This window comes from Bidens hawaiensis, unplaced genomic scaffold (assembly GCF_021521415.1).
Source record: "Bidens hawaiensis isolate Kalapana, Puna unplaced genomic scaffold, B.hawaiensis_p1.1 tig00006538_1, whole genome shotgun sequence".
Lineage (NCBI taxonomy): Eukaryota > Viridiplantae > Streptophyta > Magnoliopsida > Asterales > Asteraceae > Bidens > Bidens hawaiensis.
In genome coordinates this window covers 143,128-215,216 of record NW_027491440.1, presented here as the reverse complement: position 1 = coordinate 215,216, position 72,089 = coordinate 143,128, and the positions used below count along the sequence as shown (strand labels likewise).

The 72,089-nt window shown below is 36.1% G+C and overlaps 2 protein-coding genes across 2 annotated transcripts; one reads left to right on the top strand and one right to left on the bottom strand.

Moving 5' to 3' along the window:
* Positions 1-41,017: 41,017 nt before the first annotated feature.
* On the bottom strand, positions 41,018-41,972 carry LOC143632873 (uncharacterized). The gene is made up of 3 exons (XM_077101290.1): positions 41,591-41,972; positions 41,397-41,480; positions 41,018-41,217 (listed from the first exon to the last, which is right to left on the bottom strand). The coding sequence occupies exons 1-3, from the start codon at positions 41,970-41,972 to the stop codon at positions 41,018-41,020; spliced, it is 666 nt and encodes a 221-aa protein (XP_076957405.1).
* A 1,332-nt stretch (positions 41,973-43,304) lies between these two features.
* On the top strand, positions 43,305-67,033 carry LOC143632872 (uncharacterized). Its single transcript, XM_077101289.1, has 2 exons — positions 43,305-43,399; positions 66,412-67,033. Exons 1-2 carry the CDS (start codon positions 43,305-43,307, stop codon positions 67,031-67,033), a joined length of 717 nt encoding a protein of 238 aa, XP_076957404.1.
* Positions 67,034-72,089: the final 5,056 nt, after the last annotated feature.

Genomic DNA, 72,089 nt, shown 5'->3' with positions numbered 1-72,089 from the left:
ACCGTTTTGGCCTCGTTGTAAGCCGAATTAAACGTTTAACTGAGAAACGAACTGAACCAAATTATCCAAAACATTATCCGGATTGCGGATATCCAAATGAGTGGCCAAAAATGAGCTTGTGGGACCCACCCCATCCATCCCATAAGTCCGATCGGACCACACCACCTCAAAGCACATTACATTTTCTTTTTTTACAAACACCATCCAACAAACCTTTAATTCTCTCAAGATCTTGAATCAAAAACCGACAATTCTAGCAAGAAAAACCAAGGTAAAGATCGAATTATATACGTTTCCATCTTCGTTTCTTGAGTTTGTTTGCAAGAAAATGAGGTTTCAAAGATGAAAACCGATTCTTGCATGATCAAGTGATGTATACGGGTTATACAAGGGATCTTGGTCCAAGAAAGGAGTTAAACGAATCAAAAACGAATTTTTACGGTTAAATCTTTGTTTTAGTATCATAACCGTAACCATGAAAGAAATGGCTTGATCGTGAGTGTAACTTGCTTGGTATTGTGGTATGTTGTTTGTAGGCTCTGTATTTAGTGGTAGATAAGGCGGAAAGATGAGTTTGTAGCTTGTAGTGGCGGAAAACGAAAGGTATATTCGGTTATGTTCGGTTTTGGGAAATTTGGACAGATTGTTGATGCTTTAGAGTTAGGTCATGAAATTTTACAGAGGTGTTAAACACATGAAAAGATGAGTTCTGTGAATTTTTGGTAATTTTTGGATAAAGGATGAATATTTGGTGAATTTAATGCTCGGTTTTGGCCAAAAATGGTGAAAAATAGTTAAATATCATGAAAAATTCTGGAAAATTTCAGATAAGCTTTTCATATCATGTATAAGTTACACACAAAATTTGAGGTTCGTTGGAGAAGTCTAAGTAGGCTTTTCGGTTAAACAAGTTCTAGGGATTTCTAGCTCGGTTTTGGAAAAAGGGCATGTAAAAGAAGATTTTGGTTCTGGAAAAATTACAGGGGACTATGTGGATGGCAGGGGACATCCAGGAAAAATTTGGGATTTTTCTAAGGTCGTTTGGTATTTACGACATATTTAGTGTTTAAATGGTGTTTAAAAATAGATAAATAAATTTTAAATATAAGAATTAATTCTGGAAATATTTTTATAAAATTCCCCACTATTAAAAAGTGATTTGTGCAAAATTTCAAGATCTGAGAGTAAAGGACAATTAATCGTGCTGATTATCAAACTTTTAAAGTTAAAACGCGTAAACCGGTGAAGTTCGCTTAAGCGAGCTGACTGGTGTATAAAAAACTTAAAAATGGACTATTTTCATATAATTGAGTTAAACAAGTAAAAATGAATCATCCGAAAATAAGTCGAATGATTTGGGTATTTTTAACCGATTTAACAGTTTCCGGTACGCCAAAGACGGAAACGGGTCCCGCGGCCAATCGGGACGTCTAAACCGAGCAATAATTTCACATTTTGAATTAAATTATCAGACAACCACTATTTTCGGGTCGTGTGTGACCAAACTCATTTTTGAAACATAAAACGGATATTCGTGCTAGGCACGCAAAACGAGAAAACGACTAATAGAAATTGTGACCATGGAACTCTAAACGACATCACAATCTGAGTCCGGAGAAGTATTTCTGGGTTAACATTGCCCCCGGAACAGGTACAGTACTGGGTTAACAGTGTCCCCAGATGTACCGATTGATAAGGTTAAAGATTATATAAACAATAATTGTATAATAACGATTGTAGGGATCATATTACAGATTGGACGTGTTAATTGATAATGATTGTTGTTACCTGCTTGCATGTGCTAAGGTGAGTTTCACGAGCCCCTTTTTTATTGAACTGTTTTAAATATTTTCCCGGGGCGGAAAGCATGTTTCTATCAAAAGGTTTAAGTACATGCTAATCGCATGGAAATGAATGTATTTATATAATGTTTATTGTACGGGAATCGTACGGTAATGTATTAAAATGGTAATTGTCTGAGTTGTTTATATTGAAAGGTCCCGCAACAGTGTTCTGGGTTAACAGTGTCCCCAGAGGTTATTGAAAGTGTTCTGGGTTAACAGTGTCCCCAGAGGTTATTGGAAGTGTTCTGGGTTAACAGTGTCCCCAGAGGTTATTGGAAGTGTTCTGGGTCAACAATGTCCCCAGAGGTTATTAAATGTGTTTATGGGTTAACAGTGTCCCCAGATAATATTATATTATGATATGGATTTATCATGGTTTACTAAAATTGTGAAACTCACCAACTATTCGTAGTTGACCCGTTTTCTCACATGCTTTTCAGGTACAACTAAGATAAAGTGATTGATTACGTGCTAAGTGCTTGATGTGTGTAAGGTTTGCGTGCTGGACGTTAGGATACATTATAACAGATAGAATTATAAACCATATTGTATAATGTGTGTATCACCTAGACGGTAATGAAAGATGAGATAATGTAATTTTGAAGTATATTAATGCATTCGGTTTTCTTTATAAACAATGTGGTTGATATCAGAGGTGTCTGTCGCATCCCGTTGACGTTTCCGCTGCGGTTACGGGGTGTTACAGGTACACAACTACATCCTTCATAGTGTTCTTCATTCACACTCGCTGCATCACGTAGCCTCATCCTTTCATTCCTTTTTCAATTAGGATCCCTTGACAGTCACCCGTAATTCTAGATCATCTATACTTTCTCAACATTCGCTTCATCACTCACGATCCCAACAAGTTCCCTTATATAGTCAACTATTGCAAGTATACTACATGTTTAGCTCAATACATTTGACTTATCTCTGTTTCTTTCATGTTACTTCAACTTGGATTCTCAATCTGGGTGGTCTTTAATGCTTCAGCGAGCGTTGTTGGCATTGAAATGTGAAACGATTAAGCAACTCCCTTAGCATATTCGACTACAAGCTCCAAGTGTGATCCTTCTTCATTACTTTCTACAGTTGGAGTCCTACCGCTTTCGTATATCGTTGCGTCACACATTTCTTCAAAAGGTGTCTGGTTGGCGCATTCCCTACCACAGCATCCAGTACGGCCTCATCGTGCTCGTCTCTTTGCAACGTTCATCCTATATTTTCTCTAAGGAAACACAAACGTTATCACTCCAGGAATTATTTAGCACATAATTTGTAAGGTAAGTAGTTAATGACAGTGGCCAAGTGTAATTAACTCTTCACATTACTCCTCAGGTCCTACATACTTCCCTTTATGATTTCACTTGTGCTAGTTTCAACTACTCTATCATGCAAACATACAATTAACCTACATTCTTATCCCTAGCAATTAAGCTAGCATTCACAACAACTTACTTCTCATACTATTCATTCTAACTCATGAACTTAGTCATGTACCATAACACATACTTTCTTTCATACTTTAGCATACATTCTAAATTTCAAATCTTATATTTTTTTTTCCAACTTGCGAGCTTGCTTGAGTGGCATACGGCTATCCATAATGTCTTTCTTCTTCGGTCCCATTTTCTGTTTGAGTCTAAGCATGTAAGGATGCTTAAATCTCTCAAACTTTTGCTCTCATACCAACTTGTAAAGCCCCGATCCCGGTAGCCTTACATTCGGTGTTGGATTTACTCATAAACGTAGTTTGCTACAGCGGAAGTCTATACAAATCACAGCGAAAATTTAAAACATTTATAAAACAACTTCTAACACTACCTAGATCTTCAATATGGATAGCCTCACACGCACCCCAAGCTTGCCACATCATCAATAATACCTACATGTATACTAAAAGTCAGCTACACGCTATGTGAGTTCTAACGTTTCTTTCTTTTCATAAAAATCTAATTCTGAATTATATTTAAATCACATTTTTTATTTATACACAACGTAACACTCGTCTATAACTAGTCCCGTACGTACTTGCTCACAATCGATCCTTCTATTCTTACTCGTAATCGAACCATATCAAGTTAGAGGGATTCGCCATCCTAACTTGTTGCGTATGCATGAGGCCCGAAGGCTCTACGCACGAGCATGCCATCATTCATTCACATCAACGTACATATTATTATTCTACGCAGGTATTTGATACGACTTGTCCCCTACCTTCTTTCTATTCTATCCACTAACTTATACCCATGCAACTAGTATCCATAGTTGGACCATACATTCACACAGCGTACATCTATGCATTTAAAATTATCATGCCATGCAATCGCACTACATATACACTCATAATTAATAGCTATTGTACTTAGTATCCCTAATTGGACGTATCCATTCTTCTATTCATAGCAGTTCCTTAATCCATTCTTCTATTCATAGCATTTCCCTAACTCTTTCGATTCTATCAGCTATCATTCAAACATTCAAATATATATTAATAAATTAATATATAAACACGTTCTTACAAGATATATATCGTTAACTAAGGTTATATATATCTATTCTTTCACATACGAGTATGTATACAGCCCTAAAAAAAATTTAAAGGCAAAAAGGGGGCTAGAACTCACCTGGGTCTTGTTTCCTTCGGAATTGATCGTAACACCTTTCCTTTGCTGGGCACGCCTAGCTGTTTAACAGGTATAAGTATTAATTACTACTTTTCTGTCTGAGTCTTACTACATTAGTTAGAAACTAAGCTAACTTAGCCGATGGTGCTAATATCTCAGTCGCATCGCGTATATGAAACCAATCGTATCGAATAAGAAAATAATTCGCATCGCATGGATGCAAAACGAATTGCATCGCGTGGAAAACGATTCGCGTTGCGTGGTAAATCAATCGCATGGAAACCATTCGCATGGAAAACCATTCGCATGGGAATCATTCGCATCGCATGGATGCAAAATGAATCGCATTGCGTGGGAAAAAGATTCGCGTCGTATGGTAAACTAGTCGCATGGAAACCATTCACGTGGAAATCCATTCGCATGGGTATCATTCGCATCGCATGAAAACAATTCGCATGAACTACAATTTGGATGGACAACAATTCGCATCGGCATGGCTATGCGATGCGATTCATGGAAAACAATTCGCATTGCATAGCTATGCGATGTGATTCTGTGTCGTGCAATCAGAATCTCTTTTTCTTCATTTTTACCATTTTAAAGTCATATTCCTCCGAGGTCTTTCCTTAAGACCCGATTTACTTTCTCTTCAAATTTCATGCAAAACCGACTTCGTTTACCCGTCCTTTTAATGTATCGAACGCTACTCATTTTACCAAAATCGAACCAATTAACCCATTTACTAACAAGTTCATTACTTTTTCACTAATCGTGGCCCGATCTATCATCCTGCCAAGTTTCATGCAAATCCGTACACGAACCCATCAGTTTGCTGTCGCCGGAAACCACCGTTACTGTCGTCGGAAAACCCAAACAGTCGCCGAAAAACTTCATTTTTCTTGTTACGGTTCTGCTGATAAAAACTGGACTTCCCGACCTCTGATCGAAGATCTGATCGGTGGAAATCTTCATTTATATGCCGTGAACACTCAGTTAAAATTTACGACCGATCCGACGGCTAGATCTCCGGGAATCGTCGGATCTTTGCTGGTTGCTCTCTCAAAAACGGGAATTGGTGAAGGAGGTTGGAGGTGAAGATGATTATAAAATGAGATGGTGGCTATATTTATAGGAAGAGGGTAGGGTTTCATGTTTAACTTTTCATCTAATGACACTTAATCCCCTATACTTTAGATAATTGCACTTATCTTCCACAAATCATTTGAACTTGATTCTTTTAAATACCTCGTGAAACTTGGGATGTTACAAGATTCAGATACAAGTTACGATCTTTGGGCAGTCTGGGATCGGGAATGCTGCTTTTGCATCATCTTGTATTAGAAAATGGTAAATGTTTTGCTATTTCTGCATTAAGTTGTTCCCGTTTTGTTCTCTTTGATGCTTCATCTCTTTTACATCTGAAAATTGCAAATGAAAATATTAAATCAAATTTTATTGTATTGCATAATGAAACAGAAGGGTCTAAATGAATCTACATCTTTTGAGTATTTTACCTCTTGAAGTCACAAAATATAGCTTTGTTTCATGGTTATAAAGTTATAAACTGGTGTGTTATACCTTTCTTTTAGCCAGTGACGGATCCAGAAATTTTATTCGGTTGGGTAAAAATATCGTTTAAAAAAAATTATCGATCTATTTAATAGTTAATTTTTTTTTTGCTTATAAGTAAAACTTTATTTAGGCTAAGTTGTAAATCATCAATTTTCATTATAATTATAAAATATTAATTACTGACTTTTATTCTTTGTGTGGATCGGAAGTTGGAACAAACTACCAAGATGTTAAAGTGAGTGGGATCATGGTTAATTCTTAGTTGGGTTTGAACTGAGCCAAGAACAAAAGATCAGGGGTCTCGAAAAAATATTTATATAGGCCTATTAAGTTTAGTGACCTTTTTATTAACCAGAATACACTTAATCTAAAAACTTAGAGTGACTAGCCATCATGTCCATCCGCCACTGCTTTTAGCCTACTCATATTAAATCAACAATCATCGAGCTGGGTCTCATCGAAAGCAGCCTTTTTATTCCTACAGGGTAGAGGTAAGACTGTTTATATCTTACCCTTCTCAATCCATACCATAGCTTTGTTATTGGTAGAATTTATTAAGTACGATGATATTAAATCAACAGTCAAAATTGCATCCCAATTTTTGGTATAATTTACAGGGAGGAAACCTTCAACTATTTTGGTAGTAAGTTGGACACAAAGACAATGGTTTATAACTGGTATGTGTGTTAAACTCACATTGTTACAAACTATATCTAATATATATTGTTTGTCTTCAAACTGTTAATAGGCATGGGGCGGTGTTGCTGTGCAAGTTAGTTGAGTTAAGGGGCATTATAAGAAACCAAGACAAGTGCAAGTTCAATAATAATCAGGTGTGTTCACGATTAGGTTTAAAACCGTGAATCCTTCCAAACGGGTCATTGGTTTCGTTTCACGGTGAATTTTTTTTTTAATTTTTGTCGGTCAGTTTTTTATAATACTAAATTGTATGAACCGGACCAGACCTAAATATTTAAATAGATGTAATATTTTATATTGCACACCTTAAATACACATTGAATTCTCTCTAACCTAAAATTTGGCTCTTCACGTTCTGGTACGATACTCCTTAAATGGGCTGATGAAATAGAAAACTCTTTTCGGTTAAAAGTGTCTATACAACAATTAATCCTGTTTGCGGTTCATCTCTAAAATTGAGTTTTTTTTATACTTTTATAGAATAATTGTCATGGTAACCTCAGTGTTAGAGAACCAAATTTTAATGCAACTTTCAAAATACCCCTTCATGATTATGTTTCTATAATTTAATCATTTCTCAATAGTAACCTTATTTGATTATTGCTTTTAGTATTTTCTAAAAAATGATATTGTCAAATTGGGTGTTCTCTTTCATCATCTTGTGTGTTATATCTTACAGTATGTTAATTTTGAAGTTGCAACACTATGTTTATTGGCTTACCGTCTCTGCATGGTTGAAATGATTTGTATTTTTCAATGTAGTGTTATGTATTCTGGCTGCTAATGGTTTTTCACACTTAACATTTTTCTATATTTGGGTAAATTTTATGTATTAAAGAGTTTGTGGCATCAATTTGTTTTACAATGGTTTTTACATCTGAAAAGGGGAAAAAACAATTTTTGTTAGCAATCTGGATTAGTGACAAGTTGAATATACAAAGATAAATGCTTCGGGTGCTCTTAGCAATCTGGTTCGCCACTCCAACAAACTTTGTCATGTTTTGTATTGCAATATGCTTATTGGTTATTATATATATATATACATATATATATATATATAGGGGAGAGATCTTTTGAGAACCATGTTGAGTTGTAAGAACTTAAGAACTTCATTCTAGGCCACACATTTAATTAGGTGGATTAGAATATGTGGTTGAGATTAAATCTAGCAAAAAAGTCAAAGTAGGAGAGAGAATAAAGATGTAAGTGGTTACACTAACTTTTACGTCCGTTACACATGTGTAAAAAGTCGGCTCGGTGCGTAAAAAATTCTGTAATTTTTTTACGTGTATGTAACTTACATATATTACGCATGTGTAAAAAAAAATTCGAAAAAAAATCGTTACACTGAGTTCTTTCGAGTTCATAAAACTCAAAGGGGTTCTCATTTGAAAGCTCCTATATATACATACATACATATATATATATATATATATATATATATATATATATATATATATATAAATGAAAACCCACTTGAGTTGTGAAAACTCTAGAAACCCATTCTCAACCACATGTTTTTAATTAATGTTTAAATCTTGTGGTCCACAATTAAAGTGAATAAAAAATGTAAATATAAATATAACTTTTTCTCTCTCCTGAAAACATATATAAAAATTAGTAAAAAATGTTAAAAAATAGCAAAACATTTTTTTTTGATGTTTCGATGTTTTGTATTAAATGTTACAACATAAATTACATGTAACAAAAAAAAACGATGTTACATAGGGTTTTCACGGGTTTTCACAACTCAAATGGGTTTTCATTTTAACCTTACCCTATATATATACATATTAAAAGAGAATTTTTTTGAGCATTACCTGTTGTACCTCTTGCTTATTCTGTTTTACCTCTATTTTAAGATGTTGTTTATGTATTAACCTGTATTTTAGGGGCTTTGGACTTAGTTAATGATGGATCGTCGGTGTCGGCGGTTGTTTTAGGCCAACTTGGTGGCTTGTGGCGACAGCATTCCGGCGCTCGGTCCTTTTATCTATTCGATTAGCTATCTTCTGAATTAGATGTCATGACAACTTCATTATAATCAATCTCTGCTTTGATTTTCGGTACATATGTTATCGAACTGTGATGGTTTTACACCCGAGTTCTTTGCATGTATTTCTTTCGTTGTTTTATAAACTTATATAGGGAAAGTGGGGTGTTCGCTGAGCTGTTTCTGGTGGCTTCGGCTGTATATGGCGCCGGCGGACCTACAACGTGCTGTGCTTTGCCTCTATATTGACCTCAGATGCAGTGCACATGAGGTGTTCCATTAAATGCATGTCAGTCCGTTTGGGCTTTAGAAAGGCTATGATGGTTTTCTGACCTCTGTCGTTATCTGTCATCTTAGCTACTGTGCACATAAGGTGTTTGATGTAATGCTTTGACAACTGTGCCACACCGGTGATGATAATGATGGACTCTTGGCATGGAAACTATCAGTGGCGGAGGTACTTTGGTGGGAGGGGGGTCGGCCGACCCCTGTGAGAAAAAAATTCTTTAGTGGTATATATGTGTTAAAATTCCGATCGACCCATCCGATCGACCCATATGAAATTTTGACATCGACCCCTGTGGAGTTGAGAAGGACCACCAATAGAGAGAACTTGAGATGAAAAGAAAAGAGTAAACCAACCATATTTTCCGACAGCCAGCGCATAGAAGTATTTTCATGTTGCAGTTAAAGAAGAAAAGAAAGAAAATAAATATATGTTTAAACTTTGAATTATTTTATTCAAGGTTGTTAGTCAATTAGTCAAAGCTATTAAAATGTCCTTTAATTTGGTCAAAAAATTAAAGTTTTGGTTAATGATTCCTTTAATTTGGTAAAAAAATTAAAGTTTTGGTTAATGATGGTTGAATGGTTTCAACTTTTTACTAGTATAAATACCAAGGGAGCTCCTTGGTTGTAGACACAAGAAAAACACAAAATTAACACATTCTTTTTGGTGTTTTCTTCATCTTTCTCCTTAAAAAATCCCAACGTTCTTGATCATTTTCATCATTTTCTTTAAGGTACTATTCGGGTGCTAGAGCCCTCCCCGGCAGTACATATTGCTTAGGCCGTTGTACCATGGGAAACAAAACGGGGAGAGACCCGGAATTTGTTTTAAGGGCCCCGTGTAAAACACGATTCTCGGCCATAAAGACCACGACACCATTCTTCTTCTACACCCTTCTTACATTATTTTATTTCAATTGTATTGTAATTTTGATTTTTTTCCGGTGTAATTCGTATTGTAATTTACTTGCTTTCCTAGATAGGTTTGATTCCTTGTATTGTAATCATCTTATAAAAGTGTTTTATTTTTATACGCGAACGGTTTTCTACAATCTTAAAACAAATTTTGTAAAAATCACCGTTCATGTATTCAAAACATCCTCGTGTGACTCAAACTAGTTTTGTTTTTAAAAAACATTTTTTTTCCGTTTCTATTCAAAGGAGCGACTTTGTAGAAACGGAAACCGGTTACAATTCGGATTTTTTTAACGCTAAACTTTTGAAAAAAACCCATTGTTTGGTCCCTTCAAAGTTGGACTTTAAACACCTTTGGTGGGTTAATTCGAGAGTTCGGATTAAAAAGTTTTGCGTAAATTTAATTTAGTGGGAGCGATCACTATTACTATTTCTGAAAAACTAACTTGGCATAGTTTATTTTTCAGAAAAAATGGCATCACCGTCATCGAGCAAAGTTACCGGTACGCCTTTGTCCGTTATGGTAGGAGAGACTACCATGGCTAATCACGCTGAAAAACCCGAGAAGTTCTCGGGTTTGCACTTTAAACGGTGGCAACAGAAGATGTTCTTCTATTTGACCACCTTGAACCTTGCGAGGTTCTTGACAGAATCCGCTCCCCTAGCCACTAACGCGGAGGGGGAGACCAACGCTCAAACTTTGAGTGCGGTAGATGCGTGGAAGCACTCGGAATTCTTATGTCGAAACTATGTGTTAAACGGTTTAGTTGACGCGTTGTATAACGTGTACTCTTCAATAAAGTCTGCCAAAGAATTACGGGAGTCTTTAGACAAAAAGTACAAAACGGATGATGCGGGAACAAAGAAATTTGTTGTCGCCCGTTTCTTGGACTATAAAATGGTTGACTCTAAGACTGTAATTAGTCAAGTCCAAGAGTTGCAAGTTATACTTCACGACATCTTTGCCGAGGGAATGACACTTAGTGAGACATTTCAAGTGGCAGCGATGATTGAAAAATTGCCTCCTAGTTAGGTTGAGTTTAAGAATTATCTTCAAACACAAGCGAAAGGAGATGACCATTGATGATCTTATTGTTCGACTTCGGATAGAAGAAGAAAATAAGAGAGCTCCAAAAGGTAGCCTAGTGGATGTTTCCGCTAAGGCTAACTTAGTCGAGTATGGTCAATCCTCCAAAGGGGGCAACAAGGGCAAAGGCAAAGGTAACAAAGGGAAAGTGAAACTGGACCTTGGCGTGAAGAAAGAGGCTGTGAAAAAGAAGCCTCCACCTTTCCAAGGACCATATTACAACTGTAACGAGATGGGGCACCGGGCGAACCAGTGCAAGAAACCGAAGCGCGAGCGCGCACATTTGGTGGACGAGGATGGCACTCCTCTCGTGGCGATGATTACCAAGGAAGCGGCTTTCATCGAGGAAGTCAACGTTGTAGGAAACGCTCCCAAAGGGTGGTACGTTGACACCGGCGCAACCCGCCATGTTTGCGGCGACAAACAACTCTTTAAGAATTTCAAAGAGGCGGCGGGTGACCAAAAGCTTTACATGGGGAATAAAGCGACTGCGGACATCATGGGGGAAGGCGATGTGGTCTTGGAGTGGACTTCTGGCAAGGAGCTCAAAGTTCTCTATGTTCCCGAGATTCGCAAGAATCTTGTCTCGTGATGGATGCTCAACAAGCACGGATTTCGCTTGGTGATTGAATCGGATAAATTTATATTATCGAAAAATGGAATGTTTGTCGGCAAGGGTTATGCCGACAATGCTATGTTCAAATTGAATGTAATTGTTGTCAAAAATTCTATGAATAAAATTGCAACTTCTATTTACATGATTGAGTTGTCAAATTCTAATTCTTGTGTTTGGCATGGTAGACTAGGACATGTAAATTTTAATTCAATTCGACGTTTAATTAAATTAAATAGCATTCCATGTTTTAAAATCGATTCAAAATACAAATGCGAAACATGTGTTGAATCTAAACTAACGAGAAAGCCTTTCATATCGGTTTAACGAATAATCGAACCCCTTGATTTAATCCACACTGTTGGTACATGTTTGTCAGTAGTTCATAGTCTAGTATTTGTTATCGAGTCTGTAATATAGTTAATGGTTTGTTTATGGTTTGTTTTGTAAACTAGCGAAGTTATCAGCAAGTTCGCTATGGCGAACTTGCTGATCTAGCGAGGTTACTGACAACTTCGCCAGTGGCGAAGTTGTCGTGTTTAAATAGAACGTTTCAGCAGAGAACGGTAGTAAGGGTTTTTGGTTACGCTTTGTTTCGTTTTGTTCTCTGTAACAGTGACTTACTGTCACGTGTTTAGTTATTCAATATAACGTGTTTACCTTATAGCTCGTGTTCATTGTTCGTGTATTCAATCTATACAATATCTACGCTCGTATCTATATACGCAGGGATTCCGCACCTGCGTTGTTAGAGATTTCCCGTATACGATCCACGTCCAGGAACCTACAATTGGTACCAGAGCCATCGGCTCGATTGTGAGGTTCGGGATTTCACGCGGGTGTAGATTTCGTTTAATTTCGGGTGTTACCGGGACGAGTTTTTGGTGTGTTTAATCATTCAAGCTACCTACCAGTGTGTTTAAGCCTTTAAACCTTCAAAATTCTCGTTAAAATCCGAGTTTCAGATCTGAACTGTTCTTCGTGTTCATCGGGCGAAGTTACCGTTCATCGGGCGAAGTTGCTGAATTCAGGCGAAGTTGCCGTCACTGGAGATTAGGGTTTCGGCGAAGATATAAGGATTAGCGAAGTTAACCACAACTTCGCTTACCTCATAAGTTCGCCTTAGCGAAGTTACGAACAGGCGAAGTTGACTTTGGGCGAAGTTGACTTCTCGGCGAAGTTAAAAAAAAAAAAAAAAAAAAAAAAAAAAAAAAAAAAAAAAAAAAATAGTCTTCAAGAAGGATGTCATCAATCAACATCTCAGACTTAGTCAAAATGGAAGTCGAAGCGGGATCTGCTACTAAGGCCCCAAGATTGCTGAAAGTAACCGATTTTGTGGCGTGGAAGGATAGGTTCATTCAGTATATTAAATACCAGGATGCAAAGATGTGGGTGTGCATCCAGGATGGATATATTCCACCGTCAATGGAACACGAAGGTCGGGATGTGGTAAAGAAGTACAGCCAGATGGAGGAACAAGAGAAAAAAATGTTTGAGGCCGAGAGCAAGGCCCATGCTGCGATTACTATGGCTCTTCCTCAAGAGATTCTCCATACATTCAGGAAGTACACTTCTGCACGAGAGCTTTGGGATGCTCTTGAGAATAGATTCGAAGGGAACGCGGGTATTCGTGCCTCGAAGATTAAGCTGTTAAAGACCCAGTTCTCTGTCTTCAAGCATTTGAAGAACGAATCGCTCGATGATATTATCACCCGATACTATCATCTAATGACAGAGCTGAACAATTATTCGATTGCTTACCGAGAAGAAGAGATCGTTGAAAAGCTTCTCGATGCTCTCCCACCGAAGTGGGAAATGTACACCGTTCTTATGAGGGAAGACAGAGACTTTCCTAATTATGATTTGGAAACGGCAGTAAACAAGCTCAGAACTTATGAGCTTAATATGGTTCGAAAAGAGACACCAACGGATCAGGTTCAAGACCCTGGTATGTATGGTGCCAAAGTTAACTCAGGCTCAAGTTCGAAGTCTGAATCTGCTGCTTACTACTCCAAAGGAGAGTCAGGAAATGTGTCAGTAAACATGAACGGTGATGTTTGCTTTGTTGCTGGAGGATCAAGTACTTCAAAGCCTCAAGCATCCACGAGTGGTTTCTCTGAAAATTCCTCAAGCAATAATTATTCCAAGATGCCTATGAGTGTCAAATCTGCTGAAGAGCAGTTTGCAGTCTATGCATCATTTATTGCTTCCTATGAAAACTACATCCAAGGGAAGATTATGGACCCTGCTGTTCTGGATGAGGATTATGACCAGATCGATGCTGATGATCTGGAGGAGATGGATTTGCAATGGCAAATGGCAATGATTGTGAGGCGAATTAAACGTTTTATGAAGAAAACTGGGAGAAAGTTTGTTGGTGGTAGGCCTGGATTCGACAAATCCAAGGTAAGGTGCTATAATTGTCAACAGTACGGGCACTTTGCCAAGGAATGCAGAAATGAGAGGGTTGAACGAGGACAAGGTCGGCCTACTCAACACTCTGGAATTAAAAGAGAGATTAACGCCATGTTGACCAGAGAAGCAGGTGAGTACAACTGGAACCTGCATTCAAATGAATCTGGTGAGCAAGCAAACATGGCTGAGGCTGAGGTTGAAGAAGGTCAGAAGGTTGGAGAATGTAAGAAGGTTGATAGAAATGAGAAAGCTACTGAAGAAGAAACAGCTTTCATGGCAGATGACAAGGATAATCGCTCCGAGGTAAGTTCTAAATCTTTCTGTACTAAATGTGAGAACTTGTCAGAACAACTTGCTACAATTACTGATCAGTATGTTAAGTTGGATGCCGAATTTAAAACCTTGAAAGAAGATCATCACTTCACAAAGACAAGAGAAAATAATTATAGAATAAAAATTAAAGCTTGTGAAAAAGACGTTCAAAGTTTAAAAACAAAATTAGCTGAAAAAATTGTTGTGATCGATCTAAGCTACGAGGTTTTAGAAGAGAAAACCAAGTTAATTGCTGAGAAAGAAAAACAGATTGCTGATCACCAGGTAAAAGTGGTGGCACTAAATAGGAAACTGGAGCAATTCCGGAACTCCACTGCCATCCTTGATCACCTTGTGAGTGATCAAGGTACCTCTGCAAAGAGGGGAGGAATTGGTTATAACGAGGTGCCACCACCGTATAATCACAACTACACTTTCAATCCTAGTGTTCATGAATCTGTTAATTTCGTAGCTGATCAGACAAGTACTGCTAAGGAAACTGGTAAAGTACCGGAAGTTAGTAAAGGCGAAACAAGTTCGCCTGTCTCAAAAATTAAAATTTCAAGTCCTGTCTCATCTGATTCGGATAAGTCATCCGAGTCGGGTAAGACAAAAGAGAAGGAAGTATTACCCACAAGTGGAGAAAATGCTAAATCAACTAATAAGAGTACTCCACTCAACCCATATGTCCCACCTTATGTGAGACGTATGGTTAGTAATACTGCCTCCACATCTAAAACAACTGCTGACAGGAAAGCTGATTATAGATGTTGTTTTAGATGTAATCAAACAGGGCACCTTGTTGCTGATTGCCCTCTGAAGCAGCGTTTCAGAGAGGTGAGGCCCTCGAAAACTGAGACCAAGGTTTTTAGTAATCGTTTACATGTTAAAAAAGAAAACCATTCAAATTTGAGATATAATACCGGTTTTCAAAGAAACACATCTCGTTTTCACACTACTAATAACCAAACCAACTGCTATAATTCTTTTAATTCTCTTAATGTTCGTCGGTTTGGTAGGCCTCACTATCAGTCTCCAAGGAGGTATCCTGTTAGGACTCGTGGAAATTTTTATAATGCTAACTTTGGTCAGCCAAGGTGTGTGAGTTCGGTTGAGAAGGTTAATCGACCCAAGACCAAGAGGTCTTGGGTCCCCAAATTTTAATAATCTCTTTTATTTGTGCAGGAACAGTTGAACAGGGTTTCCAATAATCTTTGGGTTGTGGACAGTGGCTGTTCCCGGCACGTGACTGGTTACAAAAATTTGTTACAAGATTTAAAACCTGTTCAAGGAGCGAGAGTCAGTTTTGCCGGTGAGAGTGGAGGCAAAATAACAGGAAGGGATACGGTAACTAACGGGAAGATGACGTTAGAAAATATGAACTTTGTTGAAGAGCTGAAGCTCAATCACGAGTAACCATGTTTTTTTGTGTTTATTTAAAAAAAAAAAAAAAAAAAAAATAAAAAAAATAAAAAAAACGTCACTATTGCTTAAAATTAGTCGGTTACCTCAGTTTGATGGACATATTCTCGGATATGTTTTGGTCCTCGTTCCTACTTGTAGAGAATGAGGGTCGCCATTAACCAGATGACTGAAAGTGACCGGGGCGGTTATGATGTGTTTTCTTTCTGTCGCTGAAAATTAGTCGTTCATACTTAGTTACAAGGACACATACTAGTATGTGGTCGGTCCAGTTGATCCATTGGATCTTCAGGATTGCCGTTTACCTGAAGACTTTGTCGTGATCGGGGCGATTGAAGTCAAAATGTTTTTTTGGGAAATGAAATTTCCTTTCAAGTCTATTACTTCGTAAGAAGTTCTTTGCTGTGTTTAACAGAAAATTGATCCAACCTTGGAAAATGATATATATACTGATTGTGTGGGCCTAACTAGTGAAGTTATTAAGCTTAAAAGGCTTTAGAACAGTCATTGTATGTCATGGTAATTTTAATGGTGCGTAAAAGTGTATGTGATACTAACTTAAATTTACTCGAATTTATGTGGAAACTCCTTAAGAGTTTTGTATGTCTTCATACATATCTTTTCGAAGGATAGGCAGAAAAGCGACTACCCAGTCATACACGAGCCCGTGAGTGTTCTGATTCCCGTGAAGAAAGCATTTCAAGACATTGCAGTGATCCAGATTCGGGACTTGCAGTGGTTTCATACTCCGAAGTCGATAAAAATGTTTATAAAAAAAAAAAAAAAAAAAAAAAAAAAAAAAAAAAAAAAAAAAAAAAAATACGTGTATATTTTTAAGTACTTTCGAGACATAGTAACAATCAAGACTTCTCAAGTCTGGAGTTAGAAGAAAACGGGAAGCAGACATCGTGTATCTACAAGATAATCAGACACTATGGGTCGAAGTCAATTCGGGGTGACTTGGGTATAGCCAAATACGCTTTGAGAATAGATAGAAGACATCATTATCTCTGAGATGTTGCCATCTTAAATTTTTGAGCTTAACTGAACCTTAATCCGTATCACAGAAACGATGAAAACCATTTAAGTTATTTACATGCTTACAACCTGTCTCTTTATGTCATAATACAGCTAAACACGGATCTATGTGACAGTCACATAGTTAGTATGATTCCTGTTAGGATCTTTTCTAAAACGTGCTAGTCCTTAACTAGACTGAAATTTGATCCGTTATACTTTAATTTTTTTTAGATAGTTTTATGTTTTTTTTTACTGATTACTCTTGGTTGAGGTTGAGCATAGGAACGTAATAGATACCTTGAAGGAGTTCTTGGCATCTCAGGGGGAGATAAGCTATAGAGGCGATGAACTGAGGACTAAAAGAAGAAAAACTGAGGACTAAAAGAAGAAATGATCAAGACGATGATCCCAATGCACCGGAAGGTGCAGGTGGTGAGTTGCCAAGAACTACTATAGCTCTTGGGGCTTCCACAGCTGAGGGGGAGTCTGCGGCTCGTGATGATGTGGTTGCTGTTGGTGATGATGTGGATGTGTTTGAAAATGTTGAGAGTGTTGATGATGTGATAGATCCACTGAAAGAGATAGACGATGTGCTGTTTGATTAAGATGTGCTGCCAAATGATATTATTGAAAGGAACTCGACGTGATTGATATGTGTTTGATCAAGATGTATTGAAGAGTCTGAAATGGTGGTATGTAGACTGCCAGACTGCTGAAGCTGTGCTGGAAGACGAAGACGAACAAGAAAGTGCTGAGGGTTTGTGATCCGATGCATCTTGTTAACTTATCGAAAGCTGATCTGAAAGTACTCAACGAGAAGAAGATCTTCTACATTCCTGCTTGGAAGGATCAAGCTAGGAAATATCAACGGGTAGTGTCGGTTTGTGTGAGAGAAGGGGCGCACGCGTGAAAGTGCAAGATTACAAGACTCAGAGATCAAGATATGAAGCTACTGCCAAGGGGGAGTCTGTTGGTACATGTTTGTCAGTAGTTCATAGTCTAGTATTTGTTATCGAGTCTGTAATATAGTTAATGGTTTGTTTATGGTTTGTTTTGTAAACTAGCGAAGTTATCAGCAAGTTCGCTATGGCGAACTTGCTGATCTAGCGAGGTTACTGACAACTTCGCCAGTGGCGAAGTTGTCGTGTTTAAATAGAACGTTTCAGCAGAGAACGTGGGTTAGGGTTTTGGTTTTACGTTTTGTTTCGTTTTGTTCTCTGTAACAGTGACCTACTGTCACGTGTTTGGTTATTCAATATAACGTGTTTACCTTATAGCTCGTGTTCATTGTTCGTGTATTCAATCTATACAATATCTACGCTCGTATCTATATACGCAGGGATTCCGCACCTGCGTTGTTAGAGATTTCCCGTATACGATCCACGTCCAGGAACCTACAATTGTTGGTACATGTTTGTCAGTAGTTCATAGTCTAGTATTTGTTATCGAGTCTGTAATATAGTTAATGGTTTGTTTATGGTTTGTTTTGTAAACTAGCGAAGTTATCAGCAAGTTCGCTATGGCGAACTTGCTGATCTAGCGAGGTTACTGACAACTTCGCCAGTGGCGAAGTTGTCGTGTTTAAATAGAACGTTTCAGCAGAGAACGTGGGTTAGGGTTTTGGTTTTACGTTTTGTTTCGTTTTGTTCTCTGTAACAGTGACCTACTGTCACGTGTTTGGTTATTCAATATAACGTGTTTACCTTATAGCTCGTGTTCATTGTTCGTGTATTCAATCTATACAATATCTACGCTCGTATCTATATACGCAGGGATTCCGCACCTGCGTTGTTAGAGATTTCCCGTATACGATCCACGTCCAGGAACCTACAATTGGTATCAGAGCCATCGGCTCGATTGTGAGGTTCGGGATTTCACGCGGGTGTAGATTTCGTTTAATTTCGGGTGTTACCGGGACGAGTTTTTGGTGTGTTTAATCATTCAAGCTACCTACCAGTGTGTTTAAGCCTTTAAACCTTCAAAATTCTCGTTAAAATCCGAGTTTCAGATCTGAACTGTTCTTCGTGTTCATCGGGCGAAGTTACCGTTCATCGGGCGAAGTTGCTGAATTCAGGCGAAGTTGCCGTCACTGGAGATTAGGGTTTCGGCGAAGATATAAGGATTAGCGAAGTTAACCACAACTTCGCTTACCTCATAAGTTCGCCTTAGCGAAGTTACGAACAGGCGAAGTTGACTTTGGGCGAAGTTGACTTCTCGGCGAAGTTAAAAAAAAAAAAAAAAAAAAAAAAAAAAAAAAAAAAAAAAAAAAAAAAAAATAGTCTTCAAGAAGGATGTCATCAATCAACATCTCAGACTTAGTCAAAATGGAAGTCGAAGCGGGATCTGCTACTAAGGCCCCAAGATTGCTGAAAGTAACCGATTTTGTGGCGTGGAAGGATAGGTTCATTCAGTATATTAAATACCAGGATGCAAAGATGTGGGTGTGCATCCAGGATGGATATATTCCACCGTCAATGGAACACGAAGGTCGGGATGTGGTAAAGAAGTACAGCCAGATGGAGGAACAAGAGAAAAAAATGTTTGAGGCCGAGAGCAAGGCCCATGCTGCGATTACTATGGCTCTTCCTCAAGAGATTCTCCATACATTCAGGAAGTACACTTCTGCACGAGAGCTTTGGGATGCTCTTGAGAATAGATTCGAAGGGAACGCGGGTATTCGTGCCTCGAAGATTAAGCTGTTAAAGACCCAGTTCTCTGTCTTCAAGCATTTGAAGAACGAATCGTGACGTTTTTTTTTTTTTTTTTTTTTTTTTTTTTTTTTTTTTTAAATAAACACAAAAAAACATGGTTACTCGTGATAAAGTAATAGACAAGTTTATCTTGTATAAAGATGAGGTTGAAAATCAACAAAAATGGAGAATAAAAACTTTGCGAAGTGATAGGGGTGGTGAATATGTTTCACCATTTGCGAAAATATGCACAAAAAGTGGCATAATACATGAGTGTACCCCACCTTATTCTCCACAATCAAATGGCATTGCGGAACGAAAGAACCGTACATTAAAAGAGATGATGAATGCCATGTTGATTAGCTTGGGCGTGAGCTATAACTTGTGGGGGGAGGCTATTCTCTCGGCCAATTATATCTTGAATAAGATACCTCGCAAGAAAACGGACGTGACTCCATATGAGTTATGGAAGGGTAAAAAACCTTCATACAAATACATTCGAGTGTGGGGGTGCCTTGCCAAGGTGACGGTTCCGCCACTAAAGGCACTAACGATAGGACCTAAAACCGTGGATTGTATATTCATTGGATATCACACTATAGTAATGTGCATAGGTTTCTTGTACATGAGTCCAAGAATCCCAATGTACATGAAGGCACTATTGTTGAGTGGAGGACCAACGATTTTTTCGAAAACGTGTTTCCCTGTTTAAGGAAAACACATGCGAGTTCATCAAGAGCGGTTGATGAAGCAAGTACATCAAGAGCGATTGATGATACTGTTCATGATGAGAGACATGAACGACCCGAAATTGAGGAAGGTGAGCTTAGACAAAGCAAAAGACCAAGGATTGAAAAATCCTTCGGTCCTGATTTCATGAGCTACATGGTTGAGGGTGAGCCCAATACCTACCGCGAGGCGGTTACCTCCGTGGAATCACCTCAATGGAAAGAAGCAATTAAGAACGAGATTGATTCTATATTGCAAAATCATACTTGGGAGTTAGTAGATCTTCCGCCAGGTTGTAAACCCCTTGGATATCATTGGATATTCAAAAGGAAGATGAAAGCCGATGGAAATATTGATAAATACAAGGCAAGGTTAGTGATCAAAGGGTATAGACAAAAAGAAGGTCTAGACTATTTTGATACTTACTCGCCGGTCACGCGAATAACCTCAATAAGGTTGGTTCTTGCAATCGCGGTATTACGAAATTTGGAAATTCACCAAATGGATGTAAAAACCGTATTTCTAAATGACGATTTAGATGAAGAGATTTACATGGAGCAACCCGAGGGTTTCTCCGCCCCAGGGAAAGAGGGCAAAGTATGTAAACTAGTCAAATCATTGTATGGTTTGAAGCAAGCTCCAAAACAATGGCACTTAAGTTTGATCATGTCATGCTTGACAATGGTTTCAAAATAAACGAGTGTGACAAATGTGTCTATGTGAAGGACACTCCAGGAGGTTATGTGATTTTATATCTTTATGTAGATGATATGCTTATCATTGGGAGTAATGATACTATGATTAAATCTACAAAAGATATGTTGAAAGCGAGGTTTGACATGAAAGACTTGGGTCTCTCGGACGTGATTCTTGGGGTTCAAATTACTAGAACCCAAAATGGTCTTATCTTGAGTCAATCTCACTATGTGGATAAAATTCTTGACAAATTCAATAAGGATGACACGCGTGTCGTGTCAACTCCAATTGATACGACCTACCATCTATCTGAAAATAGAGGCGAGGGTGTTGCTCAGTTAGAGTGTTCAAGAATTATTGGTAGTCTAATGTATCTTATGACATGTACTCGACCCGATCTAGCTTATGCCGTGAGTAGGCTAAGTAGATATACTAGTAATCCGAGCGTGGAACATTGGAAAAGTATAACACGGGTTCTATGGTACTTAAGATACACAAGAGACTATGGACTCCATTATAATCGAGATCCAGCTGTGATCGAAGGATTCAATGATGCAAATTGGATTCGGATATAAAAGATTCTAAATCAACAAGTGGATATGTATTCACACTTGGTGGTGCAGCTATTGCTTGGAAGTCTTCTAAGCAAACGGTTATAGCTAGATCCACGATGGAATCAGAGTTTATCACCTTGGATAAATGTGGTGAAGAGGCAGAATGGCTACGTCAATTTATGGAAGATATTCCAATATGGCTAAAGCCTTTGTCGGCTATTTGCATACATTGTGACAGTCAATCAGCGATTGGTAGAGCCCATAGCGTGATGTACAACGGCAAATCAAGGCATATTCGACGTAGACATAACACGGTACGACAACTACTCACAACGGGTGTTATCACGATTGACTATGTGAAGCAAAAAGATAACATTCCAGACCCGATAACAAAAGGCTTAATCAAAGAGTTAGTTAACAAGTCGTCAAAAGGAATGGGACTAAAGCCCATGGGAAAAGGGGACATGAGGGAAACCTAACCTAGTTGACTGGAGATCCCAAGATCTAGGTTCAATAGGACAACTTAATCATGAAACCAAGGGTGGTCACTGTGGGGGAGTACCCCAAACCAAACTAAAGGGCGTTGCGCGCAGCGCGCGTCCTAGTCCATTCCAATCAGTGACACATGTTGTAAGGATAAGCATAATAAAGGTTAATGATTTATGGAAATCAACAAACCTATTGCTTTTAATGATTCGAGCGAGAATCACCTATGTGAGAGAGAACTAGGGTCGGTTTGAATGGATTTTGGGGCAAAAATCCTAGAGCTCTCGCAGAACCAGGTTAGTGTTCCAGGACCATAATAGGACACGACAGTGAGGGGTTGGCCAGACCAGGTAGAGTGTTGTGTGAAGTGTATTGTCGTCTACATAAATGGGGGTATGTTCAAAGACATAGTGTCTACACACCGCTAGGAGACTAAGTATGCTTGACAAAGGAAGGTTCAAAGGGTAACACCTACCTATCCTGCAATGTTCAACCGTTGAATTGAATCTAAGAAAGTATGGATTGATCTCAATGTGAAAATGAATGAGTTTTGTTTTCACATGTGGGGGATGTTGGAAAATATGTGGAAATGAATAAGTTTTGTTTTCACATGTGGGGGATTGTTGGAAAATTTTTGTGAAAAAAAAAATATATGTTTAAACTTTGAATTATTTTATTCAAGGTTGTTAGTCAATTAGTCAAAGCCATTAAAATGTCCTTTAATTTGGTCAAAAAATTAAAGTTTTGGTTAATGGTTCCTTTAATTTGGTAAAAAAATTAAAGTTTTGGTTAATGATGGTTGAATGGTTTCAACTTTCTACTAGTATAAATACCAAGGGAGCTCCTTGGTTGTAGACACAAAAAAACACAAAATTAACACAATCTCTCTTGTGTTTTCTCCAACTTTCTCCTTAAAAAATTCCAACGTTCTTGATCATTTTCATCATTTTCTTTAAGGTACTATTCGGGTGCTAGAGCCCTCCCCGGCAGTACATATTGCTTAGGCCGTTGTACCCTGGGAAACAAAACGGGGAGAGACCCGGAATTTGTTTTAAGGGCCCCGTGTAAAACACGATCCTCGGCCACAAAGACCATGACACCATTCTTCTTCTACACCTTTCTTGCATTATTTTATTTCAATTGTATTGTAATTTTGATTTTTTTCCCGGTGTAATTCGTATTGTAATTTACTTGCTTTCCTAGATAGGTTTAATTCCTTGTATTGTAATCATTTTATTAAAAGTGTTTTATTTTTATATGCGAACGGTTTTCTACGGTAGGAACTAATTCATATACCACTATTAAAGTTAATTAGTGTAGATATGTTAGCAGGGTTGTTCTGACAATGATGGTTATAATATTGGATAATTCATTTAGGGATAGTGTATCACATATTGTGCTGCAGCTAAATCAAATATGACTTTTAAAGTTTTACATCATTTTGGTCGGTTTATGATTGTCCGTAAATCGGGTTGTTATGACCTGAACCTGATATGATCCGGTGCTAACGAATCTGGCCCGATCTGTCCATTGATCCAAAGTTTGTATTTTTATGACCCGGGTTGCTGAAATTCTTATTTTTTTTCATATACAGGTGTCAATAACCGGTGCTCATGTGATATTAATTTCTAGGAAGATGAATGCTGCAAATGACGCCGAACAAGTCATTCTAAAAAACACGCTTATCTTTTTTCTATTGTGTTTTTTATTTCTTGGGGGGGGGGGGGGGGCTGTTACTGTGTAGTTCTTTTGTTATTGCAATGTGTGGTACTATATAGTGGTTGGTTTTAAAGAGTGATGAATCTTTAAACCCAACGAGTTGCTATGTTAAATTAATTGTGAGATCTAGCATGCTAATTCATTTACAGATACTGTAATCAATAATAGTGTTTCATCTAGAACTACAAGATGAATAATAGACTATGACTAACAACCCCGCCGCGTCTAAAAACTAGTTTATTATTAATTATCTAAAAATTCAATTTGTATAATATGTTGCAGGTAGTAGAGAACTGGTGTAGATACTGCTTATTGTTGGAGCTGATGCTGCTGCTCAAGTATATGCCAACATTGTTGTATATCGGGTCACCGTTCACTACAAAATTAGTTTAGTCGGATCAAACCGGATGCCCATGTTGGTGTTTAAAAACGAGTTCGCGCAGAAAATCCCAAAAGGTCGTGGTTCTCCAACACCAGCAAATAATTCCCATTCAAAGCCACGAGTCCATATTATTTCTCTTTCCAAGCATGTTATTTCCATTTACTATACTTTATGTTTTCATGCAATTTTAATTCATTGTTGTTTGTGTTTCCATTCTACAAGTGTCCAATTAGTATCCTTTATTTTAGGAACGTGGGAACAGTTTTATTTCCTTCTTTATGTATTCCGTAATGGACAATTAATGAGCAGATTAGTTTTGATGAAATTGATTTTTTGTTAATTTTCTAAATAAAATTGATTCTCCACTGCTAATCCAAGGGTGGCAACTTGGGTGGTGTTCTTTGGAAACTAATCACATGGTGTTTACGTATCCTAAACTTGTTTTAGATTGTTCTTCAGAATCAGGTGGTGTTTCTGTATCTGAATTCAATCGTTGCCTATTTATTACCTTTTGATATCCAATCAACCATGGACAGGCCACTTTGCCTAATGTTTTTATGACTAATAATGTTGAGTTGGTTAAGGCAGGCCAGGTGGCAAACTCAATCAACAAAAAGTTTAAGTTAATGAGCTGATTTAGGTTATGATTTGTGGCATAATGATGGAAAATGTTGGAAAATGTGAACATATTATCATCTTTCCAAATTGGAGAGATTAGGAGAGAAAATAGTTATGTTTAATAATAATTTTCTATTAATTCCTAAATCACCCTTATATCTAACTTCTATTATAGTTTACTTAAAGGGTATAATAGGAAAATTGCAACTTTTCTTTCTTTTCCTCTCCTTTTTATTAAACTCAGGAACACGAAATAAAATCAAACATTTTCCTTCCCCTAGCTTTCTTTCCTGTTATAATTCCCCTTCCTTCCCCTCCCCTCGTTAAATGAGACTCGGGAACACAGTGTTAGTGTTATGGTAAATCTTTCCATTTTAACACATGGAGTTCGGTATGCGAGAAAAGGTAATTTCTTGATTTTCTTAAATATAGCACATGAATACAAATAGGTTAAATTGGTTTGCTAAGATAAGAAACATATAATTATATTCGGCGAGGTTGGTTTGTTGAATGCATGATAAAGGCTTGATAACGACTACTGCCAATTTAATTTCTAGGGGTATTCTTGGTATATTTTAAAATTAAACCATAATATGCACATCTCAGTTGTGATTTGTTGCAGATTTTGGGACATACTACTGACATAGTGCAAGGAATTTGATTGAGATTCAGTCATAGCATAGAAAGGCAAATTGGTATATTTTAAGCAAACATAAATGGATCAAAATAAGTTCAAGTATATAAATTCTAAATGAATGTAACAAACTTTCATATAATATATTATGTTATATTAAAACAATTAATTACAAAATGATTAAAAACAAAATCTAAATAAACTTGCGTGACACGCAAGCTAAGAGCTATATATATATATATATATATATAGGGGAAGTATAAAATGAAAATCCACTTAAGTTGTGAAAACCCGTGAAAACCCAATGTAATATTGTTTTTTTTTTTGTTTTTTTTGTTACACACGTAATATATGTTGTTACATTTAATACAAAACAATGAAAAATCAAAAAAACATTTTTTTACTATTTTTTAACATTTTGTTACTAATTTTTATATATGTTTTCAGGAGAGAGAAAATGTTATATATATGTTTACATTTTTTATTAACTTTAATTGTGGACCACAAGATTTAAACTTTAATTAAAAACATGTGGTTGAGAATGAGTTTCTAGAGTTTTCACAACTCAAGTGGGTTTTTATTTTAACCTAACCCTATACACACACACACACACACATATACATATATACTAGATTTTATCCCCGTATTACAGGGGTTGTTTTACATTATTCGTTTATAATATTTATATATGTATATTTGGATTTTAATTTTATTTATTGTAAAAAGTTAATAACTAATATACTTGAGGTTTGATTATAAAATGGTTTCATAAATAAATGATATGTCATAATCCGGTTTTAAAGCTATCTGGATTTGTTGATACCCATTACCTGTTTAATTTCTTTATTATAAAATTGTTTCTTAATTATAAATAATATTTTTTAAATAAAATAGGATATTAATTTTTAGTATATCCCTATTTTATAGGATTTTCATATCAAATATTTGATGAGATTAATTTTTAATATAGTGAGATGTTATAACCCGTTTAAGAGCTATCTGGGTTTGGTGAGACCTTTACCCCTGAATTTGGGTCAAATGCGTGAGAAATCTTCATTTACAAATAAAGCAATCTGATGGCTTGAGAGAATGGTTGTTTTATATTTTTTGTTTTTTAATATTTATTTTTGGATTTTAATTTTCTTTGTTGTAAGAAAGTTAATAATATACTAAGGGTTTGATGATTAAAGGGTTTTATAAATAAATAATATGCTATAACCCATTTAAAAGCTATCTGGAGTTTGTGACTCATGACCCGCTTATGTTTTTTACTATAAAATTGTTTAATAATTATAAATAATATCTCTTTCTTTTTAAATTAGATATTAAATTTTAGTATATCCCTATTTTATAGGATTTTCATATCAAATAATTGTTAAGGTTAATTTTTAATTTAATGAGATGTTATAACCCGTTTAAGAGCTATTTGGTTTTGATAAGACCCATACCCATGAATTTAGGTTAAATCAACGAGAGGCCTCCATTTAAAAATCAAGCAATTTGGTGGCTTCCATAAAGGGGGGGGGGGGAGCGACCACATCACGACACGTAGGATTTTAGGGTATTCGTTTATATATATGCTAGATTTTATCCCCCGTATTACGGGGGTTGTTTGACGTTATTCGTTTTTAATATTTATATATGCATATTTGGATTTTAATTTTATTTATTGTAAGAAAGTTAATAATTAATATACTTGAGGTTTGATGATGAAATGGTTTCACAAATAAATGATATGTTATAATCTGGTTTAAAAACTATCTGGGTTTGGTGATACCCATTACCCGTTTATTTTCTTTATTATAAAATTCTTTCTTAATTATAAAAAATATCTTTTTTAAAAATAAAATAGGATATTAATTTTTAGTATATTCTTATTTTATATGATTTTCAAATCAAATATTTGATGAGATTATTTTTTAATATAATGAGATGTTATAACCCGTTTAAGAGCTATCTGGGTTTGGTGAGATCTTTACCCGTGAATTCGGGTCAAATGCTTGAGAAGCCGTCATTTACAAATAAAGTAATCTGATGGCATGAGAGAATGGTTGTTTTACATTTTTTGTTTTTTAATATTAATATTAATATTTTAGATTTTAATTTTCTTTATTGTAAGAAAGTTAATAATATACTTAGGGTTTGATGATGAAAGGGTTCATAAATAAATGATATGTTATAACTCGTTTAAAAGCTATCTGGATTTGGTGACCCATGACTCGCTTATGTTTTTTACTATAAATTGTTTATTAATTATAAATAATATCTTTTTCTTTTTAAATTTGATATTAAATTTTAGTATATTCCTATTTTGTAGGATTTTCATATCAAATAATTGGTAAGATTAATTTTTAACTTAATGAGATGTTATAACCCGTTTAAGAGCTATCTGGTTTTGGTAAAGACCCATACCCATTAATTTGGGTTAAATCAATGAGAAGCCTCCATTTAAAAATCAAGAAATTTGGTGGCTTTTATAAAAAGGGAGAGCGACCACATCGCAACACGTAGGATTTTTGGGTTTTCGTTTATATATATTAAATGTATATTAACGAAACCAGTGGCGGATCTAGAACATAATTTTAGGGGTAGCGCAAAAAAATTTTTGACTGTACATTAACGAAAAAATATTTGTAACCATTTAGCGCATATGGGTAGCTGGTTTCGCGTTTCACACGTTTGGGGGCTCTGTAATGCGTTTCGCACTTCCCCAATCTGGTTACGCGCTGCATTGCCGGCCTTAGATTACCTGTTTCGCGTGTACTAGCGCCCAATTACCGGTTTCGCGGGTCTGGTAATGTATTTCAAGTGTACCAGCACCTGCTAACGCGTTTCACTCATACAACCACCTTGTTATGAGTTTCACGCATCCCGGGCCTAGGTTAGCATTACGCGCGTCTCCACGCCCGGTCACCTGTTTAGCGCATACGGGTGCCAGGTTACGCGTTTTGTACCGGCGCATGATAACCCGTTTCATACCTACCTTCAGCCGATTATTTAAGTTGGGCTTTTAAGTTTTAATTAAATGGTAGGCTTTTTATCATCTTGGGCTTTTAAATTTTAAAAGGTAAAGTTTTGGGCTTTTATAAATTTTTGAGAGGTGGCGTAATATAATTTTCAGGGGTAACGTAATACATAAAACGTAAAAATTCCATTTCACCGGAAAATTTGAGGGGTAGGGGGTGCTACCCCTCCTAATAAGCTATGTCCACCACTGAACGAAACATTTAAAGCTCTTTGGTTGCTTCCTGCATTATCTCAAGCCACCATATTGCTTTATTTGCAAATGGAGGCTTCTCATGGATTTAACCCGAATTCACGGGTATGGGTCTCACCAAACCCAGATAGCCCTTAAACAGGTTATAAAATCTCATTAAATTAAAAATCAATCTCACCAAATATTTGATATAAAAATCCTATAAAATTGTGATATACTAAAAATTAATATCCGATTTAAAAAAAAGATATAATTTATAATTAAGAAACAATTTTATAGTAAAAAAAATAAGCGGGTCATAGGTCTCACCAAACCCAGATAGCTAAATTGGGTTATAACATCTCATTTGTGTTTACATCATTAAATCCTAAGTATATTATTAATTCCTTACAATAAATAAAATTAAAATCTAGAAAAATATATAAACATTATAAACGAATAATATAAAACAACCCCGTAATAGGGGGGATAAAAGCTAGTGTAATACACACACATATATATATAGAGTTAGTTTTAGTTAAGAACTCATGATTTTATTGAGAACTTAAAGATCTCATTTCAACCATTAGATCATTAAATCAAGGGTTAAAAACAAATGTGGCATTATAGTAATTAATTAGAAGTTGAAGGAGGTTATTTTAAAGAGAAAAAGGTACTATTGTATTTTCTCAAATAATCCTTTAATTTCTCATTCTCTCTCTCTTAAACCGTTGTTTTTTTTAAACCCTAATCTTCTATATAGTTTCACACATAATCTTCACACCCTCTGCAAATCACACAGGTATTACTCCTCCACGGTAGACTGTTGATGCTCGTCAAGCGCACACTAATCTGTATGCAGTCTCAACCCGGTTAAGACTACATCATCAATTGTCGTCTTCAACACAAGGTTACCTGTCCCTCACCCCCTAAATAGTAGTTACATGTAAACTGTTATGCCATTGAAATCGATGGTAACATCAGTTAGAGAGTGTACCTGAACGGCTGTATTTTTATTTAAAGAAAAACAACAAAATTCAAAGAGATAAAGTTTGAGTCGAAGGGGGTGGAAGGAAACATGAGATGTAAGCTTGTAGCTTCAAAAATCTAATAATTGATTTGGTCTGTTTTAAAAAAATCTTATGAATAAAATTGCAAACTTGATTTCATTTTATTTGTTAACTTGCACATACCGGAGTGGAGTTTTGTTTTGTTTTCAATGATTCTTTTGGATAAAACTATGCTCTTTTTTTCTTTGATTATTTGCATAGGATAAAAAATGTGGTGTAAAGTTTGACGTTTCTTTAGGTACTCTATACTATGGAGTTTGGCGTAAACTAATTTGCACATACGTAAGTTAATTTACACATATGTAAATAATTTACACATACGTAAATATGTGCATATATTTTCAGTTGAAGCTTATAATTCATTTTATTTTTGTTGTGTTTTCTAGTTTATGTTTTTACATAAATGATAATTTCTTGTATTTTTCTTTAAGGATTTTGGTCCATGGGATCAATCAATTTGTATTGCTTTGGAACACTTCGAATATCAACGAAAAAGAAAAAAAAGCATGCGGAAATGCATATGGGTTGAAAAATCTATTTAGTTTTTCATAACATTAAATTGCACTAGTGTAAACATTTTATTTTGGTTTCATACGTGTATTATTTTTTTTATTACATATAGTTCTTTACAAAATACACCGGTGTAAATATTCAATTTTTTTATTACTTATGCATGTGTGTAAATATATGTAAACATCAAATTTTTAAAATTGCATACATAAGGTCTATTTAATTTTTAAACTTGCATATGTGTAAACATCTAATTTTCTAATATATTTGTAGACGACTTTATTCAAATTGAAGAAATTAAAGATAATATTTAAGTTCAGTTTAATACTTAACACCAAAGGACTTCTAGTCCAATGGTATCTTGGTGATGAGATAAGGCTTAGCGATCATAAGGTCCTGGGTTCGAATCTCACAAGAGGGGGTTTTTCTCAAATATTGAGTTTCCTCATGAATTGGTGGCTTGGTGGTGGATATGATCGCGTGGTACCACTGGTGGCACGATGATACTCCAGTGGTTCGTGAGTAATCCAAATTAGTCGTTCAAAAAAAAAAAATAATACTTAACATATGTGAAAAGTGGAAAATAATAATAAAAAAACCAATACATTAATTAATGTAATTAGACGAGACTTATGTTTTGTTCTGAAAAAATTAATGTAAACACCGGAAAGGAAATCAGGTAATGACTAGGTGAGAGAAATATTTTGTTCATTACCATTATACACTTTACACATAAAAGATAATTGTAAAGGTTAATAAATAATGAGTGGTCTATATGAGTTTCTAGAGTTCTTAATAAAATTAAAGTTTTTAAAGGAATACAATCTTATATATATGTTAAATTGTAAGGATAGTATATACCAATTTACTTTCAAGTATAATAAAGTTTATTATATTTAGTTTATTAGGGTTTTTTTTTATCAAAGATTGTTATGGTAATACTAGCTTTTATCCCCCGTATTACGGGATTGTTTTACATTATTCGTTTATAATGTTTATATATTTTTTTAGATTTTAATTTTATTTATTGTAAGCAATTAATAATATACTTAGGATTTAATGATGTAAGACACAAATGAGATGTTATACCCCAATGTAAAAGCAATCTGGGTTGGTGAGACCCATGACCTGCTTATTTTTTTTACTATAAAATTATTTCTTAATTATAAATGATATCTTTTTTTTTAAATCGGATATTAATTTTTAGTATATTCCTATTTTGTAGGTTTTTTATAGAAAAAATTACAATTTTTGTCCTTTTGAATATCCAAAATTATGGATTGGGTCCTTTATCGAAATGAGTTTCACTCTTTATCCTTTATATGAACATTTGCCTCGATTTTAGTCCTTTACACTAACGACCATCCACTTGGGGGTTAGGGTTAATGAGAGACGAGAGGTTCCCCAAATTACACAGCACTAATTGCTCCACATCAAACACCTCGTCGGAAAACAACTCCTTTTCGGTATCCGCTAGAAACCGTTTTGTGACATAGCGGTGTCGTCATATTTTGGAATCTAGAATATGAGGGCTAATGCCTTTTATGAGTAATGTTAATCGAAGGTTGTACTCACTATTCATTTTATACACTTTTCCCTAATTTTAGGGTTTAGCAAGTGCAAGATCTATTGAGCGTCTTTTAAAACACGGAGGACCTAAGAACCTATCGGCAGACGAGTAAGACATTTTTTTTTGCGTTGGTGAAGAAGTTGCATAAATTACTGTTGAAGATGACGATGGCTGTGAAATCCGATGGTGGTGTGTTTACTTAAGGGGTTCAAATTTGTTGGTGGTTAGAGAGAGAGAGAGAGAGAAGGTTTTTCTCTTTTATTCTTTTATTTGAATAAAAGAAATTACCTTTCTACCCTCACATGCTTCGCACATGTGAAGACTTAACATAGTTTTTGGATGGCTGTTAGTGTAAAGGACTAAAATCGAGGCAAATATCCATATAAAGGATAGAGAATGAAACTCATTTTCGCAAAGGACCCAATCCATAATTTTGGATATTCAAAAGGACAAAATTTGTAATTTTTTCGATTTTTATATCAAATATTTGGTGAGATTGATTTTATTTTAATAAGATTTTATAGCCCGTTTAAGGGCTATCTGGGTTTGGTGAGACCCATGCTCATGAATTTAGGTCAAATTCATGAGAAGCATTCATTTACAAATAAAGCAATCTGGTGGCTTGAGATAATCAACTAAAGAGCTTTTAAATGTTTCGTTTATATAGATTTAATATATATATATATATATATATATATATATATATATATATATATATATATGTTAAATTGTAAGGATAGTATATACTAATTTACTTTCAAATATAATAAAGTTTATCATATTTAGTTTATTAGGGTTTTTTTTATCAAAGGTTGTCGTGGTATTCTTGTGGAACTTAAATTTGATTGTTACAGGTCAAAAGTTGGTAAATAGATTGTTTGGTACAAATTAACTACATTTGGCTCAAAATTTGTTACAGGCAAAAAAGGGTTTTTCAAAAGTTTGAGAATGCAAATAGATTTTCATCACACTTGTTATGGGTTCAAAGTGTTGATTTGATAATGTAAAACAAATGAAAGTTAGAATTTTAAATATGATTGGGTTTTGAATTTATTTTCAAGGACATTTTGGCAATAATCAAAAGATTCAGTATTTAGCAAATTGAGTATTTTTCCCACGACTATTAAAATTTAAGAAAAAAATGATGAACATTTCCGATATGCCACCTCCGAGCCTATCAATTTTTCTAACTTTTATGAAATTTGAAACACTTGTGTCACCATAATGGGAGTGAGATGTCATGGGTTCGAAACCCGGTTCTCACAATCCATTTTTGGGCCATGCGATTGGATTGGGCCCCATGCAACTAGACTCATACAGTTGGGCCCATATATCAATATAATCTATTGGGCCTGGTCTATCCAAGCCCAATAGCTAATTAGGCCTATTCACTAGTTAATCCAAGATGATCCAACAAAATAAACTAAACTAACCAACCTCGTCACCTCCGTATGTTCCGATACTTTTTAGATATAAGCGATCTGGCAAAGAAAAGATATATATATATATATATATATATATGATATTAAAAGAAAGGAACATAATTATAATAAAGAAGATGAATATACAATAATGACTGAGGGATACGAACATGAAGCAAAGACCATTGTTAAACAAAGTAATCCCGTTAGATTCGTTAGCCCAAACAAACAAGCCTAGTTTATCAAATACGCTAGATAACTAAGTGCAAATTAAATTAGTTTAATTAGTTAGTTAGTTACACGGTTAATTAATGAATATATATGTTAAACAGTTAGCCGTGCACAACTAAGGAAGGGAATTACTATTAACACCGAGTGTATCAGGATCCAGGTGAGTTCTATCCCCTTTACTCAGTGACGTTTTTTGGGGCTGTGCACTCCTATGTGATAGTTAATACACTTATCCTAAGTGATAAGTGTATGATTATGTATTGAATGTTATTATTATTATAGAATGTTTATATGTGTGAAAATGTATATATATGTTTATATACATAACTAAAAGGTATGAAAAGTATGCACGTATGATAACGAACGTATGGTAATGAATGTATCGACGATTGACGGGACATGTATGGTTGCATGGTTACTTGAGATAGAGGGACCTGACCTTAATAATATCTAAGACAGAAGAGACCAGACCCTAATAATTTCTGAGATAGGAGGGACCATACCCTAATAATATCTGAGGCAGAAGGGACAGACCCTAGTAATATATGAGATAGAAGGGACCAGACCCTAATAATATCTGAGACGGTAGAAATAGAATAGCTTGTGGTATACCATAGGGAAGTATGAAAGAAAGTATGTATGTATGTATGTATGCATGAAAGAAGTAAGCATAAGTAAAGGAAGAATACGGATCTTCGGACACGTATAAGTAAGGATATAAATGTAATATATGTTAATTGATTAACTAGAACTCACTCAGGTAGCTGACTTTTAGTATGCACACATGTGAATAGAATGAGGCAGGTTGCTTGTGGAGAGGCATGTGGCAAATAAATGAAGACTGGCATCGAGAGAAAGAAGATTCACATGTTGTTTATGTTTTTCGTTTAGATTTATGCTATTTGGTTTTAAAACAAGTACTTATGTTTTGTAAGAATGTTTGATTTTATATTCCACGAATGGTTTTAATTAATTCTGATTATTGAACTATGTGAATGAGTAAATCCAACATAATCAACAATAGGGTTCCCGAGACTGGGGCCTTACAAGTTGGTATCAGAGCATAAGTTTAAGAGAATAAGCGTCCAACATGCTTAGACTTGAACAGAAAATAGGACTTAAGGAAGAAAGAAAGAAGATGCCAGCCAGAGAATCCCATGTGTCACTCAAGCAAGCTTAATACATGATTTACTTGTGTATAATGTAGGAATGAGTAAGAAAGCTAGTTAGATTGTTAGAAAGAGGATTACTTGCTTATTTTTGAAATGTTTGATTGACTAATTGTTATAAGTATAAACGAGCACAAGTAGACTTGTGAAAGGAATTGTATAGGACACTGAGAGTAACGTGAGCAACTATTCATAGCTGGCCACTTTTATTACCTGCAACCTTACTATCCTTGTACTAAATAGTTCCTCACATGACGATGTTTGTGAATTTCCCTTAGAATTCAGATGGCTAGTGGTAAGACGACTGCTGGACAAGGAGGGCGTATGGGACGCCGTGGCAGGCTGCGTGTTAACCGAGTACCCTTAGCAGAACCGATTACTGAAACTGGTAATGAAAGAAGCATGACTGTGAGAGAGGAAGGGTACCAGCTCGACCCTGCTATTCAAGTTGCTATCACTTAGGCAGTTGCTGCCGCAGTGAAGAATCTCCAACAAGACAAGTCTACTGAAAGCCGTGCAAGAACCATTGAGAAGACTGGGGAAAGTAGGAAGAAAGATGATTAGACCGAGAAAGAAGCATCAAGTGACGTTCGTTCGGTGAAAGTCGATGATGGAAAGAGAGGCCGAGGTGGGTGCAACTACAGGACCTTTAAAGGTTGTGACCCACCGAAGCTGACTGGTGTGGGTGACGCAATCGCTACTCTCCAATGGATAACCGCAATGGACAAGGTTATCCGAATTCGCGATGCCGTCCCAACAAAGTTGTGGGCTTTGCTACATAGTCGTTCAGTGAAGAAGCTATGTTCTGGTGGGAAATGGTTGAGCAAAGGAAAACTACTGCAGAGAATAAGGCTATGAAGTGGGAGGATTTGAAAGAGATGGTCATGAAGAAGTTTTGTGCTGATGCTGAAGTTGAACAGGCAGAGATGAGGTTCCTAAATTTGAAGGCGGGGAAGATTGTAACACCCGTTAATTTTCGGTTTACAGATTTAGAGCATGTAAAGTATGTATACTTCTCGGGAGTTATCCGGCATATTTCGTTGACCCTATCATCTTCCCGGTACGTTAAGTTATTTAATCTTTTCTTTCAAGTTGCCATAACATTCAAACTTGGAGGGGCTAGGATGAAATATTTATATTATAACACAAAACATAAAACCCTAACCCCCCACCCTATTCCCTTTTCCGATCGGCAAGAACACAGCCACCCCACCCTCCGATTTTCCTTTTTGCAGCCAAGGTTTGAGCGTAAAACTTCAATTGAAGGTTAGTACTATGTCCCTACAAGTCTTTTACACCTTATTTGATCTTTATATCGCGAGTATTGATCGACAAATGGCTTGTTTTAGGTTAACCGGGTGGCTATCCAATTGAGAGGTTTCGGGACTGTTTTGGTTGAGGCTTTTGCACCAAAATCCTCCTAGGTATGTCTAGTACATCATACTTAAAAATCATGTTCATTGGTATTCGTTAGATTGGTCAACTAGTTGTAGTTGAAATATTGTTTTCGGTTGGCTAGAAGGGTAGATTGTTGCGTTTAACGCGAGGTATGAAGTAAGTGATAACCAATTCAATTCGGATAGCCTCGATTTAGTGTACGGGCTGTTGGAAAATGATTTTTATAAATATTGGGGCTGAATTGGTTGTCGGCTACTCAAACGGGTCGGTACAACGCGCATGCGCGTTTATTGAGTAGTTGGTGCGTTGTACTTACTAGTTACCGACCCATTTGACTCGTGTAGCGTCATGTGGACTTGTTGGCTGTAAATTTATCATATTGGGTCCACACGGGGCTGAGTTGGATGTTAATGGCCTAAACGACACTTAAACGCGCGTGTTGGTATCACCTAGTGCTTCCGGGGGTAATTTGGGAATTCTTTACTCCCAGGAGTATCTAAGGGTCGTGTTGGTGGATGTAAGGCCCCGGGGGCTGTTGTGAATGAGTTTGATGAGGTCGAGGCTTTAGGTAACTCGAACCATGTTAGAATGTCTCGTAGGATAAACGAGTCCTTTCGATGTCATTAGTAGTGTTTGAATGTAAACCGACAGATGTTTGAGTTTTGGGATTACTTAGGGGTCCTCTAGCTTGTGGTGAAATCGTGCCTTGTGTCAGGTGAGTTCATGATGCCCCTTTTTACTCTTTTTAAGTTTTTGGGCTAGCATGCACACCTAAGCGATTTTGCTTGATGAACCGTTTAAATTATTTTGTATCGGTTTACTTGTATAGGGTAGGCCTTGGGATGATGTATTGTATGTTTGTACGTATGTTTGTATATATATTATTGTATGGCCAATAATTGGCGATGTTATTTAGTCGTTATCGACGAAGGATGTTTACGTATGCCTACTTTGTGTTTGCATACGTTGGATGAGATGCTACGTGTTTGGGTTGTACGTGTGCTCGACCCTGATGTTATTACTTGGATGAAATATATGTAGGGATATAATTATACGGATGTTTATATATAATTATAAGGATGTTTATATATATATATATAAGGATGATTACTTATTGTTGATGATGGCCTAACTGTTATATCCCGTTTATTTGGCCTAACGGTTATATCCCGTTTATTTTAAAACTCTTGGAATGACTATTATGATTATTATTACAGATGTTAATTAATAAAACTTAAACTCACTCAGCTCAAGTTGACTTTGTGTGCATGTTAGTGTGAGTTTCAGGTTAGGAGGTGGATGCATTACCGCTTGGACGTGCACGAAGCTACTTGGACAGTGGAGGACATGCTTAGTCGGAAGTCTTAATAATAATAAAAGTTTTCTTTTAACGTTTTATTAAATACATTTCAATTTGGTTTTGGGCATAATTCCCGGGTTTTGGGAGCTTGTTTTATTAATTATGATTTTCCGCTGAATTGTACTCTAAATTGGTTATTTTAATGGAATGAACTGTTTTTGAGTTTAAATATTTTTCTAAGCATTTTGTATGAATACCAACTGTAGGATCCCCGGGATTCAGGGTCTTACAAAGATGATGCACTGTTAATACACTACCGAGTTTAACCGTATGTCAAGATTGGTGCCCGAAATGGTGAATACTAAAGCGAAGAGGATCAAGTTTATGTGAGAGAACTTCCGCAAAACGTCCGCACACTGGTCAGGACAAGCACACTTTCTACTTTCAATTTCGCGGTTGAACTTGCGGAATTGGTCTACAATGACTTAGCGGTGAATAATGTGTGGTGTAAGAGAAGAAAGAAAAGAAGTGGGATGCTCATGCTAAAAGACACGGTACTCAGATGTAGAACCCTAAAAACAAGAAACATTAGGTGTGGGAGAAGAAGCCGTGCTAGACATGTGGAAAAATGCACGGTGGCGAGTGCTATACGAGGAAAGGGTATTGATGTCTGTCATAAATGTGGAAAATTTCATGGTGGTGAGTGTAGGATGGGATCAAATGCGTGCTACAGGTGTGGGAAGGTGGGGCATTATGCTCCGGATTGTACAACTAAACCTGCGTGTTATAAGTGTGGGAAGACGGGTCATTTTGCAAGAGAGTGTACTGAAGGTGAAGCTAGGGGAAGTGGGAAGAAAGATGATGAGAAATCCAGGACAAAGAAGAAAGCTTACATGTTGACTCAAGAACAGGCCAAGCTGATCCCAGATGTCGTGACAATTACATTTCTAGTAAACGGTATTTCTACTTCTGTTTTATTCGATTCAGGTGCTAATAGAAGTTTTATAGATGTAACATTCTGTAAGTTAGCTAAAATGAAATGTTGTCATGTGCCTGAAACTTTTATGGTAGAAACGGCTAGTGAAACCTTTGTTAGGATAATGAGAATGGTTAAGGATAGTAAGATAGAGTTAGAGGATGTGAGTTTCCTGTTACCCTTTGTGTAATGACCTTAGGAGGGTTCGATGCGGTTTTGGGAATGGATTGGTTGATAAGGTTAAAGTCCTTGGATGGTGGTACAGTGATGGTTTACGATGATATGGAAATTTCGGGGCTTAGTGTCATTGCGATGATCAAAGCCGAGAAAATGTTAGCGAGGGTGTGGTGCCTACCAGGAGTATGTTGTCAATGCTTCGGCTGTAACGAAGGAAGTGAAAGATGTTCCTGTAGTGTGCAACTATCCAGAAGTGTTCCCTGAGGACCTTCCAGGGTTGCCACCGGAACGAGAGGTAGAATTTCAGATAGAATTAGTACCAAGGGCGCAACCCGTCGCGAAATTACCTTACCGCCTTGCGTCGTCCGAGATGAAAGAACCGATGTCCCAACTGCAATAACTCCTCGACAAAGGTTACATACAACCAAGTGTTTCCTCGTGTGGTGCGCCGGTGTTGTTCATTAAAAAGAAAGATGGAAGTATGAGAATGTGCATAGACTATCGCGAGTTGAATAAGCTGACGGTGAAGAATAGATATCCGTTGCCATGGATTGGCGACTTGTTTGATCAGTTACAAGGTGCAAGCTCGTTGTCGTGGATAGACCTCAGATCAGGTTATCATTAGTTGAAAGTATAAGTGGAAGACATCCCTAAGACAGCGTTCCAGACGCGGTATGGACACTACGAGTTCCTTGTGATGTCGTTTGGTCTAACGAATGCTCCCGCATTGTTTATGGACATGATGAATAGGGTATGTCGGCCGATGTTAGACAAGTCAGTTATCGTTTTCATTGACGATATACTGATTTATTCGAAGAACGAGTCTGACCATGCTAAGCATCTGAGAGAAGTGTTAGAAGTTTTGAAAGACGAGAAACTGTATGCTAAGTTCTCGAAGTGCGCGTTTTGGCTACGAGAATTACGGTTTTTAGCTCACATAATCAATCCCGAGGGGATTACTGTGGACTCAGCGAAGATTGAGGTGATAAAGAATTGTAAGACGACGCAAAACCCAACTGAGATACACAGTTTCTTAGGGTTGGCTGGCTATTATAGGAGGTTCATTTAAGGTTTCTCCAAGATAGCCGCACCGTTGACCGGTATGACCTGAACGACTGTAGTGTTCAATTAGGGTAAATATCAGGAAGAGGCGTTTGAAGAATTGAAGGAGAGGCTCACATAGGCTCCAATCCTTGTTTTGTCCGATGGTAACAATGGGTCTCACACCTTTTGAGTCAATATTCACCTACCCCATCTCAAGTATAGTAAAGGCAATTAAAAATTGAGTTGAAGCAAACTGGTTTAACATATCACCGTAAGATGAGAACCCCTTAATGGTAAGAAGAAAATACACTTAGATGGAATTATGGATGACAGGTCAAGTGAGGTCGTACGAGCATGCCCTAAATATTATTTGAATTTGTCCTATATATTCCCTAAGAAAATATTTATTGACTAAAAAATTTCGAGTCCTAATAGTGTATACTCAGAGTCACCATCCCCTTAGTAACACCTAAACTCTCAGTCTCGTCTATTATGTGCACTTGGGCCTCTTTTTCTATTTTTAAGAATGCTTCTTTGGCATTTTTCATTACATAACTTTTCTCAATCTTTTTTGCTTTTTAGACCAACTTTTGGAATACTTATTTATTTATTTTCTTTATGTTATTGTGCGCTTAGGCATCTTTTACCTATAAATATATAACTAAATTCTAAAGCTCGTATAAAATTGGACATTTGTGGGGCGCCACCACTCTTTATTTATTTTCATAAAACAGAGTGGCGTGCTAATTTCAAAGTGCATTCAATTCTCACTACCTTAGGGTAATCAACTTATGGTAATACTCTCTATGCCTTATCAAATTTCAGCTTCACTATCCCCCCTAGGATGAAAACCCACAAAATCTAAGATGAATTAGGTTTATTTAGAATATGCAATGGGAAACCTTTCAAGACTAGTTGGGCCTACCAACACATCCCAAGCTTAGTACGCTTTCTTTAATTATATCGACATTTTTCAAAACTTTTTTTTAATTCATAATTTTTAACTACGACTCAAGTATCCTATCCGCACACTTAAATTTTGCATTGTCCTAAATGTAAGGATAAGTACGAAAAAATAAAAATAAAATCAGAATACAAAAAAACTAAAAACCTAAAAACAAAAAAAAACCAAAAAAATAAAAAAATAAAAAATAAAGAAGATAGATAATGGAAAAGACTTAGCTGGTAATATGCGCATGAAAATTGATGCTAAAGTCATCTTCTAAAGCTGCCCTCCAACTTCGAACGTACTCAGCAAACGGTATCTCCGTCCCTCACACACGAACGGAAGTGGCACACACATCAAACAATATCTAAATTTATCTTATCAATTTGATAGATGTTAACATTCAAAGTATTTTACCAGACCATCCAACCCACCTAATATATAAAACATGAATAAATAGCAGCAAATAATAAAAAGTATAATGTTCGGTTGTTCCGTCCCCACACTTGAATTTTGCATTATACTTCATAGGGGTCATTTTTCTAGCTCACTAAATCCTGCAAAACTTAAAAATAAAAACAAAGAAGAACTACAAAAATCTACGTTAGTGACGCGACAAGACTCAAAAATAAAAATGGGATAACTATACAAACTCTACATTTGAGTTTTCACTTAAGACACTCTCCTATGTGATCTACTCGGCTGTCCAAGTAGAGCTTCCTCCACCTTGGTAAGACTCCATGGCCCTCCAAGATACTGCATCACGATACGACCACTCACCAATCTTGTTTCGCATATCTCCAATTTCTCCAAACTCCACAAACTTTCGCTTTCCACCGTCTCTCTCCCTATCAAAATCCATCAACTCTTGAGAACTCGCGACCTCTCTCTTATCTTCCAAACAAACTCCGATGGAATGGGGTGATCAAGACGTGGATCCATGCCCAGAATAAAAGACTCAATTGAATAAACGGGATGACATGGATCAATAAGACTGTCTTGACCACTCGGGTGTCTCATGGATTTAGCAACATAAGTGACACTATCGTCGCCAGCTCTTAGAGTGATCTTACCTTCAAATACATCAACGAGTGCCCTAGCAGTATGCAAGAATGGACGATCTAAAATAATAGGAACTCTCTTATCGGCCTCCATATCTAAAACCACAAAATCTACGGGGAAGACTAAATTATCGACTTTAACGAGCAAGTTTTTTATGATCCCCTAGGGTACTTCACTGAACGGTCAGCTAATGACAATGACATACGGGTTGGGGTGAGTTCTCCCAGGCCTAGCTTCTCATACAACGAATACGGAATTAGCTTTATACTAGCTCCTATATCGGCCAATGCTTGGCACGAGGTATCCCTACCAAACAAACATGGAATAGTGAAAACACCGGGATCTGGTAACTTTTCTGGTATCTTATTAAGAACTACTGTAGAACACTCTCCGTTTAATGGAACGGTCGAAAGCCCCTCCAGACTTTCCTTTCGTTTAAGAAGATCTTTCAAAAACTTGGCATATTTCGGCATATGCTGGAGGGCCTCGATAAACGGAAGATTAATCCTAAGCTGCCTAAACATGTCTAAGAAGTTTTCGTACTCTCTAGTAAATTTCTGATTCTTAGCATGGGCTGGATACGGCATATGAGCATGATCTATAAGCGGTGACGGCCTAACCTCTCTCGGTTTCTTCTCCTCACTTCCTCTAACTAAGGGCTCACTAGTTGGTGCGGTACTTGCTGGGTCTAACCTAGGTTGCACCCTCCCAAGAGTCTCCAAAACCCTCCACTACGAGTGGAGATGGCATTTAACTGCGCATCCGGATTTTGCTGAGTGGAACCCGAAAACTGACCTGGGAGTCTCTCATCTAAACATCGGGCTACATCACCTATGGTTCTCTGAAGATCTAAGAGTGTGGACTGGTGATTCCTTAATAGTAAAATCTTGATCGGTAATTTTCTTTTGAGTTTCCTGATCTCTAACAAGTATTTGCTTTATCATCTCTTCTAACCTACCAATACCAGCACTCAAGTCTTGCCCATTACTCCCACCTTGACTACTCTGATCCCCACTAGACGACTGATCCTGCCCCTGGTTAGGATTTAGATTTGATTGGAAACTAGGGGGTGCACCGGAGGAACACCAATTAGAGTTATAATTATTACTTTTATAGTTGTTCCAATTTGAATTATTATTTCCGTTAAATGCATTAGGAACCCTATTTTGCCCTCCTACGAACTCTACCAGCTCATGACTCATTAACGGATAATCTAAAGTCCCATGCCCCCTCTACATAACTCACACTTATCTACCTTAGCCTAAAGTTCTCTCATCTCACAGATTAGGCTCTCAAAGGCAGTAGCCATACTAGTATCCAAATTTACCTGGTGCACACCTCGGACGGATGAGGGTGTACTAGTGACGGGATTTGAATTCCCGTTACGTGGCTTTTTAGCAAACTCGGATTGGGCAAACCTCTCAAACAATTCATTACACTCAACCAAATTTTTCTTATCCATTAAATTACCTCCAGCAGTAGTGTCGAATCGAGCCTGAGTCTCATATATCAGCCCATTGTAAAACTTCTCAACAAGGGCCAAAGGAGTAAGACCATGCTGTGGACAACGGGATAGTAAGGTCTGGAAACGCTCCCAAGCTTGATAGTATGGCTCATCCGGCTCCGAGTGGAAAGAGTGAATTTGATCACGAAGACGAGATGCTTTTGCAGGCGGGAAGTACTTCTTAATGAATGCGGTGCGTAGCGCCTCCCAACTAGTGAATGCTCCAGCAGGTTGCGAATCGTGCCAAGTGGTGGCATAACCCAAAAGTGAAAACGGGAACAAGTGAAGGAAGCTTGCATCCTCATTAGCACCTTGCAAGTTGAATGTTCTGAGCACACGAGTAAGACGATTGATGTGTGCTGGTGTGTCTTCTTCATCACGACCATGAAATAGATTATGCTGGGTGAGATTGGCCATGACGTACGAGGGAATCTGCCAGGAATTAGGGTTATCGATTACAAGGGTGATGATGGGCGATTGGTCTCCGGTGAAACCCTCGAAGGCTTGTTGGTAAACAGTTCAGTTGTTGTTGGCCATTTGATTATCGGGAATGGGTCTATGACTCGACGGTGGTGAATTGTGTGGTGATGACTTTGGTGTAGAATCTATGGTGATCGATGATGATGAACTGGCTTCTGACTTTAACGAAAGTGGTCCTTGTGAACAAAGATGTGGCATAAACCTGAAAAACACACAAGACCAATTCAGTAGCCTCTATGAAAATAATAAAATAAAACTAAGAATAAAGTAAACTTAAAATTAGATTAAAAGACTTATACGACTCAAACAAAACGTAAAACGAAACAAGTAGCACGTATGTAGCAAATAAGTCTAATCAAAGCTAATAACGCAATCGCCAAGAGTCCCCGACAACGGTGGTAAAAACTTGATGTGTTAAAAGTAGTTATATAAAAACACGCTAATGTAGACCCTAAGTAATAAATTCTAGACTCTTAAACTTAACTAAACTACTAACCGGCAAGTGAACTGATCCACTCTAGTACAGCTAAGTAAGTCCGGATATCGAACCCACAAGACTTTTTAAATTACTTAACTAGTTAATTAGACTCAACTAATACTGACACAACTATTTGTTTGTTTAAAAGGGGGGGTTTTGTTTAAAATACTAAATTAAAACTAATTAAGAAAAAACCAGTAAAATAAATGAAAACACAAGTTTGATTAAATCAAATGATGATGAGAAAACTACTTAGGCTAGAATCCCCCCAAATTTTAGTTGTTAATTAACCGGAAAAATATTTAGTTATGGACTGGGATCATAAAATAGACACTTAAGGGAAAACCCGAACACGACCCCTAACCCTTCTCAAAAGACACCTATAGGTTTCTAATAAGTTTTAATGCACACCAGTATTAAAATTCAAGTTTCCTTACGGTCTCCTAATTAATTATGACTTAGTTCCTTTATACGAAATCCTACATTACAGCGCCAAAATCAAAGGCAGTTTAATATATTTAGGTAACGCCCGTAAATTTCGTTAATCGACTTGATCGCTTATAAATGTTTGTTTAAAATCCGGGGTTTCATCTTTCTAGATTAGAGTCTTGTAATACGTTTTAAAAGTCCGTCTATCCATCCATTTTTGCTCAAAACATCGCCTCTTATAACTTAAAGTGTTAGATTAGTATGTAGCACCCGGCATTTTCGTTCAACGGCATGAGACACTTGTAGAGTTTGTATAAAATTTCGTGATCCGACATTCTTCAGGGACCTCCTTGTCATTCTCGTAAGTTAACCAATTAATCTTTCATCCAAGTTATCACCGTTTGCAAAGTTGAGGGGCTAGTATGTAAATTCAATTATTATAACATAAAACCCTATTTCCTTCCCAACGTCAGATCACAGCAGCTTTAGCAACCCCGAGCTCCATTGTTTTTCTTTTTTCCAGCCATAATCAAGGTGTGAAACTCTAATTCAAGGTTAGTCCTATCTTAATACAAGTCTTTTTCAGCATTAAACCCCTTATGGGACATGTTAGGGTTGAGTTTTAATTATAACAGTTTCTGACAGATTCGTACTCATTTATTGTTCGGTCTGTAACTAGATGAAAATTTAATTTTATTGATCTATTCTTGATTCCATGATGTTCTACTTTTGAGTCTAGTTTTCAGAAAGGTATAATATGTAATTTTTGGACGAGATTTGAATGGTTTTTATGATTTTATAAGATTGTGTGTCAAAGCTGATGTGGGGCGACGGATTCTGGTCTATCTTCCCGACATTATAACTCTTTTTTGACAAGTCCAAATTGGTTGATTCCACTTCTTAAAGGTCACCTTTTGGGTTAAGATTACAACCCAATTAGAATCGTTTAATTTGGTTTGGTAATGATTTTTAAACAAATAAAGCACTTTTGCTGCACACTGTAATAGCTGCACGTACCTTTCTGTGTTGGAGGAATTTTTATGATTTTTTTGTGCATTGGAAAAATATAACAAAAATATTTTTAAAAGCCTAAGATATTTATGAAACTCTGGTAAAAACTTCATAATTTATTTTTATGGTTTTCCTACGTAATTAAATACATCTTTGCATGCTAAAATCTGCTCCTTATACTCGACAGTGATCAATTCTTTCGGTTTAGGATTTAACCGGTGGCTGACCTAGGTATTTCTTGAAGTTCCTTTTGGGGCTGTTTTAATTGAAGTTCTTGATCCATCATCTACCTAGGTATTTCTTGTACATAATACTTTAGTATTAGGAGCTTTGGCATTTGTTAGAGTGGTCTATTGTTGATAATGTGAAAACTAGGTTTCTGTTGTCTAGTTTGCTAATTGTTGTGTCTAGCGCGTTGTTTGAGAGGATTAACAACCAATTCAAATAGTGTAGCCTTGGTATGTTATACGGGCTATGAAAAACTAAATTTTTTATGTTAATGGGCCTGGATTGGTTGTCGGTTACTCAAACGGGTCGGTACAACACAAATTCGCGTTTATTGGTAGTTTGTGCGTTGTGCTTACGAATTACCGACCCATCCAACTCGTACGCTGTCGTGTGAACTTGTCGGCTGTGATTTTATTAAACTTGGTCCACACGGGGCTGAGTCGGTTGTTTAGTGCATAAACAACTTATAAACCCGCATATTCGTCTCACCTAGCACTTCCGTGGGTAATTTGGGAATTCTTTATTTCCGAGATTATCTAAGGGTGGTTTTGGTAAATATAAGGCACCGGGGGCTGTTGTAATTGAAATTGGTAAGGATGGGACTTAGGTAACTCAAACCATGTTAGAACACCTCGTTGGATAAATGAGTTCATTCGGTATCGTTAGTAATTATTGTGTATAATCCGACAGGCTTGTGATTAGTGGAAATACTTAATGGTTCTCTAGCTCGTGGTGATTTTGTGCCTCGTGTCAGGTGAGTTCAAGATGGCCCTTTTCACGCTTTTCATGTTTTGGGCTAGCATACACACCTAACTGATTATACTTGATAAACCGTTTAAATGATTTTGCAAAGGCGTACTTGTATTATGGTATATCTTTACCTTATGGCCCATAGGCTTACTTGTATTATGGTATGTCTTGGGATGATATTTATGTATGTATACACATGTGTTATCTTAAGGCCCATAGGCTTACTTGTAATAAGGTATATTTTGGGATGATATATATATATATATATATATATGTATGTATGTATGTGCATGCGTTACCCTATGGCCTATGATTAGTGATGTTAGTTAGTCATTCGTGACTAAGGATGGCTTACTTGTGATATGGTATATTTTGGGATTATATATATTCATCTATATATATAGGTATGAGCATGTGCTACCTTATAGCCTACAGTTGTGTGATGATATTTAGTTCCTTGTGGCTAAGAATGATGTAAGTAGGCTTATTGATGTGTGTGTGCATGGTGATTACGGTCGGGTCAAATATATTACTCGGGTTTTCAAATCCCGTGGTGAAGAGGCCCGTGTGGCGTGATCATCATTTTGGCGGGTTAAATATATTACTCGGGTTTTAAAATCCCGTGGTGAAGAGGCCCGTTGTATGTTAAACCGTGATCGGGTCAAATATATTACTCAAGTTATACTCGTGGTGGAGAGGCCCGTATCACATGTTTGGATGTGTAAGCCGTGACTGAGTCAAATATATTACTCGGGTTTGACTCGTGGTGGAGAGGCTCGTGTCACGTGCTTAGGTCTTACCGCGTCCGGGTCAAATATATTACTTGAGTCTTGACTCGTGGTGGAGAGACCCGTCTACGCGTGTTCGACGATGAATGTACTATTTGGTGAAATATATTTATTTATTTTATTATTATTCTCTCTACTGTTTTAGAGCTATAACTTTGAAATAAAGTATGAATATTGTTTATGAAAAGTTAAACTCACTCAGCTCTAGCTGACTTTGTGTGTATGTTAGATTGACTTTCGGGTTAAGGACTAGAGGTTGTCGCTTGGACATGCTGGAGACTACTAGGAAGGTTGAAGGCATTTCTGGTCGAGGATTTCAAATAAAACAGATATTTTATTCACATTTGCTTTAGGGCACTTGTACCTGAGTTTGGGATTTTTAATACTTAAACTTTTTCCGCTATTATTTACACTGAAGTTGTTTTAAATAAAACGAATTATTTGGTTTTAAATTTTTGTGAAATTGTGGATGTGATTATCAACTGTAGGATTCCCGGGGTTCGGGGTCTTACAATTTAATGATTCAATAGACAATAATAAATAATCAAACATAGACGGACTCCTTACGAAGAACTAAATCTAGCAAGATTAAATTATAAAGATCTATTAATAACCTAGCACTTTACAGATTTTAGGTTAGCAGTACACTTAGTTTTATTTAATTAATAATTATTATCCCTATTATTTTATTGCAAATCAATCAATAAATAATCAAGAACACAAAGTAATTGACCTAATTGTAACCTATCATAATGATCAACAATAATCCAGGCAACTATGGAGTAATAACAATCAATCAATCAATCCTAAATATTCATGTGCATCAATTTAATATAATTAAACTTTTTACTAAATCATAAACCATAACAATATATAAATCCCAAATCAAATCACAACGTCAGAGTAGGTTCATCATAAGCCTAGGCAGTCTATAACATTTTGCCTAGCATCATAAAATAAAACAAAACAATGATAAAGGAATTCATGGTGAAAATAAATAAGAACAGAAGATTAAAGGCGATAAAACCCGTGGCCTTCATCCTTGGATGATAAACACGCAACCGGCTGATTCCTTGCCTTCTAACCCTCCAAAATATCACCTCTTGAGCTCCCTAATTCGTCCAAGTCAGCTAAGGTAATCAGGTTATAATTAAGGTTGAGTTTCAGGGAAAACTCTTTATACAAATGGATCCGAGCGGAAATGTATCACATGTCACATGTGGCATATATGATACATGTACAAATGAACATCTTTTTATCAAGGAATCCCCATTTGAATCATTCACGATCGATCTTTTTAATACAAGCCCAAAACCAAAAATCGTTGGAACATCCTGGATGTGGAGGTCACCGTGCCGTGCGATGGACTTACCCCCTCCTGGTCGCGCGGCGCTCCGGCTAGGGGGAGGGGGTGGCCCGGTCTAGTTCGGTCCTGGTTCTGTCCGGTTCGTTTCTAGATGCTCAGGTTCGCCGGTTTAGCTCATTTTTGCTTGTTTTTCGCCCTTTTTAACCACGAGCAAGTCCCGGGGACCTATATTATCCAAATGTGTTAGTAGCATACAAATTCTAACAAAAACCAAACATAAACTAATAAAATATTATATAAAAGGTACACGGGATTTATGTATATTAAGCATTATATCACTTGCTCTTCCCGAAGGTAATGAAGATTTCAACCTTTTCTGTGATGCATCTACCAAGGCCTCGGTTGTGTTCTTATGCAACGAGGTAAAGTTATCGCGTATGCTTTGAGACAACTCAAGGTTCACAAAAAGAATTATACGACACATGATCTCAAGCTTGGTGCTGTTGTATTCGCTTTGAAGATTTGGAGGCACTATCTCTATGGTACCATATGCATAGTGTTTACCGACCATAAGAGTCTCCAAAACATCTTTGATCAAAAAGAACTTAATATGAGACAACGTCGTTGGGCCGAGTTGCTTAACGACTATGATTGCGAAATTCGCTACCATCTCAGTAAAGCGAATGTCGTGGCTGACGCTCTCAGCCGTAAGAGGCAAGTCAAATCCATTCTACTTACTTGTGTTCTTGTTCAAAATGATCTCGAAGAGCGTATTCTTAACGCTCAACACGAATCCGTCACCGAAGGCAATATGTATGATGAGATGTCGTGTGGTGCGGAATCCCAATTGGAAGCTAAACACAATGACTTGCTATATTTTCTCAATCATTTGTGGATTCCCGATCGTGATAATCTTCGCACATTAATAATGGATGAAGCCCATAAGTCACGATATTCTGTTCATCCCGGTGTGAATAAAATGTACGCTGATATTTGTTCGATCTTTTGGTGGCCCGGAATGAAGAAAGGCATAGCTCTTTATTTGCGAAATGTCTCACTTGTTCTAAAGTCAAAGACGAGCATCATCGTCCTTATGGTTCGCTTGAGCAACCTCCCGTTCCCGTATGGAAGTGGGAAGAAATTGCTATGGACTTTATTTGGGTAACCATGACCGTTTGACAAAATTCGCTCATTTTATTCCCATTAATGAAACTTATTATGTGGATAATGTGGCACACATTTATGTTGAGAAAATTGTTTGTCATCATGGGACTCCTTTAACCATTATCTCCGAAAGAGATGGTCGTTTTACTTCTCGTTTTTGGAAGTCTCTACAATCAGCCTTGGGAACTCGTTTGGATCTCAGTACTGCCTATCATCCGTAATCTGATGGTCAGTCTGAGTGCACGATTCAAACTCTAGAAGATATCCTTCGCTCATGTGTCCTCGATTTTGGGGGCAATTGGGATATACATTTACCACTCATCGAGTTTTCATATAATAATAGCTTTCACTCTAGCATTGGTATGGCACCATTTCAAGCTTATTATGGATGCAAGTGTCGTTTCTGATTTGTTGGAATGAGGTTGGAGAATCGCAAATTACTGGTCCTGAATTGGTTCAAGAAACGACTGATCATATTGCTCAAATCCGTCAGCATTTACTCGCTGCTCGTAATCGTCAAAAGAGTTATGCGGATAAGCGAACGAAACCTTTAGAATTCAATGTTGGCGATCGTGTTCTTCTCAAGGTATCTCTGTGGAAAGGAGTGGTTAGATTTCGGAAGAAAGGAAAGTTCTCCCCGTTACAATGGTCCTTTTGAAATCCTCGATCGAATTGGTCCTGTTGCTTATAAGCTTAAATGTGACAATCGTCAATTTCAGGTTAACTCCGTTAACTCAACTCCGTCAATTCAAACTTAAAGATCACTGAATCTATAACGCACACCTCATTACATTTAAACTAGGGTTTAAATGACGCTTAACACTTACTACATGTGTAGTCTTTCGGGAATTGCACCGAAACGCAAACGAGTTGACGCAAACGATTGGTGAATAAACGAAAAACGTCAAAACAATAATTATGTGATAATTATGTGTTAGACTTATGTGTTATGTGATAACATAGTATAAAACGCTAACTCAAGATGCAAACTAGTTAATTTAGGCTAGAAAAGTACAAGTTAGAAGTTGAGGGACCAAAGTGTAATATATTATTATTAATAATATTAAAACCCTAACCTCCTTCTCCCCCTCACAAACCCGATCGGCCAGCCCCTTTCTCCCCTCCCTCTTGCGACGACAGCCTCACACACACACATATCACACTCGTTTAAGCTTGATTCTTCATAATCGGAGCATCCTACACTCGTTTCTAAGCACCCCTCACGTTTCCCTTGGTTTATTTCTGTGTTTTAAGGTATAAATATGAAACCCTAACTATTGAATATCATATTAAGTGTTCTTATGATTGATTATTGCTAGAGGATGATTGATTATGTATTGGTGTTGATATTGAGGATCATATGTGATTTTGAACGGTGAAAGATTGATGAATCGTTGATTGTTTGTAAACCCTAGAGGGTTGCTACTGATTTTCTATGATTAATTATGTGTATTACATGTTTTGGGTTATGTCGTATGCTTATGATGCATGTTAGATGATTGTTTAGGCTTGCTGAGTTTTTGACAGCAGTGATTGTTAAGATTGAATGATGTGTAACTTGTTGAATATAAAAGCAAACTGAGCAATGAGTCTACAAGGTATTACTCTGAGTCTAGTTTTCAGAAAGTCCAACCACGCCAAATTTGGAGGTGTTTTGGTTGGTCAAACGATTTAATTGTGATTAAAGGTCAAAACTGGTACTGGACAGATTGTAAGTTATGTTTAGACGACTGTAAATAAATGCTAATGTGGAAATTGGTTGAGGTTGTTAATACTACAGGGTACTTTGTTGAGTCTAGTTTTTATAGAGTCCAAGTTTGTAATTTTTGGACGAGTAAAAGTTAATCTTTATGATTTTACAAAACTGAAGTGCGAATCTGAATTGTGAGACCTGCTGTTAGGTTGTTTTGTAATTAGCATATCTCATGAACTACGAGACCAATTGGGTTGGTTCCACTTCTGGAAGTTGACTTGTTGAGTTAGGAACCTAACCCAAGTGGTCTTGCATTTGTTGGATTTTTCATTAAACGGTAATTTCAAATAACATTCTGTTGCGCATGAATTTTACTGTTATGAGTTTGCTGTAATATTTTGATCATTGTAAGAAACATATGTGGAATAAAAATAAAATAAAATATGTTCTGGAAAAGTAATACATGTATGCTTTTGTGATGATTTTTGATGAATTAATTGAGATGCTATGATCGGTGGAATAGTGTAATCTTTCAAGTAGAAATTCTGTCTCGGTAAAGTTAACTGCCGAACTTTGTGAAAATGCATGAAAAGTGCTAGTTGCTAGTTAATTGTTAGGTTTTGACCAAATTGCCCCTGCGGGGAATACTTGCTAAATAATTGTGGTATTTTGACCAAATTGCCCCTGCGGGGAATAGTTGCTAGTTATGTACATTATAAATACATGACACGTAAATAATTGTTCACACATGTAACGTATCACAAATATACTTGTTAAAGTCACACACGATTCACAAACGAAACACGAAACGTAATATTTGCATAGGTATTACGTGTCGGGTCTAGAGACTCGTTAATAGCTTGAATACTTAGAAAATCTCTTTGTTGTTTTAGAACGCTAGAGAGAGTTTTCTGTGACGCGCATCACTTGGTGATTTATTTTTGGGAATTCTTCGCAAACAGTGAGTTCACTTACCCCTTTTAAACTGTCTTTAAACGCTTTTCACTTGGGGGAGATAACATACTCCGAAAAACGCATTTAAGATTTTGTTAGTATAAATTATATATCACTTGTAAAGACTAAGTGGCAAACGCGTTAACTAAAGTCCTTCATTCACATCGAACCGTTTAATATTGGATAATAGCGAGTCATTGTTGAGTAGTAATACTGGGTTTGACAAACCTCACAAAACGCTAAACTCGACTGGAGGTAGAGTGGGTGTAATCTTGGCTAAACACATATCATGGTCGGGATAGACCTGGTGGCAAGGCAAATGATAAACAGTCAGCTTCGGTGTCGAACACTTAGTAATACTTGTTTTATGGGCTAGCTACCTATAGATATATAATTGACATAACACTATCTAGTAACGCAAAACGCTGAACGCAAACGCTAAACGCTTTATTTTATATAAACTTGTGAACTCACCAACCCCGTGTTGACACTTTTAGTATGTTATTCTCAGGTAGCCGAGGCGGGCGCGCGGTATAGGATCATGCATGGTTTTTGAACATTCTGATATGCAAACATGTTTTAACTATTATTACTTGGGTTTTTAAGTCGTCCTGCGTGACACAACTTTTGTCTTTTGGTTTTTACGCTTCCGCACTTATTTTCATTTAAACGTTTTTATGGTTTGATTATAACTAATGATTCCGATCCTGTTAGTTCACACCCTCTGACGGTAAAACTCCGTTAGTGGATTTTGAGGGTGTGACATTAAACTTCCTTCGGAACTCTCAAACGTTCACCCAGTGTTTTACGTGTCAAATTTGAAGAAGTGTCTTGCCGAGGGTATTTCCAAATATCTCTCGATGAAGTTTGTATTGATGAGACCATGCACTTTGTTGAAACACCCGTTGAGATCATAGACCATCAGGGTAAAGTCATAAAACGGAGCTGTATACCGTTAATTAAATTTCGTTGGGAATCGAAACAAGACGCACAGTTTACTTAGGAGCGTAAAGATCAAATGATGGCGAAAAATCCTCATCTGTTTCTATAGTTGATTCTCTAATTTTGGGACGAAATTCCCAAAAGTAGGGTATACTGTAACATTCCGGTTTTTCCATATTTGTATACATATTTGTTTACCCGATTCGGGAATGTATTCAGATATTTCTTATTAATGAAATCGTGTATTAGTAAATTAACTTTGTTTATCTTAGTTTATAATTCTTTAACTTTCATTTGTGCCACATAGCCCTTAGAAACTCTTAAAATCGCTTAAAATGCATATTTGGAACTACAGGGACTAAAACTGCCAAAAATGGAAAGCTGGTGGAAACCTCCCTTCGTCCGACGCGAAGGAGGAGACCTATATTCTTCGCGCGACGCGAAGAGCTATCAGATCAGCCAATTTCGTTTTTAATCTTCGTTTAATGCTAAATCTTTCCTTGATCGATCCTAAATCACGAAAATTGAGCGACAAGTTATTGGATTTAGTATGGATTAGTGTCTAGTTTCATATTTAGTAATTTGATCAATATATCGATGATTTTATGATCCGATTTCCTCATTAATGCGTGATTCGTTTACCAAAACCGACTTGTTTCTTGTCCAACAAGTTGATATAATGACTATATAAGCGCATCATAACTCCAAACCCTAGAATTTACTGAACCCTAGCATTCCCAGCCGTCATTTTCCCCATTCCCGATGATATGTTGTTCGTTTTTGCTCGTGTACATGAAGAATTAAAGCTGCAGTTTGACTTTGACGTTTGTTTAACCTTTGACCTTGATTTCTCGTTAACTCAAGCATTATCCGGGTAAGTTGTTAACTGATCAATTGTTCTATAATACTCAATTGTCAATAACTCGTAATCAATTTATGAGATTACAGGGTATTGACGGATCAATTTGAGTCAAACCCGTTTAAGGGCAAAATAGTCAATAACTTTGACTACTCGTTTTCTCATGCTTCTGGTCGGAACCGACATTCGGTCCATAAGACTTTTATTTTTCTAACAAGATTTTAATGCTACTAACCAAAACCTGACTTTCGAATCACTGTTCGAATTCTGGTCAGTACCGACTCGTTTAAACATTTAATTTAACATAACCAGAGTTCTAGACATCCATTTGGAACGATTCCAACGGCAATGAATTCAGTTTTAATCATATTTACTTATCTCAAAGTTTCAGGTTCAGTTGATTTATTTCGTTCGACGTATTAGAGGAAGATCCGCTTATTTCTTATTCGTTTATTATTGTTTTACTCGCTTATCTACGAATTAAGGTGAGTTTTATCATTCCCCTATTTTACTGAATTTCATAAGTTTTGGGGATGTGTGCGTACTAATCCGTATTTCGTATATATATATATATATATATATATATATATATATATATATCTCAACTAGCAAACGTGTAATTGTGTGTGATTGATCAAATATACTTGTTCCGTGCTTACGTGTTTATTTACCATATTTGGAGAGGTCCATCATATTCTCATTTATAGTATGATCATACAACTGTCAAAGTGACCAATGCCCGCTCGTATGGCAATTGTCTAATGACTCATTATTTACTTATGGTTTGATTTTATTACCAAATCTTCTTTATTTATATTATTATATCATGCAAAAATGGTGATAATCTCACTCAATATTGTGTTGACAAACTCTATTTATTTTCTATGCATATGCAGGTTTTCGTTTAACTTGAAGCTTGAAGTGATGGACACCTAGAAAAGACCTTAGGGATTAATGAAGACTATTTATATTTATCTTTTTATTTGGATTATATATATTTGTTTTGGATTATATGTCATGTTTGGATATTGTGTGCACTTTTGATGAAATAATTAACTTAATAGATATTGTCATTTTATTTTATGATACGACCTTTGAGCTGTGAACAATCAGCTAACGCTAGGCATTTTCGCCTTAGGTTGGGGTGTGACAGTTGGTAACAACCAACGTACTCGGATAATGAGGCCCTTTTCCACTCATATTAAATGGTCTTGAGTGCAAAGAAGGGTGCATGATTATACTTATTGAGGAAACCATGAGCAAGTAATCAAGTAAACACACAAGTTCATGTAACAAATTGTAGTTTGTAAACGAATTGTAAATACTTGAAGTTGTATAAATACATATGCTACCCCTAAAAGTAATAAAAATATTAAAAAGTGGGTGTGAGAAACTCACCTCAAAATCGAAGACAAACTTGTAATAAAAGTCGAAAACATGATAACGAAAACACGATAACGAAATGATTGAGCTTCTTAAACTATAATTAAAACAAAAACAAAATCTAACTAACGGGATTGAAAAAGTTATAATATTTGGTTAATCGGGATTTTACATTATTTTAATATATTTTATGGGATTTTTAAGGCATTTTGATATAATATTATTTTAACAAACTATTTTAATATCATTCGATTAATAATCTATTATTAATATGGCAATTACGAAGCACAGATTTTATCGAATTTTTTCTTTGAAAAAGATTATTAAGTTAACAAAAAGGTAATTAAGAAAAGTATTTTATAATATTATTTTAAGCTTAACGGATATCTAATGATTTAAATTATTTTAATATTGCTAATATGAAAGTTAAGATAAATGCATGGCACGGATTTCATCTCACAAAATAATTATATTATTGGATTAAAGTTAACAAATTAAAAGCTAACGAATTTAACGTTAACGAAAAAATAATATTTTAACAGGATTTTTACGGAATGTAACGAATATGAAAAAAAAGTGGGTTTTTGTATGAAAAGTGGTAAACTTAATTTATAATTAATTTATTTAACTTAAAAAGGTTTTATTTCATTTTTAATGGTCTTTAATATAATCATCTTGAATTATAAAAGAAAAGGGTTTAAAAACATAAAATACAAAAAAATCTAACGCCATTCCCCGGGTTCGAACCCAGGTCTCTTGGCTCAAACACAAGGGGCATAACCAGGTGAACTAATCTGTTTGTTAGTTTATAGATAGAAACAAAAAAAATATATATGAACTTCTAGTTTCATCTTCTTCACATCAAAACCCTAGATAGTTAATTTTTTTAATCCAGTCCATGTTTGCAAGAACTAGTTTAGGGTTTTGTTCTACGACTTAAGACGATTCAAATGCACACACACACACACATACACACACACACACACACACACACACATATATATATATATGTATATATATAGTACCAGTATATTTTTCAGATTGAGGGTGAACCATGGTTGCAAGAAGGTGAACCATGGTTGCAAGAAAGCGAACCTTGACGGAATAATTAGACGATATAGAGAGTCTTTCAGGTTATAAGATAGGTTGGGGCAAGTTTAGAAGATGGAATATGTCCTATTAATCGTTTGGATTAACCCGTTGGAGTTTATAAAGCCGTTATAGCGTGTTTAATATTTTCCGGACATTTAATAGATTGATTACACGTTAATAGGTGTTAATTTGTATTAAGGAAAGTGAATAACGGATAAACGTTGGTGGAGAGAAGAGTTATAATCGTTTGTTTGGTTTAATTTAACATTTTGGTGGTTGTTTAATGCTCGCCGGAATCTATCCCCCGTCGCCGGGAAAACCGGGTAGGCCGGGGGGGGGGGGGTTAAATAATAAAATTTTATTTTAAGCTTAATTTACAAACTGGCCCCTTTACTTTAAAGTTTCTTTAAAACAGAAATTATATTATATGCACTATTCAAACCCTTGGGCTTTCTAATTGTATTAACTTTTAAAATTAAAGTATTTTTTCGAGACTAAGACTAGAACTTTGAATTATATTTATATAAACTAGGAGATTCACGTAATATACTCGTGTAGTTCGGAAATCGATTGAGTAAGAATTTTAAATCTGAAATTAAAAATGTAATTACATATCAGATCCCGAACTTTGAAATGTGATGAAAACGAATTACAAGTTATAATGAGCGTACGATGATCATAAATTCTCGGGGAATATAATATTAATGATGAACGAGTAACAAAACCATATCGAAATGACCAAACGGGTTTGTTTAACGAATGCAAATACGTAAGGCAACGACAAATGTCATGTAAATACGTGCAACGAAAAAATATATAAAAATATATAACCTAAAACCAAAAATTTGAAATGGGTCGGGTTTTCGGGTTTGAAAAGTAACGAATGTTACACCACGGGAGAAGGCGAAGAGAAGATCATCTCTGAACCGGAATTATTTGCAAGTCAGAAGATGGTCTACGGGAAATAAGAAGCCATTGAAGTTCAAGAATGACCAGTTTTCTCGATACATGTCATGCATCCGGTTCATGCCAGGTAAGTTCAAATTTTGGTGGCCTGACCCATTAAGGATTTTTAAATCATTTTTCAATTCCACTAATAAAATTTTAATGTTTAACAAGTACCGGGTGGAACTGAACGAGTTAGATAGGGTCCAGATCAAAGAAAAACCTCCTGATTAAGTTTAAGTGTAGGGAGGTTTCGCAGAGTTTGTATAATTAATTGAGTCACTAACTTAGTTTTTTTTGTAGTTTTTCTTTGTTTTTGGGTTTTTAAGTTTTGCAGGTTTAGTGAAAAGACGTATCCCTAGGAAGAGTATAATGAAAAAGACAAGTGTGGGGATGGAGTAGTTGAGCAGTATACTTTATGTTTATTATTTGTTGCTGCTATTCATGTTTTATATATATTGGTTGGGTTGGTTGGTTTGGTGAAATACTTTGAGTGCTTAATATCTATCAAATTGATAAGATATGTTTTTAGATATTGTTTGTTATGTTTTAGCCGCTTCCGTTCGTATGTGAAATAAGGAGGTACTGTTTGCTGTGCACGTTCGGAGATGGAGGGCATTCATGGATGAAGACTTTAGCACCATATTTTATGCGCATATTATCAGCTAAGTCTTTTCCATTATCTAGCTTGTTTATTTTTTATTTTTGTTTTTATTTTTAGGGTTGTTAGTTTTTTGTAGCCCGACTTTATTTTTATTTTTCATCCTTATCCTTGCATTAAGGACAGTGCAAAATTTAAGTGTGGAGATAGGATATTTGAGTCATAATTAAAAGTTTAATTTACTAAAAAAAATGAAAAAGTTGTGAAAAATGTCCCTTAAATATGATTTTTTTTGTATTAAAATGGACGATCATGATATTATCGGGAATTGGTTTATCAAACTACTAGTAATAAGATTATAAAAAGAAAACACACTTAACTTAAGATGTGTCGGTAGGCTTAGCCTTGAGAATGAAAAGGCAGTCTGATATTTGGTTATAAACGATAAATATGATTTTAGTGGGAAACATGTTAAGTCTGTTGAAAATATGAGGTGAAGGGTCGGGCCATACTCAAGCCTCATTTTTAGTTTGATTATAGAAGAATTATGAATTTTATAGAAACCTGAATACGTTATTATACAATACTTGGGTAAGTTTAACGTTAGAGTATGCCAAGTAGACAGTGATATAAACTAAAACGTGCACTTCTAGTTAACACTTCATGGACGTATGGTTTTATAACCTTAAATCTTGTATTGATGGGATGCCTCGAGTTCGGAGACCATGGGTCATTTTACGGTTGTTCATCTGGGTATCTTCAGATATTTAAAATAATTTAAAAGTTTTTAAGCATAAAACCCGCAGTTTACTGCCATCATACTCACTTACATCAATTATAGTGGAGTAAAATCTATATAATCCAGTGATCATCCTGCTGTTAGTCATACTTACTTTGGATGGCTTGGTCTGGTAAAATCTAAAATAAAAGGGACTTGACTATGGGTTCCACTAAATTGTATAAAAGTAATGAAAATGGTTGGATCTTACTTGTCCCGGTAAAGACAAAGGCATAGGTTTAAGTGGGCAACAATATCGGTGATCGCAGATTTTTCGTTTTTCGAAGCTTTAAGATAACCTATATGTTTTTAAGATCGTATTTGCCGAGTTTGATTCCATTGCAACTAAAATTTTTTAGGGACGAAAAAAGGTTATGTGTAGGGATATTTGATATAACGCTAAATATATATGATTTCCGTGTATATTTTGTATAATATTTTATTAGTTTTTGCTCGGTTTTATGTAGAATTTGTATACTACTAATATAATTGTGTAATGCAGGTTTCGGAACTTGATTGTGGTTGAAAAGGGCAAAAAACGAGCTAAAACGGAGAACCGGAAGGATTAGGAATGAACTGGAACAAACCAGGATTGAATCGGCCCGGACCGGCCGGCCCCCTCATCCCTGGCCACGCCACGCTGCGGCGACCAGGGTTTTCTTGGTTGGCCGCGTGACGCGTAGACCTCTATTTTCCAGAATATTCTACGATTATTATCAGGTTTTGGCCCTGTGCACTATATAAACACCCTTAAACCTTAAACCTGATATATCTGACAACTAACAGCCGTTTTGGACGAAATTGGGAGCTCAAGAGAGGAGTTTTGGAAGCTTTTGAAGGCTCGAAATCATTCGGTGACATACTATTGAAGCGAGTCGTTTTTAGTTTTAATTTCAATTTTAGTTTAATCTTAGTTCTTTAATAAAACCCCCTAAAAAAAATTAAATAAATAGTCGTGTCAGTTAGTCGAGTTTAATTAGATAGTTAAACGTAATTTAAACAGTCACATGGATTCGATATCTGGGCTTACTTAGTTGTACTAGAGTCGACCGGTCCACTTACCGATTAGTAGTTTTAGTTAAGAGTCTAGAATTATTACTTTTAGCACTTTTAGCATATCAAGTTTTTGAGCCGTTGTCGGGGACTCTTGGCGATAGCGTTCATTAGGAAAAAGTAAGCCTTTTTGAAAAAAAAACTCCGTTTTTAAAACAAATATATTATATCGGAATGCTAAAAAAATAAAAATAAATAAATAAAAAACTAAACATGTGTTTTATATTTTTAAGAAGTTGAATATTACAATTGTTGGGTTTAAAATAAACTTGTAAGAGCATTCCCAACCCAACCCCTAAAATTATGTGAGGAGGGTTTGTAAATTATAGGGTGGGTTTGTGAGTATAAATTATAGGGTGGGGAGAGAAAGGTAGGGATTTTTGTAAATTTGGGAAAAATGTAGTGATTTTTTTTGTAAATTATAGGGTGGAGAGAGAAAAGTGTAATGAAAAAGGTATAAAAATATTATTTAATTGAACATGAGAGATAAATGTAGTGTTTTTTAGTGTAATTATATGATATATATGGATATAAGGATAGGCAACGGGATGAGAATGCTCTAATGAATATAATTCCAACATATTTCCTCAATTATATATATATATATATATATATATATATTAATTTTCTCGGCCGCTGAAGGATTCTTGAGGACGGCCCTGTCTCTCTGATATTCATTCAGATAATTTTTTCATTACCATTGCAATTGACATCAAAATTTATTGACAGATTTACATGATCAAATAGATGATAACTAAAAATAATACCTCTCCTATTGCTGTAGTGCATGGTCCAATACACAATTGACATCCATATATTTGTTCTAGAGCATGCAATGAACTCAAACTAAAACCGAGCATTCAAATTCCCACAAATCATATTCAAGTTTAACATTATTAGCATTATTACCTGCTTAAGAACAAGAGCACTGGAATGCCAAAATGTGTCAGAACCTTCATCGCTATCAAAAGTTAATATTTTGAGAGCGCAATCGCTTTCCAAAGGCCATGATATGTCCCACAGGACTTCATCCACACGAGAAGTTAAAAATTACATTACCGGCTTTCATGATGCTATGGTTGAAAGGATGAAACTTACCACTGCAAACATGGGCCATACTTATTATAGCAGACGACTCTTCATGTCAATTGATTTAACTTAGGGCATTGAATAACATTCAATTACCGACAAAACTAAAGGCCTCTAACCAATAATAGTATAATAAATATACTAGGTTATTGACCTGTGAACGTCACGGGTGGAAATATAGAAATCATCGAATAAACATATAAAGTTTAAAACGACAACATATTTTGTAATATGTTTTCTAGAGCAACATGGTATATTTAATTGAAATTCATATTGGTAAGAAAATAAAGTATTGAAAAACACAAATTTACAACACAATAAGATACATAGTAGAATTTTTAGAAACATAACTTAAAACTTTAAAATAAAAAATTCAGACTATTATATATTTCCTTATAAATCATATTTGTTGTCATGCTTGTAACTTTACCTTGGTTATCCAAAATAAGTATTTTGACACCGTCTTTACTTTTCACTTTTGGTGAAGCCATATATAGTTGACCATGTGAAAAACCGAGTCTCTCATATATATTCCAACTCTTGCTAGAGATTGGCCTTAACTTTTGTTAATGATAACTGCAAAACAAACTGAAATTGTTAATGACCTTGACTTTTGATCATGTAATTATCACTAACATTAAATGGAAATAATTGCATTTAATTGGATTTTCAAAACATATGGATTGGTAACTATTTAAATTATCGCTTAATAACACAACTAAAACACATGTTCTTGTAAAATGGTAATTATAATATTATTTTGAATTATTTTATTAGAAAGAAATTATAAAATAGCTTGGTATTTATAGAAATAATGAGAATAGACTAATAATAAATGGCTAAATGTTCAAAATACATGTTGCTTTAATATAATAAGTAGATATTATTAACTGAGTTGGTGGATCATAAAGGATGGCCTTTCATAAACTAAAATAAATATATATTATTAATTATTATTAATTGAATGAATTGTTGGAGCATATAAAGGATAAGCAATAAAGGATACAATAGTAATTAGACAAAACGTAAGGCTTTATGAATTTGTACGATACGCTTGAAGAACGAAATGAGGTAATGATACAACTTTTTTTACCCAATTATGAAATGACGTTTGTATTCTCGTGCTCTAGCTGTGAAATGACTCTTCGGTCCATCACTCCTCCTTAATAATATAATATAGATTAGAATGTTGTATGTGAAGAATGTTATACAAAATTATGCTCTAGTGAAGCAAAACATTCACAAAATTGAACGGGTTAACATGTTATTTTTTATGTTGTTATTAAGGCAAAATCGAGAAGCCCCCTCAAACTTATCAAAATCTTTTTTATGATGTAGCTCAAATATATTATTGTATGAGAAGTATTCTTTGAAATTAGTTCATAACCAAAATTCTTTCAATTATACGTATATGATACCTAGGATGAAATTTACAATAGATGAAGCGGTTTTTGCACATGCATTAGTTTTTTTTATTAAGTTTTTTTTTCCTTTTATTAACTTCATTTTTTCTTGAAAAAAATATTTTGTGATATAAATAAAATTAATTTATGTACACATAGTATTGATACAAGCATAGATGTAATACATTTTTCCATATACATTATGTATTGCTTTATTTGTAACTTTATTATTTAGATCATCATCTGTGTTACACGGGCTTTAAAGCTAGTAAGAATTATATAGACATGTTTTTTAGATAATAATGGACAAATACCATAAAAAAAACAACCTACTTTCTTTTTTTTTTCTCACAAAAGTCCCTCAACAACTTTTTGCACGTTAAAGTCCTTCTATATGTTAATTTTAAACAAAATTGTGACAAAACTTACATAAACATAAGTTTTTTGCTTATGGCATACATGTAATATATACTAGTAGTGTTTGTGGTTCGGTTTAAACCGTGAAAACGTCCAAACTGTCATTGGTTTAGTTTTACGGCCGATAAGAAACTGTTAACTGAATGGCTAAGACTTTCACTTCGAAGTTCTAGTGTTATGGTTGAACGCCCCCCCCTCCCCCCACCCCACCCCACCCCCACCCCACATTTCTACACTTTTTTCTTGTTTTTGCGTTTGACCTTGCTAGCCAGACAGTCATTGTATTGCAAATAAGCATTGAATCCGGATGAACTAGAACCAACTTTTACGTGAGTTGTATTACCGTCTTTTATGAAACGACTACATGAGCACAAATAGAAATATAGTTAGCTTTTTATATTTAGTTAAAGTTGGTCTTTTATGAATGCTCAAAGCTTGAAGCTAAACCGTAACCAATTAAACCGTTTGTAATGGTTTGGTTTTAATTTTCAACGGTCTGATTTCGGTTTTGATAATAGAAAACCGATACCAAGGGTTTGACCCAAAACCGTTAAAACGTACCGTGAACACCCCTAGTATATGTTACATGCATGCCATAAGCAATATATATATATATATATATGTGTGTGTGTGTGTGTGTGTATAGGATTATGTGAGAACTTTTTGAGAATTGAGAACTATTTTGGACCACAAAAATACCCAAAAATAAAAAATTCATAAAACAAAAAAAACACAAAAATAAAAAAAGTAAAAAAAAACAAAGTTCTTATTTATCATCCTGGTTTCTAAAAAAATTCTCGGTTTAGCTAAATTATACATATATGTATAATATGTACATATATGTTGTTTTTCTATACACATATGTATAATTTAAGGTAAATGATAATATACATATGTGTACATTACGTAATTAGAGATTAAATGAATATATATATATATGTGTATAGGTATAATACGAATTAAAAAGAAAAAAAAATATTCGTTTTTTTTTATTTTTTTTAATGAAACCGTAATGAAATATAAGAATTTTGGTTTTTTACTTTTTTAAAATTTTCGTTTTTTTTGTTTTATAATTTTTTAAATTTCTTTTTAGGGTTTTTTTAGCGGTTCAAAATAGTTCTCAAAATTATCAATTTACAAATGATTCTCCTAAGATTCCTACCCTATATATATATATACACACACACATATGTTATAAGTTACATCACTTTTTCTTCAAAATTATCATATGGATGGAATTTAACATGCAAATATTTGTTGAGGAATTTTGGTGAAAAAAAAAACAAAACAAAACATTTGTTGGTTTTTTATGATATTTATTCATAATAAATTCAAATCTGACTAAATAAATCCCAAATTATTTCGAGTATAAGAATTCAAGAATGTCACAAGTCTAATATCACATGAATTATGTACAAGATGTTACTAAACTATGACAAAGTTAGAGCATAAAATGTGTGTTTTTTTGGTTTATATAGAACTCTAATTGAAATTTGATCATATATCAAGTAACAAACTGAATTATTAATCGCTAATCGTAACCGAAAACCTAATTAACAGATGCTATGTATCTAACGGACATCCTGTTCATAAGGTGTGAGTGTCTCCTCTTTATCTAATAGGTTGTGAGTTCAAATCAAGGAATATTAATTTATAGGTGGTTAATGATGCCACACCCCAATCTAAAAGGTGGAAGTGTCGGGGCGTGATCCGATTGCTCACAGCTCGAAGATACTATTATAATATAAAAGTGACAATATCTAATTAATTATTTTATTTCAATTAACACACAATATCCAAATACAACAACAATTTAAATAACACACATAAAGTTGAGTGAAAATATCACCAGTTTGACACAACAATATAAATAAGCATGACGTGATAAGTGCGATAAAAAAAATCAAACCATAAACAAGTATGTAGACCGTTGCCAAGCGAATCGGGCATTGGTCACCAGCAGGAACACCCGCTATGCGATTGATTGAATATTAATTCCAATATGCGATTGATTGAATGGTAACACAAGTAAGCAAGTAGCACGTATGTTTGATTAAATCACTCACAATAACACGTGTGCATTAGCTTGAATATATATATAGTATGAAATACAGATACGTATGCATATGTACCCAAAACGTTTAGAAAAGTTATAAAACAGGGGAATGATAAACTCACTTGATCGAATAAGCCAAACGAGAATGAATACGAATAGAAAGTGAAAATCACACCCTTCGAGAATTACAGACAAGAATCCTAATCAAATAATATTATGACTGAATTATAAACGAATTTAGGGTTTCGATATGATTTGAGTTATATTTATGATTGGGTACATTATGGATTGAACGATTGCTCTCTAAGGATTATTATTATTTTTATTCAATTATAAGAATCATTGTTTGTCATAAAATCGATTTTACGAATAATTAGTTTAAATAAATATGAGATGAGACCTACTATAACGTTTAAATATATAATTATCATAAAATTTATATTTTAGAATCCTTAACGAAATTTGATGGTAAAAATATAATTAACGCCTTTAATACGCTTATTATGGTTTTGTTTAAAACGAATAATATATATATATATATAATAAATATGAGCAAATTTATAAAAACATTTTAACAACAAGAAGCCTTAATGTTAGTGTCAGGTTTTAATAAAATAATGATGGTTTATTATTCATAGGATACACACACACACACACACACGAAAACTTGTAACGAAACTAATTGACACGAAGCGTTTAACCTTATGATGTCGGTTTAAATAAAATATTGTTTATTTAATATTTTTCTCTTTCTCTAACTTTTCTCTCACACGGAGCCTGCAAATCCCAACGTTCCACACCTGCAAGTCTCTCCGGCGGTGTTGACGGAAGAGTTTCTGGCACCGGGTAAGCACTATCATCTACTCCTTTCTTGTCTCCATCGCAGGTCCTCACAAGCCACCACCAAGCCACTATCACTCACAGTCGGCACCGGGAAGAGTTTCCGGCACCGGGTAAGCACTATCACCTGCAAGTCACGGTTTGAAAAACAAGGTAACAGTCACCGGTTATCGTAAGACGGAAGGTGACGACGACGTTTACAGCTTCTCCATAGTGATATCACTCACAGTCGGCACAAGGGTAAACCGTTACATCCAGTGTTCCGGCGTATACCACCACCGCATCTCTCTCTCATTCTGGGAGGGAAGAACCAGGTTCTTCTTATCCAAAACTTTTTTTTGAAATTATTAAATATTTATTATTAAATCCTAAATAATATTAAAAAAAAAAACAAGTTGGTAGAATCAGTTTTGTAAAGCCTACCAACTTATTTAATAAAAGCCTAAATAACTTATTACATTTTTCATTGTTTTACTAACACAACTTTGTGGGTTTCTGTACTTTGCGGGCGACAACCAGGAGTGAGTTGTGTGTGAACGCGTGGTTTTTACTTATCCTACGTGTGCTCGTGTGCTTGCGCTTACAAAGTTTCTGTGTACTCGTGTGTTTAGTTACAATCATTAACGGTAGGAGCTATGATTTGCCCTTGAGACCGTGTTCGAGGGGTGCAGATAGGGTAGGAAATGGGAATGATAGGAGGTATACTTTGCGTGTAGGTTCTTGGAATGTAGGTACCTTAAATGGTAAGCTGTTGGAGTTGGTATATGTACTTAAAAATTGTAGGGTACATATAGCGTGTCTTCAAGAAACTAGGTGGAAAGGGCATAGAGGGGCCGAGTGTAATGGGTATAAGCTGTGGTATTCATGGTCAGATGGGGCTAGGAATGGGGTGGGTTTTCTAGTGTCTAAAGAATTGCACTCAAATGTGGTAGATGTCATAAAGCATAACGATAGGATTATGATGCTTAGGCTAGTACTAGGGTTAGCAGTAGTGGTTGTGGTATGTGCTTACGCGCCACATATAGGACTAGGAGATCAAGAAAAGAAAGAGTTTTGGGATACTTTAGATGCAGTTGTGGGGGCCATACCTAGTTATGAGACAATTTGTATAGGAGGTGATTTTAATGGTCATATTGGGATGGATAGGGATGGTTTTCATACTGTACATGGGGGGTTTGGATTTTGTAATAGGAATGAGTCAGGAACGGATCTTCTAGACTTCGCGGTGGCTCACGACCTGGGTATCATAAACTCGTTCTTTAAAAAGAGGGATTCACAGTTGATTACGTTTAGCAGCGGCGGATGCAAGACGCAGATAGACTATTTATTGATGAGGCAAGGAGATCTATGTCGGTGGAAGGACTGCAAAGTTATACCATGGGAGACATTAGTAACACAACATTGATTGTTAGTGGCGGATATAGAGATGAGAAACAGGCTGTCCGGAAGGGAGAAGAAATATACACCAAGGATTTGTTGGGGAAATTTAAAGGATGAAAAGGCTCCTCTTTTCAAGAATAGAGTGCTCTTGCCGCCACTAGTTGGACTAAATGGGGATGCAACCCAAATGTGGGAGGCTATGGCGATAAATATTACTCAAGTGGCTAAAGAGACTCTCGGGGTCACAACGGGAATGATATGCAGACATAAGGAGTCATGGTGGTGGAATAAGGATGTGCAAGACAAGATAAAAGGCAAACAAGAGAGTTTCAGAGAGCTTATGAGGTGCACAGACGAAGCGAAGAGAGTGGATTTGAGGGATGCTTATAAAAAGGCAAAGAAAGAAGCAAAAAAGGTGGTGGCGGAAACAAAGACCACAGCCTATAAACGGATGTATGAACGACTAGAAACAAAGGAGGGGGAGCATCATATGTTCAAAATTGCTAAAACTAGGGAGCGTAAAAGGCAAGATTTAGTGGCTGTGAAGTTCATCAAGGGGGGAGGATGGACGAGTATTAGTCAAAGAGCAGGACATCAAGTAGAGATGGCAAACCTACTTCCACGGTCTTTTCAACCACGGGAGGGCATACCATGGCGAAAACGAGAAAACAGCAACACAAAGACAACAACGAAATATTTGCTACTGTCGGCACATCACACAGGAGGAGGTGAGAACCGCAATAAGGAAGATGGGAAGGTCAAAGGCGGTTGGCCCAGACAACATACCTATAGAAGTGTGGAGATGTTTGGGTGAGGAAGGAATCTCATGGCTAACTAACTTGTTCAATATTATCTCCAAAACTGGTAAGATGCCAGCCCAATGGAGGAGTAGTGTCGTAGTCCCCATCTATAAGAACAAAGGAGATGCTCAATGCTGTGGAAACTACAGAGGAATTAAGTTGCTAAGCCATACTATGAAACTATGGGAAAGAGTTATTGAGGCTAGAATCAGACGGGAAACTCAGGTTTCGGTAAACCAGTTTGGATTCATGCGTGGGCGATCTACTACGGAGGCGATACATATACTAAGAAGATTGATGGAAAAGTATAGAGAGAAAAAACGAGATCTGCACATGGTGTTCATTGACCTAGAAAAGGCGTATGATAGTGTGCCGCGTCAACTGCTTTGGGATAGCCTTTAGGGTAGAGGTGTACCCAGGAAATATGTAGACATAGTTCGGGATATGTATGCTAGGACTGAAATAATCGTCCGTTCGCCTATGGGAGATACTGCCTCCTTCCCGGTGGAGATAGGCCTTCATCAAGGTTCAGCATTGAGCCCCTTTCTTTTTGTAGTAGTCCTAGATGAGCTGTCGAAGTTGATCCAAGAGATAATTCCCTGGTGCATGATATTCGCATACGATATTGTGCTAGTTGCTGAGAGTAAACAAGATCTAAACATGAGGTTAGAGGAATGGCGAGTGGCTTTAGAGAGGAAAGGCCTAAGAATTAGTCGCTCCAAGACCGAGTATCTCCATTGTGACTTTAGTGGGGTAAATGGTAATGAGGAGATCTAAATCACCATCGAAGGCTAAGCGGTTCCGCATACAACAAAGTTCAAGTATTTGGGCTCTTTTGTCCAGAGTGATGGGGGGCATTGAGAGTGACGTGACCCATCGCGTCCAGGTAGGTTGGTGCAGATGGAGAGCAGCTACAGGAGTTTTGTGCGACAAGAGATTCCCAACTAAATTAAAGGGGAAATTTTATAGGTTTGCCATTCGACCGGTGATGTCGTATGAAACAGATTGTTGGGCCATTAAGAAGGCACACACACGTAAGCTAGAGGTAACAGAGATGAGAATGTTGAGGTGGATGTGTGGGGCTACAAGATCTGACCGAATAAGAAACGACGTTTTTCGGGAAAGATTAGGGGTAGTTAATATATCAGATAAGATAAGGGAGGGGAGATTGAGGTGGTATGGACACGTAAAGAGAAGACAAATGACAGATCCTGTTAGATCAGTAGAAAACATTACTATAGAGGGTAGGAGGGGTAGAGGTAGACCCAAATTGGCATGGGATGAAACGATTAGGCATGATTTGATAAACCTGCATCTCTCCGAGGACATGGTTGATGATAAGCGTTCTTGGAGACGTAGGATTAAGGTTAAGGACTTCTAGGGAGATGATATAGTTTTGGTTTAGAAATATGTCTTAGAGCCATGACTTGACCAGCTTATTATAATTTGTTTTTGTCACCTGTATTGTATTTTTACTATTAATACTACTATTTATTATAATTATTTTATCTACTTATCATTTTTTTCTCTTTTTCTTTTTTTCCGTTAGCACAAAATATTACACTTTCCTAGTAGTCTGTTTTATACTTTATCTACTATTCTACTATTATGTTACTTGTCTTTGGAGCCGGGGGTCCCTCGGAAGCAGCCTCTCTATTCCTCAGGGATAGAGGTAAGGCTTGCCTACATCCCACCCTCCCTAGACCCTACTAATAGTTTTGCTATGTGTGGGATTTACTGGGTATGATTGTTGTTGTTGTTGTAATATTTAATATTAGTTATACTATATTACAAATCATTATACTAAATCAAAACAATAAAAAAAATAATAATAGCAAAAATATCGCTGGTCGGGACTTGAACTCGCGCCAGTGGCCGGTCCCCGAGTTTAACACACACACCAGCCATACGCGCTGGTGTGTTAGTTGGTGAAGATCTGTAAACGAATCATTATATACAGAAACAGATTAAAAGCCAATTTGATTATAAACTCTAGAGTATGCAATCAATTGATCCGTTCATTATTCATTCAATTCATGTTATACGATGTTAGACGAACAATAGGCATGTTTTAATTACCTGAAACAATGATTCAATTAGGGAGAACGACACCCTCTTCACGACGGCCAGAACAGAAATCAAACAGAGGTTTACGGACAAAAACGATGCAATTAAGTTTAGGGTTCTTGATCGTCAGGTTAAATAGAAGATGCAGATACGAGCAATTGAATTATCATCTACCTTAAGTTATATAATTGGTACTAGGTTAAGACGGTTTGGTTCATAAATAAATTCGTATCATATTTGATCTTGTTTTCCAGTTAACTATGACAGTTAGGCCGATTATAACAAGAGAAATCCCAAAGCTGATTCAATTCAAAATTTAGAATGACAATTGTGACTCAAGTAAACTAAATGGGTCAAGGTTACGGGTTACGGATATGGGTTAACGGGTCTGGTTAAAGGGTTATAAAGTTATTATACAAAAATTGAAATCTAGTCCTTATAGATTGAAGATGAAAATATTATAGGATTAAAGTTGATTTTTGGGTTAAAAACGTATATATTCCAAAGTTAATTATATATTAAATCAATATAATAAATAAGTATAAATTGTATAGAAATTCCTCAATAAGCGTGATACTTTTCAGTGTTAAAATTTCTCGAGCCTGAGACGGGTCGGGTAGTAAGTAATAATCAGTCCGTGGAAAAACCCGAGTTGTTACAGTCTCCCCTACTTTAGGGAATTTTGTCCCGAAATTAAGGAAAACCACAGCATCATCTTCTTGAAAACAATTAAGCTTTTTAAAGAAAATATCATAACATAGAACTTATAATAACCGAAGCAACGCTTCAAGTGACAATCCGATAAGGACACTTATATATAGGATGTACCAGTGGCGAATACACCATTGTCCTTATCATTTCATCATTCGTACCGTTACCTAAGCTACTTTAGGTTCTAAATCTCGACACATAATTGTACATATTTAAAGAATTTTAGGGGACCAAGATCCTTAATGCTAAATTTTTTGTCAAGAAAATCTTTGGTTTGTTGTATCTTAGGCATGTTATTCCCCTTGATGATAACATCATCGACATAAATGAGGGCCGCAATGAAAACGTCTTCTCTTTTAAACAAGAATAGAGAGTGGTCGGCTTTGGATTGCTTGAAACCGAGTTGTTGCAAGGAGGTTGTGAATTTTTGGTACCAATTCCTTGATGCTTGTTTGAGGCCATGAAGAGATTTTTTTAGTTTGCAAACGCGGTTGTCATTTTGTTTCCCAAAGCCTTGTGGTATTTTCATATGGATGTCTTCATGAAGATCACCGTGTAAAAAGGCGTTGTTTACATCAAGTTGATGAGTGTGCCAATCCCTCTTCACCGCAACGGCTAAAAGTGTTCGAACCGTAACTAATTTAGCAACAGGTGCAAAGGTTTTCTGGAAGTCAATGCCTTCCAATTGTGTGAAACCCTTTGCAACGAGATGCGCCTTGTATCGTTCTATCTCTCCACTTGGCTTGTATTTGATCTTATATACCCACTTTGAGTCGATAACGTGTTTCCCTTTTGGCAATTCTTCTAAGGTCCATGTCCCATTTAGTTCAAGAGCATGAATTTCTTTTTTCGTCGCTTCTACCTACTTGGGATTACGAACAACTTGATTGAAATGCTTTGGCTCATTATTTAAAGTAATGGCCGCCAAAAAAACTTCGTGTGTATTAGTAAAATTATCATAGGAAATGAAATGAAAGATAGGGTGTACCGTTGAGGGTTGTTAATTGGATTCAATGGATGAATGTTCCGGATCCAAAGATGGGGGTAGTTTCACGTTGTAGTCTCTTTGGTAGGATGGTTGGTTACGATCTCCCTTGGGTCGGTTAGCAACGGCTGGCCCAACTTCCTCGGGCTCAGAAACAACGGGCTCGGGGACAGGTGCAGTGGCGACATGTTCATCTTGAACTTCAATTTGTGGGTCTTCAACTGATTGAAGGTTTGTTGTGTGCTCATTTTGGGCTTTAGTTTGTGGGCTTGAATCTTGCTCCCTGTTTTGTTCACTAGCTGATTGTGTGCTACAATCTTGTTCAATGAATGTGAGATCATCATTTGGAATTACATGAGAGCTTAACTTTTGTGTAGCAGTAGGCTCATCATCCCACCATTTTGGCCAAATGAAAATTTCTTCCTCATCTTTTGGAATATTAACATCTGAGAGAGGGAATACATTCTCCACGAATTTGACATCTCTTGTAATGACAATTTTCAAGTGTTGTAAGTCAT

Bases quoted from the DNA above. Each gene is read 5' to 3' on its own strand.
- LOC143632872 (XM_077101289.1), top strand. From the start codon at position 43,305: ATGACGTACGAGGGAATCTGCCAGGAATTAGGGTTATCGATTACAAGG. The intron at 43,400-66,411 runs GTAAACAGTTCA...TAAAAATTGTAG, and splicing joins AAACCCTCGAAGGCTTGTTG to GGTACATATAGCGTGTCTTC.
- LOC143632873 (XM_077101290.1), bottom strand. From the start codon at position 41,972: ATGCCGTATCCAGCCCATGCTAAGAATCAGAAATTTACTAGAGAGTAC. The intron at 41,481-41,590 runs GTATGTCATTGT...TTGTGGTTTTAG, and splicing joins GGGAGAACTCACCCCAACCC to ATATGGAGGCCGATAAGAGA. The intron at 41,218-41,396 runs GTAAGATCACTC...TTTGTTTGGAAG, and splicing joins ACTCGTTGATGTATTTGAAG to ATAAGAGAGAGGTCGCGAGT.